The sequence below is a fragment of the Cyrtonyx montezumae genome, unplaced genomic scaffold (assembly GCF_038088225.1).
Source record: "Cyrtonyx montezumae isolate F1298 unplaced genomic scaffold, pur_monq_1.0 scaffold_36, whole genome shotgun sequence".
In the NCBI taxonomy this organism is placed as follows: Eukaryota; Metazoa; Chordata; class Aves; order Galliformes; family Odontophoridae; genus Cyrtonyx; species Cyrtonyx montezumae.
Window position 1 is genome coordinate 4190154 of NW_027072041.1, and position 72089 is coordinate 4262242.

At 34.2% G+C, this 72089-nt stretch overlaps 1 protein-coding gene across 1 annotated transcript; it reads right to left on the minus strand.

Moving 5' to 3' along the window:
* Positions 1-3764: 3764 nt before the first annotated feature.
* ALDH1A1 (aldehyde dehydrogenase 1 family member A1) lies at positions 3765-37615 on the minus strand. The gene is made up of 13 exons (XM_065745459.1): positions 37442-37615; positions 28175-28279; positions 24575-24715; positions 21112-21241; positions 19987-20048; positions 17959-18087; positions 16744-16857; positions 15358-15460; positions 14656-14840; positions 10522-10686; positions 8561-8718; positions 6557-6631; positions 3765-4364 (listed from the first exon to the last, which is right to left on the minus strand). Exons 1-13 carry the CDS (start codon positions 37529-37531, stop codon positions 4292-4294), a joined length of 1530 nt encoding a protein of 509 aa, XP_065601531.1. The 5' UTR covers positions 37532-37615; the 3' UTR covers positions 3765-4291.
* Positions 37616-72089: the final 34474 nt, after the last annotated feature.

A 72089-nucleotide genomic window follows, 5' to 3' on the forward strand; every position in this document is an offset into this window, starting at 1 on the left:
CAAAGAAACATCTTTTTCCTGTTGCTCTCCCTTATAGCTTACTTGATCCTACTTCCATTCTGCTCCCATCCAGTACAGCCTTCTTGTATTTTGGTTAACGTTTATTAACCAACAGTCTGGCTAACCTAAATCTTTCTTCAGTATCTACTAGCAATATGCAGAAGTAGCTGTGGTCTCTTACTCTTGCATGGCCAGTTTATTATTCTATATATGAATCATCTTTGTTGCTGCCCTTTGATCAATTTCAGAAGTCAGAGTTTCAGCGGTCAAACCACTTGATACACAATTCTGTTTACTGGGTCCTTATGCCTATCTAAAGTATTTTTTTTCATGCAGCAGTCGATTTATGCCCTTTCTACAAGACTACACAGCATTTTATTTGACTTAGTCAGTTTATGTTGTGCTTCCAGATCTTTAACTTTTGTTTCCAGAGCAGTATATTTGTCAAGCCACTGTTTTTCTCTCAGCATAGCAGAGGTTATAATTCAGCCCTTGAGAAGAGTCTAAAATATCAGGCAGGCCTCCCACCAAGTTAACAAGGAACTATTCCCAAGTTTTCAGAGATTCCTCTTTGCTTCTTTATTTTAAAGTGAACCTTTCCAAATAAGGATTTTTTAAAATATCAGTTTTCAGGAGAAGGATAAATGGAAGATAATTTTAACACCAAGAAAACTCGGAACTAGAATGTGGAGAACAGAAGAATCAGTCAGTGAAAACACAATCTGACAGTAAACATGATTGCAGTGGGAGTGGGATGAGTTGGGAGCACTTAATCTGTTCAAACTCTTCGCGTGAACTCTTAGAGAATTACAGTGAGATCTTACAGAACCTCAAGATGACCTTAGCTTTGCTCTAACTCTTTCTTGCACTTCTAATTCTGCTATTGCTCCTTTCCTTTCCTCCTATTTTTCTTGCACTTGACTTTTCTGCACTCACTTTTTGTGTTCCAGACAGAATATCCTACTCTTTTCCCCTCAAACTCTTTTGCTTGCCAAGATCTCACATTTTTCCAATTCCTCCCTAAAACCTTCTTCATCAGGGAATTTTCACTCCTTATCCAACCCAGATGCCTTTCTTGCCCTGAATATTTTTTCCATATCTTCTTTTGTCTCTTAAGAACTGAATATCTGGCAGTCAAGGATTAGCAGTAATTTTCTTTCTTGCGACAGAATGAGAATTCCTTACTGATTCATTGTTTTGACAGAAATATCTTAAGAGTCCTTCTGTCTTATGGTTGCCATTCAGTAGTTTTCCTTCTCTTTAAAACTTACTGCACTATTGTGTGCAAAGATGGGGATGCACCTGCCGTGGCAAGACTTTAAGGACTTCAGATTTTTAGGACTTGCTTTTCCATATGGTGTAAAATAATAAGAATGACATAACTTTCCAATAAATATGCAAAAATAAGTTCCCAGTCACTTTCAGGAAAGTGGAGGGAGTGCATTCAATAGTGTTACAATTTAGAAATTTTTATGTGTGAACGGAATCATCCCACTCAATACAACTGGGATTTTATAGTAGATTTTTTGCTTAGGCATCCATTGATACATTTAAAATATCACTATTTCAATCAAAACAACAACAACAACAAAAAAACGTATATTCAGGAATTGCTACTGATTATGGAAGTCAAATTTCAGGATATTTAAAAGGAAATGCAGGAAGATCACTTCTATTTTAAAATTTTATTCTCTGTGAAAGGCTAAGCAGAACTTTACTAAAAATTATGAGCAATGTTTGTATAGAGATCAACTATTTTTCTCATGTTTTTCTCATGTTTTGTCTTAGTAAATTTCAATGGTGTAACATGATAGTAATTTAAGCCCAGAAAGAAAGGGACTCAATAATTACTGTGTAATACTTGCAGAGTTTAAGTCATCATTTATCCCTTCCCAGACTGGGTGATTGACTGGGTGACAATTCACTATACACATATGCATATATATTGCACAGGTAGCAAAGAATGGAGTCTTCAGTAATGCAAGCACAGTTATGAACACTTTCAGCTGTGAAAGGGCTCATCAGTAGAACAAACTTATTATTTGTGTGTATATATGTATGTGTGTGTGCACATGCATTCACAGACTGTATTAGTACTAACAGTGTGTGCATTAAGGAGAGAAATACACTCCTGAGCTTCACTCTGCATTAGTAATGAAGTGGTTGTGGAACAAATGGGGGACTGTGTTTCCAAAAATCCAGGTACATCTTTGTCACGCACCAAGAACTGATTTTCTCCTATTGGATAAACAGGATTGTGAAACTTATCGAAGCCTTGGTGTGTCTTCCTCAATCATATCCCAAATACTGTAGGCAAACGCACATATACTGAATTCTTTAAACTTGTCAGATGCCAAAAGTATACCTATTTTCATTGGCATCTCTTTGGAAAAACTTCAGTGTATCACCAGATTAATCGAAGCATACACTTGGCTTTGTTGAAAATGTTGGTTATTCCACCGCAGTTGAAAGGCAGTCTTTGTTTTCATTTTCCCTCTCTCTCTCTCTCGCTCTCACACACATGCAGTACACACATTGACACACTTCTCTGACAGAGGACTTTTGCGAAATTGACCAATTGAAGTCATTATTAGATGTTTCATTTTGATCATATTGAATCATTTAAGTTGACAAAACAAGAATATCATCAGGTTTCTTTTGCCTGTAAATAAATAAATGATTGACTAACAATAACTAAAACAGATTCCGAATGTTTCTGAGGATAGTATTAAAATTCTTTGAGAATCTTAAAATATAAAATAAACATAAACACTAGTGTATGTATTTGCAGTCTTGTATTTATTTTATCTTTTTTTCTCTACTTGGGTTGCATTTCCAAGTCATTCTTTGCTCGTGCTTGTGTAGCATCTAGCATAGCCCAGTAGGACTGGATTTGCAGTTGTGTGGTGCTGAAGCACCATTCTTGGACATGAGAACCAACTTCATGTTTACTGTGTAAAAATGTGTGTTTTATGTGTGTTTTATACTTACAAGTGGGCAGAGCTTGTACATAAGGGTATAAGTAAAGTTTTGTTTCAAACTAACAAACTGACTATTGAGATGAATTGGAACTTTAGTGAAGCTTAGACAAAACATAATTCTATTATCAGTGGGCTATGCAAATCCTATAGTTGATATCTGCAGACAGAGCTTTTCTGTTCTCCGATCATGGCCAGCAGCTGCCAGAGGATGTTGATGGCTGAGCTAGCAAAGAATTGTGGGGTACCAGAAACACACAGGTGGAGTAGGACTTTATGTGGTTATAATCAGACTGGAACACCTATGTCTGCAGGGGGCCTTTATCAGAGTATACACATGTACAATAAAAACAGAAGAGTCTAGGTAGAAAAATTAAAGAAAACAGATGGACTAGAAGAGGGAAGAGGCAGGAAAACTTTGAAGTTATATACAGATATAGGAGTACAGGGAAAATGCAGCAGATAGGAATCATAAAGGAAATTCTCATCTTCCTTTCTCTCATTATTTCCTGTTTGTCATCTGTTAAGAATTTTTTGATGTATTTATCACTACAAAGCCAAATGCTGCCTCTTAGCAAATGGGCCAATGTTCTGTATGTTCACATCTTTCCATTTATGACACTCTCAAAGAGTTAGGGAGTTTAGTCTCTGAACCCAGTGTTGTACTTACAGTGACCTAAACATACCACTGAGACAGTAGTGCATCTTTTAGGATGTAAAATATGTTCCACGCAACAGTCAGTATAATAGAAAAGCCTAAAGAAAAAGTACTCTCAACTTTTGAAGTTGCATTTTGTCATTCTTTAATATTATCCAGATTACATTTGTGTCATACTCAATTTAATCAAAAATTCAGCAGTTGAAGAAAGTTATCTAGAAGTATACTATTTTTGAAAGACACAAAGACTATCTACCTGCTAGTTAATCGTAAGTGCTTTTGTTAAGGCCACAAAGAAAAGATAGCTTTCCATCTAACATTTAGAAGACCACATAAATTCATACAGTACCAGCAAGATGTAAAGAAAAAGGAACATTCTCATAACACTATGGAGAGCTTCCACTGAAAATAAAAATAATTCTTAATATGAATTTCAAAGGAGTTAGTCATTCTCAAAACATTAAGTTTTCCCTTTCTCAGTAAATTACATTAATTTTTTTTCTACTTTATTGTTTATACTGTTAATATAAGCAAGTTTTGCTTTTACAATCAGAAAGTTAAAAGGTTAATGAATAATTCGGGACTTAAAACATTTCAGAATTCAAACAGCTTTTTCAGGTTCATTTGAAGACTTAATTCTGCACATCAAGCAGCATTATGAGTTCTTCTGAGGGATTTTGATTGTGACAGTCTTAACTTCAGTGTATTCTTGAAGGCCATATTCTCCCCTAGACAAAAGAGAATCAAGAGCAATACAGAGATTAATAGGTTAATACTTTTTATATGAATTATGTCCCCAATGATTTCTTTAGTGGTGCTGTTCAATTGAGCAGATGTGCAACAGGGATAATAGACATATTTGTAAGACATCTGTGCAGCTAGACTGCTTTCGGATGCCTTTCAAAAAGCTGTAACAATTGTTGCCTGGGAAAACTGGGAAAGAGAGTGGTTTCATTTCTGTGCAAAAGAATGGCATTCGATCAGTGTAGTGCATTCTAAACTGAGTTTCTGTGCAACAAATCAGGCATGTGTTAGGTCTTTGCAGGCATACTCAACAAGCCTTTTGTCAAAGCCTTCCTCAGCTGTCAAGAGTCTTTTCCAGTGTCAAACAAATAAAATCTTAACCTCAAATAAATTGGAGTGATAATTAATCCTCTGTGAAATCTCCCAGATAGTGAAAAATACTTAATCTTACTGTTATGTTCTTAACATTATTCCACCTTTATGTTTTACATGACAAGATGAAGCTACATGTGTGCCTAGCTGGTTGGCATTTGATGCAGGAAAGGAATTTAGACATAACTTGATTACTTTTTAGAACAAATAGTTGCTGCAATGCAATGCTATTCAGTTCCCAGAAGTCTTACTGGATACATATGTATGCAAAACAGATATCTGTACTCAGGACTCAGTGTTGTGGGAAAATGAATTCCAATTTTCTTACTGTTTCAGAGATGCATTCTCTTAATATATGAAATGTAGTAGTTTACTTAATAATGGTGTTAAAATTCCAAGAACTATCTAGAGATTTTTATTCTGAGATTCCAGGAAACTGATGGCTGAAACTGAAAATTTTCCACACATATTTCTGCCACTCCTACAACTGATTCCCACCTTCTTACAAAGCTTTAAAATTTTCTTTTTATTCTCTTTCTTTATTATTTTCCATGTCAGACCTTTATCTGGTGCTTACTCTTTCCTTGCTTTTCAGTAGAAATATTTTTTTTATTGGTGCACTAGTAGCTGTTTTGGACCATACATTAGGAAGAACTTCATTTGCAGAAAAGCTGAACTCCTTCAAAATGCACAGTAGTTCATTTCTGTGATATTATTTATTTCCAGTTTTCTTTTCTTTTTTTTTCTCCAGCAAATAATTCTTCAAAATAATTCTTCAAAAGTCTATCATTCAGAAGAGAAGATTTCCCAATTTTCACCATTCAAGTGCAAAACAGTCTATGTTAGTAATGCTCTAGATGTGGTGGGGTTGTTTTTTTGTTTTGTTTTTGTTTTTTTATCATTTTGTTTGTTTTCATTTTGACATTTTCTGATGCTCTCAGCATGGGTACAAATTAGTTCGCTTTGAAGTTGTTAGGACCTAATTTGCTGTCAGGAGCATATTGAATCCATTAATAAGGAAGCAAGAAAGCCCTAGGTTTTCTCTCTCATAAAATAGGAAAAAAATAGTTCTGATGGATTTCACTTGCAATTCTTAACAAAAGACTGCTGTGATTTATTCTCTAAAAAGCTCCAAATAAAAAAAATGCTATAATGTATTAAAAGTTTAGGATATCTTATCTTTAAATTTATAGTGCATGATATGAATCTAATGCTAATATGAACATCAGAATGAATGTAGATTAAACAAGACCTGATTCAAACCGAAACTGGATTAAATCTTGCAAGTCTGAAACAATTTGATTAAATTTTCATTTCTATAGACTGCTCCACTTATTTTCCCACTTTTCTGGGAAAAGACCAAAAGTCTGAAGTAGTATTGTGTAAACAGTTATTTTTGACATTATATTTGATCAAGTTGGTTAGTAATTTCAAGGATTTCAAAATGTCTTGCACTCCTAAAATAGGGGCACTTAAAGGGTATTCCACAAACTATGCATGATTTCTGTGTACATATATGCATGTAATGACACTTTCTATATCATGCAAAAACTGTATACCATAAAAACATTGATTAGTTTTGCATATCAGTAGACTGCAAACTACTACAAGCAGTTATGATGAAAACTGGCTTTTTAAAGGAATTCTTTTCTTGACATTTCACCTGACAACATGAGATTTCTGAGTATTGCACAGTTTGACAAAATCTCAAGATGGGGATTCTAGGTGTGAATATTAATAACTGTAGCTTGGAATTTAATTTTCTGTTTCCTGTGACTCTACAGTGTCAAAATCGTTTACTTACAGTTCTCTTCCATTTCCTGACATCTTAAATCCTCCAAAAGGACACTGAGCTGACAATGCACTGTAACAATTAACCCTAAAAGAATTAAAAACAAGTCTTTAGAAAAAAGTCTTTTTTCACTTCTGAAAAGTCACTGTTGTACCATCAACTATAATGCATTTGTGGTGATATTTGTAAAATACAAGAGTTATGTATTTGCAAGAAATATGCTACTAGGATGAAGGCTCTAACTTATCAAATGCCTTCAAGCTGAGAGAAAGTCATATCTTTCTTTTTATAATAACAATGAATATCCTTCCTAATTAATGAATCAATTCCCAAACCAAAGACTAAGTACAGATAATTCTTCTCCATGTATACTTCCAATAGGTAAATTCAGATCATTTTAATATCTGTTTAGGAAGTTTTGTTTGATTCTTCTCAGTGTTAAACCATTCTGTAATGTGGCTGAGAAAAAAAAGAAGCCAATGAATAAGGATGGAATAGGAATTTATACTAGGAAGAATTTGGGCAGAATATGCATTCTACTCCGTAGCTGAGGAGGTCTTTCTATATTGCAATATTGTCAAATCAGATATTCTCTGTTTTCACGTCTTACAGTTTTTCCACTGACAGTCTAATGGTTTATTATGAAAAGAACTGGATATTAGGAAAAGGTTATTTATCAAGAGGGTGGCTGGGCAGTGGAGAAGACTCCCCAGGGCAGTAGTCAAACCTGATTGAGTTCAAGTATCATTTGGGCAATGCACTCAGACATAGAATTTAAATTTGGGCTCTGTTGTGTAAAACCCAGAGTTGGACTCTATGATCCTTTTGGGTTCCTTCCCACTCCACATATTCTATAACTCAATAAAGAAGTTTCTTTTCATTGTTAATGATTCCTAGACAGATCAGTACTATTACTATGCAATGAGAGTTGAAAACTAAGATTTTACTTTTGTTAAAACCTTTCTTACTTTTGAAAGAATATTAGTTCAAATATTAACTTTTATAAAAGGTATGATTTCAGGTCACAGTACATCAGCAGGAATTTGTACTGGTGGCATATCCTTTCAGATAAAAAATAGGAAGTACACATGCTTTGAGTTCAAGTGTAATTAATTGTTCACTTTCTGATAGGGAAATGTAAACCTCTTTGTCAGTCATTAAATAGTCTGCCGTTTCTTCAGGTTTCCATTTTTATTCCCCCAAGCCTTTGCTTTTTCAGTTCCATGTAGGTTACCTTTTCCTTTTCCATTTCTACATGAAAGTTTTGCATGCTTTTTCTGCCTTATTGTTCCCCTTAGCATCTTTTCCTTCCACCTTGTAACAGTTCTTAGAATGAAAGAATCATATAACCCTTAGAGTTGGAAGGAATCTTTAAAGGTGACCTAGTCTAAATCCCCTGCAATGAACAGGGATGCCAGAGTTAGACCAGGTTGCCCAGGGCCTGATCTAGCCTTGCCTCAATAGTCTCCAGGTATAGGACATAAACCAAATCTCTATGCAAGCTGTTCCATTGCCTCGTCACCCTCTCTGTAAAGACTTTTTCCTTACATCCAAACTAAATCTCCCCTCTTTAAGCTTGAAGCCATTTCACCTTGTTCTATCATCACAGACCCTGCTTCTTCCATCCCCTTTTTTTCTGAATTACATTTTATCAGCCTTTTTGTTCACAGGAAGATATTTTGAACACATTAACAGTCAAGCGACTTCAAGTAATGGATTTATGTGCACATTATAGAAAATGATTCCTTCAGAATAAGTGTGTATTGAGCTATCCCCAAATCCTGGGTGGAAAAGAGGACAGAAATTTTACTGTATTTCCTCCTGTTTTCTTTCCGTTCTATCAAGTACATTTAATTTTTTCAGACTAAGTTTACAGGGCAATTTTGTGAAGACCAAGAAGAAGTCTTTACGTAATATCTCAATAGGTGTGGACAAGTAAGTGTTGAAACACAATAACATACCACCAGAAGAAGTTTTCACCTTTCTAAGTGAAGATTTAAGTGAGTCATGACTTACCATACTGTCCCAGCCTGAAGAGCAGCTGCAAATGTCAGTGCTTTATCAATGTCTTTGGTAAAAACTGCTGCTGCTAAGCCATAGGTAGTGTTATTTGCCCTCTTGATAACTTCATCAATAGTTTTAAACTTCATGATTTGTTGAACAGGTCCAAATATCTGTTTTAGGCATATACAAATACGCAAAGTGGACTAGCGTATCTCATTATCACAAACAATTTATACATAATGAAAACAATTTCTTTCAGTCCTGTTCCTAAATTAATTCAGTCAAGGGTATACAAGTTAGAGTCCTAAAAAGGGTTATAAATTAACATAGAGTTAAGATTTTTATAGCATGGAGCAAATCAAGTTAGCCTCGTGTAAAAGGAAAAAAAACCCACTGAATAAAAAAATAAATAAGAAAAAAAAAAAAAAAGTAAATAGTAAGAAGAGACACCTAGCATAAAGGTATCTGTCATGGAGTCACAGTATGTTACAGATCTATACTGGTGACCAGCCAACTGATATTTCTTTGGGAAACTAAATTTCTCTCTCCTACATGTTTTATTGGACTTCCATCTTTGCAGATAATGGCACAATTAAACATACACACCAAGTGTATATGTAAATTCTTCTCTCTTTCTGGGTTCTATATGAGAAAATACTTGCTTTCTCACTGCTGTCTCTCTCTGTTAGCAGCTGTATATGACTGTGACCTACTACTTCATGCTAATGCATTATAGGGTAGGGGGGCATTGCTGCATCTAATTAATTTTGTTCCCATTGTTTATTGTTTACTTGATTTTATTGGAAAATCTTTAGTCCTAGTTTCTAATTGGTGTCGGAAGGAATTATTTACAAAAAAAAACTGAGATTCAAAATCCAAGTATTCTTTAAATTGCCTTTGCTCTTTGCAGTTTTGTTACTTAATAGAATCAAAATATTGTCAGACAATCAGTTCTTACTGTATTGCTGAACTAAAGGAAATGAATAAACCTGCAAGGAAACATCTCTGCAATGTTTTCTACCTGTTCTATAGATCAGAAGAAACACTCAAAATTACTTTCTGGGCAGCTTTATTCTGTCCTTCTCCCATTTGCTATTAGCTCTCAGTGCTCTGGTGTTCATTTTAACTTAGCCTGTTGATTTTTTACTAAATGTACTTGGTATGTGTAGCCGATTGCATTAGCAGTCTTGCTGGCAAAAAAAGTAACTCTTAGATTTCTAACAATTTTGAAGGAGCCTTCTAGCATGAAGAAATATAATCAACAGTAATTGCACCAGACAAATGAAAAACAAAACAAAACAAAACAACATAGAGAGTGAAGAGGTCACAACTTCAGTTTGAAAGTTTGCTTACAGAACTGATTTGCGGTCATAACCCTCTTCTCTCCAGCTAGTCTCTGCTGACCTAGCATCATTCCCTTAGTTGGTTCAGTACAAGCCCTTCAGTGCTGTGTGGGTACTTTAGAAAGGAATTTAGATTAAGCAACACTACAGGGGCAAAAGATTTCTTCACTGTAATTGTCACCAAGCAAAACACCTGTGGAAGCACAACTCATTGCAAAATAGCTGTTTGGTGCATATTTGTGTCAAAACCGCAACTTGAGCTGCTCCTTACAGAGTGCAGAGTTCACAAACTGTTTTCAAAATTTGTTTCTCTGTTACAGTTACCATAGCTGAAATGTGAGCCGTGGGCAGTATGGAGTGATGTAATTAACAGACCCAGCCTTAACATTTCTTATCTCTTACCAGCTTAAGGTGGAGACTTTGTTGTCAGGTCAGCCTCATACTCCTCTCACTGACCTCTAATGAGCTGGTGAAAGGGGTATAAGAAACTAAGAAAAAGACTTTAAACAGCAGCCTGGAAACACATTTACTTGGAACATTTTTATATAGTCACTTGATCTTCCGAATGGATATATTGTACACACATTTAAACATAAAATCTCCAGTACTGACTGCCAAGAATTTATTTACCTCTTCTTTGGCGATGCGCATATCATCTGTAACATTAGAAAAAACTGTGGGCTGGATGAAGTAACCCTTGTTTCCCCATGGACCTCCTCCACATTCCAGTTTGGCTCCTTCTTTTTTCCCACTCTCAATTAGATCCAGGATTTTTTGAAACTGCTCCTTATCAATCTAAGTTAAAAGAAATACAGGAATGAAAACAGTGTCTAACCCACAACTTAACAATGTTCCAGCATTGTTCAATTGCATACACTGAAGAGAAACATCTGGAGAGCCTGGCACACATTCTTGTCAATAACTTCTCAAAACTATTCAGTAATCTGAAATTTTCACACAGAGAAATCAGCTATACAGGGAGTGATAGTGTGTGCATCTTCAGTATAAATGAAAAAAAAATCTATAAAATAAACATATTTGATACTTTTTCCAGAACTATCCTCAGCTGCAAATGATTAATCCAAATGACAACTGATGAGCTTGTTTCTGCATTTATAACAGAGCAATTGACCTAGCTTGCAAGATTCTCCTGTACATCACTGGGACTGATAGTCTGGCCCTGCTGTTTTCCTAAGCCATCAAAGAAAGTTAAGAAGCAATAGTACAATATTAGTGAAATTCAGTGCTATTTTCAAGTCCTTTTGAGTTCTTAGTAGAATGTAGACTTTCAGCTTTATGAAACAGATTACAGATTTTTTTTCTACTGGATGAAGCCAATCTCTGCCCTTCTTCCCCATGTTCACAAAGCAAGACTGCATATGATAAACACATAACAGTTTGGCTCTATGGTACAGCAGATTGCAGTGTCTTTGGCTAGAAAAGGAGTTTATGATGGCAGTTAATATTTCTCTGACCTCCTCCAGTTTTTAGCCACAAAAGAGATAAAAGAAGATATTGTAAATAGAATGAGAAAGAGCACATGTGCTTTTCTCTTCCCTCTTCCAATCAACTAATCAGCATTTTATGCATTAGAGAAAATATCTACAAAGTAACATTATTTCAAGAAAAACTCAATGGTAAGGCTTGTTTGGTGGAGACATACAACACATATATTTATTTATTTATAGCATCATAGAATCCTTTGATTCAGTAGGGATCTGTAAGGGTTGTCTAATCCAAATCTCCTGTAATGAACAGGGAAATCCACAGCTAGGTTAGATTACTCAGTGCCTGGTCCAGCCTAGTCTTGAGTGTCTCCAGAGACAGGTCTTCCCCCACATCTCTGCATGCTCCAGTACATCACCACATGCACTGGTACAGGTTAGGGGGTGACCTGCAGGAGAGGGGCTCTGAGGTGAGGGACCTTGGGTTCCTCGTGGATGACAGGTTGGCCATGAGCCGGCAGTGTGCTCTGGTGGCCAAGAAGGCCAATTGGATCCCGGGGTGCATTAAGAAGAGTTTGGCCAGCACGTCAAGGGAGATGATCCTCTGCCCCAGTTAGGCCTCACCTGGAGTAGTGTTCAGTTCTGGGCTCCCCAGTACAAAAAAAGACAGGGGTAACCTTGAAAAAGTCCAGTAGAGGGCCACAAAGATAATGAAGAGCATGGAAAACCTCTCTTATGAAGAAAGGCTGAGAAACTTGCATCTGTTCAGCCTTGAGAAAAGAAGTCTTAGGGGGGATATGATCCATGTCTATAAATATCTAAGGAGTAGGAGGCAAAGGGATGAGGCTGGACTCTTCTCAGAACTTTGTGGTGATAGGACAGTGAGAAATGAACACAAACTGAAGCATAGGAAGTTCTGCACAAATGTGCATGGGAACTTCTTCACAGTGCAGGTGATGGAGCACTGTGCCCAGAGAGGTGGTAGAGTCTCCTTCTCTGGAGACGTTCCAGAACCGCCTGGACGCCTATCTGTGCAACCTGGGCTAGGGAGTGCTTTGGCAGGAGGGTTGGACTCGATAACTTCTAGAGGTCCCTTCCAACCCCTACAATTCTGTGATTCTGTGATTCTGGATAACTAGAGAAAAAAGTTCTTTATAATGATTTCAAGACACTTCATTCTTTCAGAGTTCAGCCTTTCAAGCATTAGCTGATGAAGACACTAAGATTACTTCTAGGGGGACCCTTGCACAGACGTTGCTTTTCTGTGATCATATTCATCAGCCAGTAAAGTAGACGTACATCTTATTCTCTTATTCATGCAATAAGAAAGGTGGCATTTCATTTAAACAATAAATAGCATTTCACTCATACAATAATATAGCATTTGAAAAGATCTGGGGATTCCTGGATGTATATTAGACTAAACCTGTATTCAACCAAAGCTGTGATAAAAGCTTATAATTTTAAGGATATTTATTTCTAAGGATATTTATAAGGAGGTGATTTTTAGTTACATGTGCTTCCCTTGTCATTATGCTTTCAAACAATTGCCTTAGTGCATGTGGGAGACAAAGTTTCTGCTACCCTGGTGGCCAAATATCTCTTGTGCATAAACAGCACAATGTGAAAATGTTTAGATGACACAGTTCAAATTGTTTTCAGCAATTCCTTTGTTATTGTTATCATCATATTTTTTCTTAATAATGTGTGAATTATCATATATGTGTTATTTTACATTTCAGCAGGGCTTTTGCATTTTCCCTCTTGCCTACTGTGCAATGCGCTACCCAAACTTGTGGCCTGAGGTAGGTGCTGCCCCTGAGAGTTAAGAACTGGGGGAAAAATTTGTCTTTCAAGGAGGCTATGTGACTCAGGAACATAGTGAATCAGTTTGCGTTTTGAAAGGAAGATGTAAAGAACAGCATGGAATGTAATACAAACATATTTAAAGCAATTACCACAAAATAAATTAATCTAAACTGCACTGCTGTATTTTTCCTTTATAATGAGACTATGTGAACAACATAATAAAAACAAAAACATACAATTTTAGCAGGAGAAACTTTGATAACCTATGAAAATCTAAAGGTTTCTACTAAAGCTTGCTAAGAGAAAAGAAGAGATCAAGAAAGGCAAATGTATTCAGTAATTCCTTTTTTTTCCCCAGTATTTAAATGTCTGCCTTTAAGTAAAATTTTACTTTTCTTTTGCATTTAAATTGGTATTATGAATTTCATACTCAGTAAAAGTAACAATCGTATGAAATTGGATCCCTGTTAGCTCTGTGTTAGCTGTACAACAGATAGATACACATCTGAATTCCTTAAGATTCAATGTTAGAAACTTCCTGCCTTCTGACATGTAGATTTAGTTAGCTTAATATATTAGTTCATTAGCTAGACACAGTGCAGAATATAAAAATATTGTTTTTTACTGCTTTTGCATTCTCCAAACCTTTTATGGCTTAGAATGCAATTTTCTAATTTAGTAGTTCATTTTTTCTGATAACATGACTGCATAAATCAATGAAGAATTACAGAACATTATCAAATGTGAAGGACTTCCTTTGTCTCAATCTTTTGCTTAATCTCTGTTACAGTTCCCTTCTTCTGTGGTGATCAAACTTGTTTGTAGTTGTGCTGTCAGGAATTTAAATATCCTATAGTACAAACTAATATGGGTGTAAGACTTAGGATGAAAATGAATATTCTGTATTCAACAATATTCTAATGTGATCAACAGAATCCACAAATCCAAAGCACTATGATAATAATGCTTTTTAATGTTGTATTTCAGCCTCCGTTTAATGGGAAAGCTGTTGGCATAATCTTTTAATACAAGCAGGAGAAAATACAAAATCCTGCTTTTTAATTGTGTGGTATTCTAAAATTGAGATCAGTATAATGAAAACTTAGCACCTTGAAAAATAGTGAGAAGTGTTTTCAGCTTTATTTTTCTCAAGTTAGTCATATACTGAGGCACCAATTGAATATAATATTAGCACTATAACATGGGTGATCAACTTGTACTTTTGCAGCTGTTGCATTGGAGCTTTATCAGTGCATTTAAATTCTGTATAACTGTCCCCTTTCCATATAAAGTGGATCTGGAAAAGAGAACGAAATCATACTCCTGATTACAATACTAATTCTCTGATGGTAATACAAACAATCCTCACTCCGAATTTTTCCCCTGATTCTGCAGTCTAGTCACTGGACAATGGTTCTCAGCCTTAACACTAACATAAGAACGGATTTAGGAGTACATTAAAGTGTGATGTTCTGCCAAAATTAAATGAGAGACATATAATATTACTCACTTGAGGGCCTTGCTGAACACCAGGTGACAGAGGATCCCCAAGAGTGTACTTCTTTGCTCGTTCAATGCTCCGGCGAACAAACTCATCATAAATAGGCTCTTCCACAAAAATTCTGGATCCTGCTATACAGCACTGTCCTTGATGGTAGAACAGACCAATATGTGCAAATTCCACAGCTTCATCCACTGCAAAGAAATGCAGAGTTCGTAAGTCATAAATTTGAGTGGTCACCTCATTTTTATATGCAAACTTTTGTCATGCCATCTCATTTCTCTTTTTAGTACCTTTTATTTTCATGACCATTTAAAACATAAGTATCTATTAATTTCATTGATGTCCAAAGCTACTCTTATATACAGTAGCACAGCATTCTCAATCAAAACACATTCAACTGTTACATGTCAAATATTGATTCAGCATTACCATGAGAAGTCCACTAGGAAGTAAATAAACCATCTATCTGGATTTTATTCTGAATTCTTTTTGCATTAGAATCATAGTTATAATAAGTAAGTGTTGGCAGATGGACAGACACTTCAATCCAGCCAAACAGCCAGAAATTGCTAATGACATTTTACTTTAAAATTACAGCACTACAAGAAACATAGCAAGAAAAGCACACAAAACTCTTCCTTATTCAGATATGAGTCATTTTTTACAAAATAAAAAGTAGTCAATTTATATAATGAAAATGCTACTAACAGTCTGCATCTGCAAATATGATATTAGGACTTTTTCCTCCAAGTTCCAATGTAACCCTTTTCAGATTTGTCTTCCCTGCTGCTTCTTTGATCAGTTTGCCAACCTGAAAGAAAAAAAATGTCACTTAAAAAAGATTAATATGACCCACCCACACTCAAAACTCATAATCACAGTACATAGTTGTAGTTTCTCCTTTATCAGAGACAAGGAGATCTGAAAGAAGAAGAGGTACTGCGCATGAATATGCAGAGAGTCTATGCTGTTTCTTTCAGTTGATGGCATCAGTAGAGGAATTTTTTTAAATGTGAAAAATTGCAGGGAAAATTGTGAGGGAAGATGCTTGTGGAAGTTGCAGCTTTTGCTAGTGTGTTGCAACCAATGGATGACATCCTTACAGTGACAGTCTTCCTGATTTCGGGAACAGAATTTCTTCCTGATAAATTACACTTTCACAGATAAATGACAGGAACCAACATCTAGAAATATGTTCCCCTGTCCACTTGCCTTTGGAGCTATACTGGGCACTAGGAATTATAGTTGTTACTGTCCCCTGGGAATATCTGTGGAATGGTTCTTATATCTCTTTGCTTTGGGGTCCTTTTCCCACAACTTTTGCTGTCAAGGTTTCTGGGTTTTCTCAGTTTGTACTGACTGTTGATATGAGGCAATGATATTTATCTTTGGAATGTACATTCAAGAAGTTAAAATACCAATTGGCAGTATTTCTATGAAGTATGCACCCAGATAGATAACATAAAGTACACCAGTAAGGACAAATTTTTTTAGTGCCAGAAGGACAAATCTTCAGTTATATCTACAACTGCTCTTGAGAGTAAAAGTTCGGGAAAATTAACAGTGATCTTATCAATTGTTGAACGGATAAACATTCTAATAAACTTCTAAGAACTTCCCAGTCATCATCTGTATTATTCAAGTACAGAAATGTCATTACTTCACCTAAGTGTGTGCAGGTCCAATGACAAGATTTCTGAAGTAAATTGCTACCATCGTGCTGTTATTAAAGACAATACAGCTCAACTTCTTTAAGTTTTTTTTTGCATTTTTATATTATTTTTATTAAGAAGTAAACAAAAAAATTATAAAAATGTTTTGTCTTTAAAGGAAAAGCCTTAAAATAGCATTAATATAATAGAAGCTATTGTATGTCATGATGTGCCTTTGTTTGAAGGGTTTTCCTGCAATACAAAGATTGTTTAAATACTCTTAAAAGAAATGGTAACCAACAAATCATTTAACAGACTTTGTTTAACAAACCAGCAGCCAAAAGAAAGGAAAAAGTTAAAATAGTTACACAGAAAAAGTTAGACATTAAATCATTACTGGTAATCACTGGGGCACAGTTATATTTTCTTGCATTCGTTATACCTCAGTGGAGCCTGTGAAGGACACTTTATCTATGTCCATGTGGTGAGAAATTGCTGCTCCAGCGGTGGGTCCAAAGCCTGGCACAATATTCACAACTCCAGGTGGAAATCCTGCCTGAATTGTAAAAGAGAACCCCATAACATCAGGGACATGGTAATGACTAGGAGAATGTATCTTATAGACTGACTTTAATTCTCAGTTCTATGTAACTTTCTTTCCCACATAAATAAACTTTTTGATATTTATTGCTAAAAATAATAGAAAGAATACATTAGATTTTTTTTTTAAGTTATCCCACTGTAACTAATCTAAAAGCATTTTCATTGAAATACAAAATCCTAGCAGTTAGTTCAGTCTTAATACTCATTTACTTTGTATGAAATAGCAAACCACAGCTTTGCTGAATCATGGTTTTGAAGCAGAAAAATAAAATGTGCTAAGTCATTGTCAGTAACATACTGCAAGGTTACTGCGCTGGTGACTGCTGAAGTCCACGCTAACTCTTCAAACATGTTAGATTACATTTGTTGATCTTATTGGGAAACAAGATAGCTAAACTATTTAACCGTTCTTTGGGTGTTTACTGGGCTAGGTACAATAGCCAATGCCACTTTGAAGCCACTGGATGAACTATAACATTCCTTGTGTTCAAGAGCACAAAGTGTATTCTGGCATTTTCAGTGTGAAGAGAGTTCACAAGCTTGGCATCACTCAAGCAATGAGGATTTACAGCTCTCTGTTAATTATAAACCCAGGCGGGTGAAAGGTTTGTTCAGTTAAAAAATAATAATAATTAGCTGTACAAACAGGTTCTTTTCTGTGATAACTATGCTAATAAAGTCCTTGCCACTCACTTCTAAATACCCTACTCCTGACTTAATGTTTACTTTTGACTTTGAAATGCACTGTGCAAATATCTTTGCCAAAGAATGGAATGGGGTTTATTAAATTAGTATTGTAATTTTTTTTCTTTTTTTTTTTTTTTTAACTTTTTAAACTCTGTTTGTGGGAGTGTATGAGGCTGTGTATATGCATGCTTTTGCCCTGAATTTACTTAACTGGTTACAGTAGGTAAGTTCCATAGTACAAGGCTAGACATGTAATGAAAAGTACTTTCAAAGGGCAGCCTAGCTTACATTACCTATGTGGCATTTCAGCTGCAGTGTTCTATTACACATCTGAGAAGGGCAAAAAGCTATGTTGTTACCAACTTACCTCTTTAATTAAGGATCCCATGTAAAGGGCACTCAGAGGTGTTTGTTCTGCTGGTTTGACAACCACCGTGTTTCCACAACAAAGTGCAGGAGCGATCTTCCAGATAAACATAACCAATGGGAAGTTCCACTAAAAGGCAAATGAGAATGTGTATCCGATTACTAACACATAACCAAAATGTCTTAGCTTTTTTCTATGATTGTAGCACAGATTGTCAGCTGAATGATCAAACTTTTTATTGTACTCTTTTCAGTGTGAAGATATTTTGAAAAAGCAACTAGCAAACCATGTACAAATTGATACTGATTGGTGATTTTGGTATATGTGAGTCCAAGCACAGGAAACAGCAAGAGTACACCTCTAACAAAGCTTCAGGATTAGTAGTAAAGGTGTCATTTTTGTTATCTTGTTTCTTAAATGATCTGTCATCAATTCAGTTTTCAAAGAGAGACAAAGTAATAACGAGTAGTATTGCCTCTGCACTCTTCCCTGGTGGTTTAACTGTCATCTCTCTATTGTGCTTAGCTCAGCTGGAATGGAGAGCACTGGCTCCTTTGGATCCCATATTCAGCAGTGTAAGGGATAACAAGGATGGGGGAAAGAACTCCACCCCTTTGAAAATAATTCTAGTGGCTTTTTACCATTGTGCCTGTGAAAATGCAGAAAAGACAAGGGAGAAAGTAGAGGAAAAGGCAGTTAGCAGTTACCTATTGTCTCGGAAATGCTTGGAGAAGTATACATACATCTGTTCATTATCTCTCTCTGGTTATCTACTTATTCTCACACCACCCCCAGAAATAACAGGAGCATAAATAATTCAAAGTAAGGGATTTCATAGCTTTCTGAATCTTTCTTATTGAAGCAGAACTGTACGAGTGGAAGGGAAATGCTAAGCAGACAGAAGTATTTTACAGTGTTCACATAATCCTCCAAGGTTGGTTTATGTGCAGAACTTGAACTTGGCTGTAAGTTTCATTTCAGAGAAAACAGAGATATACTGAGAAGTTTTTGAACATTCTATACAGTAAGCTAGCATATGTACCCATATGCCCATAGTTCTGGGCTGCAGTTTTACATAAAATGTGTCTAGTTCTTTAGCATATCTTAAATCTGCTTTACATGAAATATCTTGTGCCTGACTTACAAAAGAAATGAACAATAGTTCCTCAAGCTCTGAAAGAATCTGAATCCAAATGATGTTTTCCAGAGATGTTCTCTAAACCAATTTCGTAGTCTAAAGATACAGCAAATCTTCAAGGTCAACTGAAAGATATCTGGAACAAAAGTGGGACCCACATGGCTGAACCTGCCTGGCAGACAACCTGACTATTTTAGAATCTTGTAAGCTGTCAAGCAGGTCAGATCAGACTTCCCAAACCTTTCATGTGTGCAAAGACATGAGTGGATTAGGAGTGTCTAGTGCATGTAACCACTGTCCCAGCTACCTATCAAAAGTATGTAAACCTCAACAAAGGTTTGATTTGCTCATTGTTTTGGATGCTCAGACTCAGGTAGGCCTTCTGAAATTTCACTTAGAATAAGTAAATCCAGAACAGGAAATTTTAACATTAAGAGCTTGGGAACTTGTGGCTCAGTGCTCATCAAACATACTTTTTGCATTGTTGCATGCACTGTCATCAATGTAACTAAGTCATAACTAAAAGTTGTTGTAGCCTAGATGCTCTACTAAAGAGAATAGATATTCCAGGTCCCAAATAACTTATTGCATATTGGCTATAATTATTATCTTTTCTACCTAGTTTATTTCCAGTTCTTTCTGTTCCAACAGAACACAGTCCTGTTTTTCAAACAAATTCTATCTTTTGAGTCTGAGCTCCATAATACAGGGAGTAGAGAACCAAGGCTTAACTAGACTCCATTTTAAAGAGTTTGAAGAATACTCGATAATTTCTACTTTTAGGAGCAGAATGTTTCTCACTGGTAATGTATTCACAATCTACAGAAGCTCAAAAACATGTTCATTTATGACAGTAACAACCATGTTTTACATAAATGACTCCAACTTACAGGAATAATTTGTCCACACACACCAACAGGCTCATGCCTCGTAAATGTGAAGAAGTTTCCATCTAGAGGAAGAAGGAATAAATTAGAAATTCAGTCAGAGCATTTACGAAAAAGTTAAATTAAAAGAAGATAAAGTTGGACACCAAACAGTTACATACAATTTTACTTATAAATTTATTCTCAAAACTTAACTGTGCAACAACAACAATAAAGTGCATCTGGATTCAATCTCTGTTTTCTTCATAGCTCCAATGTTTGACTCTATCATTATGACTGACTTTGCAGTAATAACTCTGCATCTCAAAGTGGCATGCACTGCATACCAATGAATATTTTTCATTTATTTTTTCTCTTATCACACTTTTTTTTTTTTAAGAAAATACTTTTCTAAAAGCTACTTGCAATCCTTGGTACATATCAGACATTTTTTTAGTATTAGATTTTATCTTAAATGAAATCCATTAAGTAAAATAAATTCTCTTTGATTCAAATAAGCATATGCTCCATTAAGCCTGGTATAGGGATCTACATTGTGCCATTATTTGGTAGTATTCATCACTACAGTTTTCCTTAATTCCTTCTTTATTGCCATTCTTTGTACTTCTGAGCAAAGTCAGCTAGAAATAATGTTATTGTAGAGCTGCACAGTAGGAGAGGAGGCAGAAGGAAAATTCAGAAAAACAAAGGAAAATTTCCTCATTCTTAACTCTTATTACTCTTCCTAATAAACTATCTGATAACTGAAGCATATATTATTGTTGCTGCTAGTCTTAACTATAATAAGCAAATACTTGACTTTAATTACTATACCATCGCATAAACAATCCATTGCTATGCCAAAGTAACCAATGAGACTTCTTAGATGTACATATAGGCTAAAATTTTCCTAGACATTAAAATATACTGTGTAGTTGTACATAAAAAAATAAGGTAACAATAGCAATAACTACACTGAATGTTTAAAACTAGAATTATGATAGATTTTTAAATAAGGTTTTTAAAAACAGACTAGAATATATTCCATTAATCGTTTTTATTGGTATTACACAGCTTCTAGATAAATATAGTTTTTTTACAGGTAACATTTTTTCAGTTCTGTTCTTTTGTTATCTTGAAACTACTCACCCATCGGAACAGTTCGACCATGGATTTTATCAGCCCAGCCTGCACAGTAGCGTATTGTTTTAATGCAGGCACCTAAATCCATTAGATAGGCAGTAGAAAAGAGTTTACCACCATCAATAGCTTCCATTGTCTGTAGACAACAGCAATTACAAAGTTAATATCAAATATTGATAAACTTTCTTATATCTGTACTTTGTCATCTAGCATGCGCTTGTTCAGTTCAGAGGTTTTCAGCATGTACTATAATGTAGAAGATTAATTTCTACCTGGAAGAAAAGCCCAAATTTTAATCTACAAACAAGGAAATTTAATGGTTTATTCTCAGTGTTCTGTTCAGTTGGCATGACCATTTTATATTTGAAATGGTGACATGTTCTGAAAAAGAATAACATTTTTCCCATCTGAAATCAGTTAAGATATTACAGCTTATATTAAGTATTCTACAAGTGTAGATGGAAAAATATACTGCTTGGATTCTGTGGGTTAACTAATTCAAACAAAGTGAGTGACCAGCGTATCTTAGCCTATGTATACTGACAATCAAGATGGATAGTACTTTCCTAGCAAGTTCTGCCACATTAGCTTTGGATTTTCTGATTTTTAATTATGAAGGAACATATCATGCTTAATGGATGCATGACTGACAACTTATCTAGGTTACCTCCTGTTTATTTCCATGGACGCTACAACAGATCTGAAAAGCATAGTAATACTGTTTGATAGAGCAAATTCTCAGCTACAAGACACTGTCAACATAGTCACCACCATCAGCTGTGAATTTTCACTAGAAATGAACAGCCTGCCTGCCACCAGTAGAGTTGACCCACTGTCACCACTGATGAAATGCACCATGTACAGCCTTGCTGTACTCACATCCCCTGTTTGGTCTCCATAAATGTTTGGCAAATGTCAGCAAAAGTCATCAGAAGCAACTTCTGCTGTGTGGAGGAATTCATACCCACATATTTGCTTAACACATTCTTCTATGTCAAATGTCAATCTACCAGACTTCCCTCAGCTTTCTTCTGTTACATGGCAACAAAATTTCCAGAATGTTGGTGGAAGGCTCACCTCTACTGCCCTACCACCAACATTCACCACTGATGTTGTGAGTTATAACAAAAATAGGAGGCATTACTTTCAGAATAGCCCTTGATATGAAAAAGTATACTCAAAACATGTAATACAAGCCCCAGAAAAAAAAACTGAACCTCCTTACATGCAGAGGAAAGGCCTGAGCCATGAGGAACTCAAGGGAGAATAATTCAATATGAAAAATAAATATTTATAGAGAATAATATATTTTTTTTGTTTCTAGTTAATAATTGCGTGAAAAAAAGGGTCTGATTCAAAGGCTGGCCAACTGCACATTCCATGGCTCTCCATGCTAAGAGGATATATATTCTAAATCTTTATAATAATAGTCATTCAACATTATTATTTTTCAGTTGATTAATTTTATGATTTGATGATCCTACAGGGATACTAACATGAAATATGGCTGATATCAAATCTAAGGTATATGTTTTGGATTAATGCCATTTTAAAACCCCTAAATTTTGTGACATTTTGTTAGAGACGATATGAAGTACTTAAATAATGTCATCATGCTGATGCTGATAAAAATTTCACTCAAGTTTCCTAGCACAAAGAGAGTGGGCCTTTAGCTTTGTGAATAATCTTGTTAGGTTCCTAAGGATAAAATATTCAAATATTAGTTTCAAGAACTAATAATATCTTAGAAATATTATTTTCTTTTCTAAATTTATTATTTCATTGGTCCAGAGTTCCTTAGCTCCTTTACTACTGACTGTGTTATTAACAAGCTGAGTGGAGAAAACCTCTTCATTTTGATAAAGTCTGGAAACCATTTCACTCAAGCACATCTTATCTAAAAGTGAAAAGTGGTCAATCATGTGAGAAATATGTGGAAAATAAAAACAAATTCAGCAAAATAGAAGCTTGGGAGGGAGAAAAAGTGTGCTTTCATACTACAAAGATGGCTACTGGGAACAAAAACTTCATGCCCTGGATTCCCTGTGGAAGAAATATTATTTCTTTATCCTCTTTGCATGTGTAACGCCTTAGGCTATAATACAAAGAAGTTAATGCCACTTTATCTGGTATTTAACTGACAAGGAGCCATACATTTCCTTCTAAAAATATAGCTCTCTTAAAATTTATTCTCTCCCAGTTTCAATAAATTTAGCACTATCAAGGACACAAATTCTGGTTACCCAAGTTTTCTCAAAATTATCACTCCATATCAAGATCACAGGAGTAGTTTATAGAGAGAGTGTTGCTGAAGAAAAGTGTACATCTGAGAGTTGTAATCTATAGTACTCAAGAAAATAGACATAGCTCTTTTGATTTTTTCATTTATTTTTAAAAAATCTGTTTGGGACATATACAAGTGGCTTCCTACACAAGAGTAATAATGATTACAGAATGGTCAATAGATATTTCTTTGCAGGTATTTTATATTTTGGAGGTTTGAATTTTATTATCTTGTGGTTTGTTGCTAATGGTTAAATACTTAAAATTGTTATTAGATCAGTCTGAGTGATGATCCTGAGTGCTGGATGTTCCTGGTGCTTTTTTACACTCTGACACTGTAGGCACTAAAGCAGTGTTCATCTTCAGGACAATACAAACTGTTAACCTGCTTAGTCTTTCATCTCAGACAGTGCTTAAAGTTAGAGAGAGCATCAAACATGAGGTTTAAAACAAGCGTAGGATACCACACTTTCCAAATAATTAGTAGATCTCTATTTTAAAAGTTTTTTCTTGCATTAGTAAACAGCTAGTAGACAGTCACAATGCTTAAGTGCCTGCAGTTAAGCAGAAACATGGCTAAAAAGTGGAAGTTACTAAAGACAGGAAATCATCACCTGCCAACTATGTTCTTCCTTTCCTTCTGGGGGTTGGATTAGATGTTCTCTAGAGTTCCCTACAAACCCCTACAATTCTGTGATTCTGTGATTCCTGCTATCAGATAATTCATTGTTTTTGGTTCTGGTTAAGATTTTTCACTGATTGCTAGTTGCATGTTGGAGTTAGTGAGAACAAAATATATACCCATGAAATTTAAATTTCTTCAAGTGCTAACATGCTCTACTTGTAAACTTTGGGCCTGGCTTTGAGGTTAGGCCTCGATTTATGCTTTAGTTAAGTGCTGATCACACAGTCTACGTTAATTCCTTAAAAATCAACTACTGAAACTGCATGGATTGTAGGCAGCTTAAGTATTATCTGAAAGCTAATTTAATACTAAAGTACTCTGTAGATTTGAGATACCAGTAGTCCTGAATACAAGCCAGTTCATCTGGTCAATTTACAACACAGTAAAAATTGTTATGACAGCCTGACTTTGTGAGGGTTTAGTGTATTACTTTCATTTGTATCTTCCTTTAAAAATTCAAATATTGACTTTTTTCCCATTTTGTTCACATATTATACTCACAGCTAAAATCAGTCGATCTCTTTCAACTAAATCAGCTAGTTTGTTCAAGAGCCTTCCTCTTTCAGAAGCATCCATGGTACGCCAGGGTGACCCAAGCTCAAAAGCAGTTCTAGCTGCTTTAACAGCCTTGTCTATATCTGCCTGTAAAAAAACATAAAAATTTTTAAAATCTGTTATCCAGGCTCATTAGTTTCTAAACATGTAAGGTTCTTCTCATCCCAATCATATCAGTTATTACAGTAATGTAAGATATGTTATTTTGTTTTAAACACTTTTTCTATCATTTCAGAAGTTTTAAGTTCTATGAGAAACTGATGCATTTTCAAAGCTCATAAAATTAAAAAAAAAGCATACTAATGAACTCTATTTCTAAACATTCTGTTTGTCTTTTAGTATCTACGATTAGGGATTCATACACAAATGAAAATACTAAAGAATTTTTTTTTATGTTGAAAGAGATGCCAAAATCTGTAAGTTAATTTTATAGATACTTGGTGCTATCTAAAAATATCTGCATTTGTGGTGAAGTCAAGGTTAGAAATAAGCTGTTCTTTAAAATGTTTTGTAAGATGAACACAGATTTACTATAGAGGAAAATAAATAAATGCATTTGTTTATGAAAGCTTTAAGGGATGTTTTTATTTTATTTAATAATAGCAGATCACTAATTCACCAGATTCACTAATTCACTTCATGGAAAGAAATATGGGAAAATGATGGAAGGATCTCTACAACCAACCCAGTCATTGCTATAGTCTAGTAATGATCCATCATCTGAATTATGTAGCTGAAATCCACAAGATATTTAAGAACAATTTCTTCCAGAACCTGTCAGAACAGATACCTCATCACTTATTTGGGACACACAAATATGTATAGTGTGATTATTTACTTCTTTTTGTCTTATCTTTTCTTATTATAAAAATTCTTCAGTTTTTCTTTATGACTTGGGATGTATACCTTAACCTATATCAGGAAAGAACATGGGGAAACTATTTGTGTGAATTCCGTAAATTAATATAAATATAGTGCCATGTGGTGTTTCTACAGGCACAACACTTAAAACAAAGAAAAGAATGTATAAATATAATTAAAGTTTGTGAATGTAAGTGGAAGTAAGAAAAAACAAATGAACAATAATCTTCAACTCCATGAAAGATAAATCTATGCCAAAGGAATGAAGACTGATAGATCATTTCAAAGCCAAGTAGTTCATCTTTTCCTTTTCCTTTCCTTTTCCTTTCCTTTCCTTTCCCCTTTCCCTTCCCCTTCTTCCCCTTCCCTTTTATCCCTTTCCCTTTCCCTTCCCCTCCCCTTCCCTTCTCCTTCCCTTTTTTCCCTTTCCCTTTCCCTTCCTTTTAAAATTTTTATAGATAAACACTCACCTTATTGACTCACCCTATTGACCACCTGTTGAGCTGTGTTACTAGTACTAGAGACCTTTAAGATTAGGAAATGTAGGTTGAAAGAGTCAACAAACTTACAGGAGAAGAGTTCCCATCCACATATATATTTTGTAAACTCTTTTTTTTTTTTTAAATACCACTTTCACAATCCATTTTATTAATATTCTTGTGTACAGAAAAATTAAATTCTTACAGTCTCTTGGTTCATTACCTAAAAGCTAGGCTCTAGAATGTTAGGTTCACAATGATTGTGTAATTCACTAGATTTGTGCATTTTATTTGGTTATTTAATTAACAGCAGTTGTCATTACACATTAGATTGCAAAATTATTGGAGAGAAAGTAAATGTGTTTGACAGACAATATTATCTCTCTGTTTAATGAGTTGTGAGATCACTTGTAAAGAAAGAAAGCTACAAAAATTATGGATGTTAAGTGAATAGTTGCAGATGATAAGTATTTTAAATTAAGGGTGATCAAATATCAAGCCATTCCTTAGCAATGCAATTTGATTTTCAAATAACAAATTAGAGAAGAGTAAGAGAAGAATTTTACACCAGAAGCATGTGTAATGCTTGTGGGCTACAATCTGGAGGCTAATGGTGTGCTTATGAAATTCTTTGGTTGAATACCAAATGAACTCTGAAAAATGTCTGTGGCATAGAGCACCTCACACATGAAACATGAATTGAAGAAAAACAAGAACAAGGCATCTCAAGAGCACCTGACCAGAAATATGCAGTTATCAAAAGCCAGCATTGTGAAGATTTTTCCAGCTACCTTTGTTAAACTAGATGTGTAATATAAATCTTTAGTATAGCTGTCTTCTAAGGTCACTAATGTTCTGTAATGTCTGTACTGCAGAGGCAGCACCTGAATACAGGAAGTGGTATGAACTCATTTCCTATACACTTCTTGAGAATATTTTAACTCCATACAGTTAAAGAAATGCTGCTTATTTTGCTTATCATATTGACAATAAATTGTTAGTGAACTTCCAACTCCAAATAAGCAGCTTATAATTCTTCTTAATATCTCTCATGGATAAAATGGTGTTCAATAAACATTTTAATGCTAAACCTAAAATATTCCAGATACACAAGTTATTTTAAGCATGAATATTTCTTCAGATATAATTTTGTGTAATATAAGAGAAATTTTTTTTTGTCTTTTGAACAGAAAGATTTGACATTGGATTGTATAGAAAAGGAAATAAATATGTGCATGAAACAAAGCATTAGTTGTAGGTTAATTTTATCTTCATATACATAGAACATTTTTTAGTTGTCAGCTAGAAATAGAACATTCACTTCTCATGTTGACTTTCCCAGAATTTATTCAAAAATTTCCCTGGCCATCAGTTTTAAAAGTGTTTAAGTAGAATTGTCTTCTGCAAACAAATAACTCTTAGTTGATAACATTCACCAAGCTCTATGGTAAAGCTAAGCACACACTTTCTAGCTGAAAATACCCAGTATAATGAGATCTAAAGCTACATGTCTGAGGATATAGGCTTTGACTATATCTTCGATTAAATGGCATGCATCTGTAATATTTCTACAATTAAATCTCATATATGTAAAAAGAAAAAAAAGTTTGTTTATAAGCACCATTTATGTTTTCACTCCTCTGCTTAAATATATGAATTCAGCATGCAGCACAGAAATTAGTTTTGGTGGAATTAGTGTCAATTTTTTAGATGACCTTCATCTGCAGAGCCTATTTTAGGATTATTTTCTGTATTTTTCAAGATAACTCTACCAAGAAGTCAAGTTAATAGCTAAAAATTCTGATAGAAATGAACAATTTTTCAGAGTCTGCATGGAAAAACATTTCAGTATCTTTCCACTTTACGATATCTGTTATGAAAAGCCTTCTATAAGTAGTAATGAACAGATTACATCACTGTATAAAGCAGAGCTGGGAAAAAAAAAGAACAAAATAACAGTAAAGTAATTAGATACTGCTGACCAAAGATAGCAAAGAATTAGTAGTTTTAACAAGAAATTTAACAAAAAACATTGCTATAGATATATCTTTATATCAATAAATTCTTAAGGGTGAAGCAGATGAAGATATATAGGATTAATTTTTGAGGTTCTCTTTTAAGCCAATGGAGGTGGATGCTCACCTTCATACTTTTAGTACAGAATTGCATTTAAAGCTAAGGATAAAAGCATGAAAGTAAATCTTACCTTGTCACCTTCTTCAACCTCACAGATTTTCTCTTCATTAGCAGGGTTAAAGACTTCAAATTTTTTACCGCTGACTGAATTATGCCATTCATTGTTTATAAATATCTGAAAATGAAGAAACGGTGCAGTACCATTAGTAACATTTATACTTAATGAGTCTTCTATATGTTAAAGGATAAATCTAGAACACTCTGATTTACAAGTACATGAACAAAAATTGGGATAGGTATTACCACATAACTCTGTTGAGAATAGTGATCATACATGAAGTTAACTACCTTTTGAAAATTATCTTTGGAGAGAAGTCACTTTTATTCTCCACATGATATTATTTGGATTGCTTCATATTATAAAAGATACTGTTCCATAGGAGTCCTTCCTCTCAAACCAAACTCTGTGATGTACAGCAGAGGTACATTCCTAAATGATCTACCCCAAATGGCTTCTCTTTCTTGACCTCACAGGATTGGTATATATATTATATAAAACAAAAGAAAAACACTATTTCATATGGCTTTTATTTGATTTCTTTTTACCTCATCCCCACAAAAGGCAATCCCACAAAAAAAAAAAAAAATCTAATGACACTTTTTTCTGAAAGTCAAGACTAAAATAGTTCCACAGTCTACTGAACGAAAAACGGAAATAGCCAACTAAGCAGAGTAAGAAGTAATCATGCATATTTCTCTATTTCCATGTTACAGGACAAAAATAATCAGAGATAAGCTTTCTCTTATTATTCACAAAAACACTATGGCTTTATGGACTGGATCCTCACTGAATGTGTTTCTAATCAAAATTCAAGTGTAGAAATTTAATTATCTCAATGTTTTACAGAAACACAGCATTTATTTCATTAAACAAATGTAGAAATCAAAAATCAAGAGTAATTAACTATAATAATTGTATTCACAATAAGTTTACTGCTAGAAGCCATAAAGGAAACCTACACTGCCCTTTCTTCTTTCTACCACTTCCTGAAGGGGGGTTGTGGTGAGGAAGGGGTGGGCCAGATAACTAATGACAGGACGAGAGGGAATGGCCACAAGTTGTGCTGAGGAAGATTTAGATGAGATCTGAGGAAACATTTTTTCTCTGAAAGAGTGGTCAGGCACTGGAATGGCCTGGCCTGCCTAAGGGAGTGGTTGAGGCACCATCCCTAGCGCTGTTCAAGAAGCGTTTAGATGAGGTGATAAGGGATTTGATTTAGTAGTTTAGTGGGTAGGGATGGTGATAGGAGGACGGTTGGACTAGATGATCTTGTAGGTCCTTTCCAACCTAATGTATCTATGAATCTATGAATCTTTTAGCTGTTAGTGCTTTTCACAGAGGTACTCTTAATAAAACACTTATTAATACATACTGGAAGAAGAGCTCTGGTCCTGTGACCATAATGTTGCATTCAGTACATTAATATAATCAAACACTTAGCAAATGGTGCTTCTGAATGCGCATGTGAAGTCATTACTTGACAGGCTTACAGATGACAATTGTGAATATAAGGGATTCTTCTCTCTTTCCCTCCTACCTGAATGCCATTCAAGTCTTTCTGGTTTTGGTTTTCTGCATGTGTTACAATTCCTGCTTTCAAATGGTGAAGCATATTTGATAACAGATTTAGTTGCTATCGCTATATAATCAGTATGACTATCTTCTATTTAAAATGATCCTAATTACTCAATGTCATTCATTATTTATTCAGTAATTTCTATCAGTTTAAAGGGTTCAACCTCCCAGTCCTTTGTTATCCTAACATTAGTGCCAATTCTCTGCCTTCTCTTAAATTAATAGACATAAAATGCAATAATTCCAGTTAATCTGAATGTTGTCACCAATCTGTCTATTTTTACTTGAACTGTAAGCAGCAAATTAATCCCACTAGTCCAGCTAGGTAGTCTTCCAAACTTCCTTCCAACTCTAAGGATCTCTGTTATGCCCCTCCACTGATGTTCCTCAGCAGACACCATATTTCTTGATTTTTCCACCAGGAAAAACAAGTCAACATGCTTTGCCTGTTTACATATTTTTATCCAAGTATTGACAGGGATTTGAACATGTCTAATAACCCAGAAAACATTCTTCCTATGTTATTGTGTCTTTGTATTTAATATATCTTGATATCATCTTCATAAAAGAATAAAACATACAGTTAGAAGCTAGGAATCTTGTAAGAGTGAAAACTACATAACAGTTGGCCTATATAAAATCTAATAACAGATTACCAACAGCAGTAAAATTGATATCTGAAGTTCATTTAATAAATGATGGTAACTGTGTCCCTACTTAATTAAGCCTTTATACAGGCTGAAAAGTGTGTATGGAATTTACTTTCTTTGGAACAAGCACCATCATGTTTTGATTTTAACATTGCTGACACATGTGGAACAAGTAAACAAGGGAAGATTGGTGTTTATTTTTACCCAAATGAATTTTTATGAACTTTTGTGATAGAACACTAGCAATTCAAAACTAGAGATCTTGATATGTAAAAAAATAATTAGCAAACATACCATTACAACTGAAGGAAAAACTAAAGTATTTCTGAACTTCTGCTATGTTTCGATGATACCAAAATCACAGGAGGGATTAGTATGGAAAGGATCTCTGGAGGCCATCTGGCCCTGCTCAAAGGGCATCAAGCAAATTTCCCAGGACAATGTCAAAGTGACTTTTGAAGATTTCCAGGGAGGAGACTCCACCTCTCTGGGCAGCCTTTGCCAGTGCTCTGTCTCCCACGCAATTAAGAAGTGTTGCCTTATGTTTAGATGGAGCCTCCTTGATCCAGCCCGCTGCATTTTGTTCTGAACTGATTCAGTAATTATGAATGATAATCAAATGATCTTCTAAAAATGTGTACTAATATATAGTTACAGAGAAGTTCTATAATACTACATATAATACTACACAGCTGTGAGAATGTATCAGACAGATGTGTGAAGATTCATGGAAGAAATTTGAGGTATTCATCTCCATTAGTAGGTGCAAAATAAAACCTGACTCTGATCTATAGGCTAGGTTTGTGCTGCACCAGACCCAGACATGTTTGAATTTACGTGAGTGAAATTGTTAAAGGGAGTTAGCTTTTACTTTCTGATTCAGTAAGTTAGTCTTAGAAAAGAAAGGATTTGTCACTGGGAAGGCCTGATACACCACACAGAGTGTGAAAAGAGAAAGATATGTTGCTGCCCAGTGTTAAAAGTAGCAATCACTAACTGTTTAATCTTATAACCCTCAGCCAGAGGAGGGTGTCTTCCCTTCTCACTGTGCTCCAGTGCCACTTATGACTAATGCACAAGAGAGATCTTGCTCATGCTTATCATTAAAATTGTTGCAGATTCTGATTATACTGGGTATTTTATACTCAACCTCTGCCAATTTTTAGAATCCTGACTGAAAAAAAGTACCTTGTCTCATATCCGTTCACTGGTTACAACCATGCTGGCAGAAGCCTGAGGATCTGAGTTTAAATCAACTATTTAATGAACTAGTAGAAAATATGTGATTTCCATTTTCTTTCCATCAGTGCAAAGCACCCACTACTGCTGCTCACAGCATCAGGAGTTTCTACATTTAAATAGAAACCAGGACACAGTTTGGTGCAGGCAAATCAAAGCAATGATGGTTGATGCAGGGAGGACAAAGGTGAAGTTAAATGGATAATAGTAAGGATAAATGCTTTCTGTCTCACAATATGGATATAAATCCTAGAAACACATATGTTATGAATATATGACTGATTTAGAGGAACAGATTTTTGCATACTATTGAAATTACTCACACTTATTCTCTGTGTGGTTCTTAATAATTTGTGAGTAGTATGGTAATATTTTCATGACTGATAAAATATTATCTTTAAATATATATAGTAACAATTTCCTATTACTATATTCTTCTTATTATATTCCTGAATATTTCTTTTTGATTGTTTGTGGATATTTTAATTGCAGTGTCATCATTCCCTCTAGGCATCAGGGCAGACCAGCATATTCCTGAATTAAAAAAAGCTGTCAGGGAAATTAAATACAAGTTCCAGGAAATTTCAAATATGTGATGAAGCTGATCACAGAACTATCCACACAAAATGCTGGCTATTGTAACAGAGCAAAGACAGCAGTTAAGTAGTTAATATGAACAAGCCATCTTTAGTTACATTGCCAAGAAAAGAGACAAAGTAAAAGGTAAATATTAACATAACACTGCTATGATGTTACAGCATGCCAAATTCATATCTGTCTGTGAAAGAAATAATAGTAAAACATACCATTTTTGGAAATTCTGTAAGTATTTGTTTAAAAATTGTATTTATTGCACCAACTAGTACCAACCATGATATTACTTTAGAATATTTTTCTTATTAATGTCCCTAATACCATTCCCTTTTCAAACATAACTTCATTACTTTAAATATATACACAACATTGTATCAGGATTATATAAATCAAATTATCCAGATGTCTTCTTCAAATTAGACAAGCCTTATGCAGGTATGACAGACAGAACAGAGAAGGAAAATGTCAAAACTCTCCATGTAAGCTATTTTACATAAATTGCAAGCAACTGCACTGAAACATGCATGCAGATGTCTCCATATTCTCAGAAAAAAACCCCAACAAAATAAAATTCGAACAGAAACCAACCACCACAAGCAGGGTGAGGTCCTATAAATTCAGAGAATATTCATATGCCATCCAAAAGTAATCATCAACTCTCTCATCTTACTAAAAAGAGAATCCCCCAAATTGGGAACATCTTGAAACAGATTACATTGTTTTGTCTGTCAGGGAGAACTCTGGCCCCTTAGATTCATAGAATCATAGAATCATAGGGGTTGGAAGGGACCTCAAGAGATCATTGAGTCCAAGTCCCCAGATCATTGAGTCCAAACCCCCAGTTCTTTATTTCTTGTTTGTCAGGAGAAAATGTGAAAGATCTAATTTTCTATAGCACATGCAATATTAAGAGTGTTGTCTGCAATGACTGAATACCACCCATGAGGTTAAGGGCTGGAAAATTATTTTGCAAAGACTGATGTTTTAGAGCTATTGTTCTGTCATTCTGTTATGTCTCTGGTATTTTTAAGAGGAAAAAGAGCTTTTATTTCAGCAACCTGAAGAACTAATGACTTCCACACTTTGTACTAGACCTGGAAATGCGCATTTCTTATAAGTGAGGTTGTTCTTTAATACACCTTTTCATTTAAACTAAAGCTATTGCTGTCAAAAATGTTTGATTGGCTTTATTTCCCAATGTCAGAGTGCAATAAAATCTTGATTCTCTGACAGGACTGATTTCAGTTGAGAAAATCAGGTGCTGCTCTACTAGTAAGAGTGAAAGTTATGCAGAAGACTACAGTTTTTCTGTCTTGCTTTCTACAGTTGATTTGACCACTCAAGGGATCTGAGCAGAGAACTGGTAGAGAGGACCTGTGCTTTGCCTTTTTTATCATCCCAGTGTGTTGTTTTTCATTTATTTTATTCCACCCTTGAGTATTTTGAAGTGACTGTGAGTTCGTCTTATATTGTAACTGTTATAAAAAGAGTGCCAATTAGTGCCTGTACTGCATAAAGAATGAACTGCATTCAGGACACCTTCGTCTTAAATGGATTGACAATACAGTGACCCTGATGAAATAGCTATTAAGGCCCTATACTAGATGCTAAAACCTTATGAAATATAAATTTTCATGCATCTTCCATGGAATAAGAATCTTCTTTTGATGGGCTCTTTATTGTAATATATCTGTACAGGCTTTCAGGTCTCTGTGCTACTGCACAGTGATTTAAAAGTAGACGTTAGGGAAGAAAATGCTTCAGTTTTGTTGATAAAGGGATCCTACACACAGTTCAGGATCTGCCTATATGCTTCTTCTTTTCCTTAGGTAAGAATTTTCATGTAATTCACTATAATATAATTCATTATAATTATAATTAATTATAAGCTGTAATCTGTACTACAGAGATGAAAACAACAGAAGTTTCCGTATATTCTAAAACATGGACAATCCCAAGGTGAACAGAGTCAGACTTACTAACATGTAATGAAATGTCTAAGCTGTCTTCTTTTTAGCTACTAGAAACTCTTCCGGAGTTACACACGTATATGAAATAGTGTAACTTCCTCCCACAATTCATGTGCCAGATACTCTGCTCTTCTATGGTAAAACTTTCCTTGACCATGCTATTCAAATGAGCCCAGTCACTTGTTATACAGTGCTAAAAATGATCACTCAGTTTTGATAGCTATTCACCTGACCACTCATTTACTCTCTGTTTCAGACAGTAAACCATCAGGTGTCACTACCAGCATTTCAGGGGAAGAAGAAGAGCTGTGGCTAGGCTCCTGCTGCTTGCCACAGAATGGAATTCAGCATCACCCAGGTGATGAAAAACTGTCATCCCTTGCTCACACATACTCTTGTAGAATATGAGTGCCATTTAGATGAATTTGATGTCAGCATAAGTCTTACGGTCACATCCAAGCCTAGCAGAGATTTGTGATCTGAGAGCATCTACTTATTTATTTATTTTTGTTAGAATTTTGTGTTAAGAAATGTATGTATAGAGATATTTTATTTTAGTGCTGTAATGAACTAATGATTAGAGAACATACTCATTCTTTTCATTGTTTCTTTAAACTTTTGGATACACCTGTTAGTGCCTTTGTATTTACAAAAGTCATTTAAGCTTAAACAGTGTAGGCTTCTATAGTTGCTTTATTGCCAGTGTCCTCTCTCCAGGTATGGAAATTCAATTTTTATACCTTAACTTTATTTGTGAAAGTAGTAGTTATACCATAAAGAATATGTAGCTATGATTTTTCTTCACTTAGGATGGTTTACACTTCCAGACCATTCTGCAGACAGTTTAGCAAATAATCAGTTACAGTTTTCTCCCTCTCTTGTAATTCAGCAACCTGGCAATCAACTAATTTTCTCTGATTCAAGTAGTGTCATAAGGCATAGTATATTTGACAATATTTGAAAAATATTTCATGGCAGAAATCATTTTTTCAGACAATAAGTGTCTAAATCCTCAGTATTGACTAAGCAAAATATTTACCAGTACATTTGTAGGCATCTACCAGCACTCATTCAGCATTGCTTAATGCTACAAGTGAGCAGCACAATCTGAAATACTAGCATATATATCAATAGGATAGGATAGGATAGGATAGGATAGGATAGGATAGGACAGGACAGGACAGGACAGGACAGGACAATTTTTAAGGGCATTATCTAGATGCTTCTTGAGCATAAGGCATCAGCCACCTCTGGAGGCAACCCATTCAAGTGTTTCACCACCCTCATGAAAATGCTTTCTAGTTAAATAATCTGTCTAAAAATCCTTAACTGATCCTTTTTGTAGAAAGCAAAATAGTGTGTATTAAGTTTAGAACAAAGTCCTTGCAGTAATGTTTGTAGACTGTTCCTCAGAAGTGTGTATGACAGCAGTTGTTACTTTGTTATTATAGATCAAGAGAAGTAAGAATTTTTGGAAGAGAGAAATCTTCTAATGTCTATGGTGTGTCAAACAGAAAGTTAAATACCAGAGTAGTAAATCATACTTTACTTATTCTGATTCCTTCAATGTACATAGTTAACAGCAGTCACACTCTGTGTGCTAATTTGCACAAAAGAGGACAGGAACAGGAAGTGTAGGAAGATAAAGAGTACAAAGGCTCTATTAAATTGTGGGAGTACAGCTGGATATGAGCTAAATTTATATTTTGCCAGTTCCCTGCTCCTCAGTTCACTATTATGGTTTTCGGACAGTCTTTTGTGATATTTGAAAAGAGGAGGAATGCATCAGAAAAGGAAATCATGTGTTTGACTTTATAACTTACATGGACACATTTTTGCAAATGAGTGAATTGAATTTCTGCAGTGATACATTATATGTTGTTTCTAAACAAATAGAATCAGTATTCTGGTCAAAAAAAGCCCACATGAATTCACTATGTGCCCTGTCCTTAGTTAGATGCTATAGAAACTTAAAACAGATTGACTATCATGTAATTTCTTATTGTGTTACTGAAAAAATATTTTGCTCATTGATAGAGAAAGAAAAATTTTTACAGAAATGTCATGCATATTCATTTAAATAGAATTTCTGAGCTGGCATTTTCTCATATTAATTGTTTTTTTTAATTTATTTTCAATTGGAAAAGAAAAAAGAAAAAAACAAATATCACAGTGGTTTGTGAAACAAATCAGTCTTTATGTAGTGATGTATTATTTCTAAATTAAGCATTATTTCTAAATTTTTTTTTTTTTCTGAGACAGGAAGAGCTATCACATGGCAGAGGCAGCTACATAGTTTTCCTAGCCTGTTAAATATTTACAAAGTAAGGTCCTGCATGATTTATTCAAGAAAGATAGAATAGTATTCAAAAGGACTAATCTAGATAATTACAGAACATCCTTCTGTTAGAAAATAAGAAGCATTTCTAGGAAACTAAAAATTATTTATATTGCAGTGGTAATGAGAAAAAGAAGAACCATAACAGAGAACTCTCCTAAGAGAAGTCCTTTCAGATCAATTGCTCTACCTGAACATTGTAGGGGAAAAAGTTTCAATATACTTCTATTAATGGTGTGTGAAAAATTCTTGCATTCTTGTACTATGACAAAAAATAGCCAAAGGGTCCTTCTAGCTGTGAAGATAAAGCTGGATTCAGATCTTCTTTATTTGTGTGTTTCTAGCTACATACACAAATTATTTGCTACTACCAAACTATTTCTAAAAATATTGATTAATTAGCAGTGGTAGATTTGTCTCTTTTATTGATTGTTACTTGCTTAATCTGAAAAATGGATTCATTATACTTGATAAAAATAGGCAAGCAGAGTGAACTTTAGTTTCATTTTTACATGTATTTGGCATAGTTGTGTAAATCTGCTTATAACAGAATGTGACACTAACATTTTAATTTGTTTCCTTTGTTCTGAAAAATACTGTAGCATCATAAATCTTTCCTTCTTTCTTATATTTATAATTTTTTTGGGGGAACTTAAAACTGCAAAACCTTTGTTTTAGAAGGAAAGCAACACTCTCCTCACATGAAATATGAAATGAGTCTCTGACTCTTGAACACTTCCAGAAATACTTATAGTAAAAAGGTAACTGAACATTAATTACAAATACCTGTAATATCAGAAACAAGTCAGGATAAACATTTTAAGTACTGACTTAAATTTGCTTCCAAGGTACAAGTAGAAATGAGCAGAGATGAACACATACAAAGTTAACAAACACAAACACTACTAACCTTAGTGTACTTAATTTTCAGATCTTTAAGTGGTTCTGGCAATGCTGGCAAAACTGGAGCTGCATTGCTGTGTGAGCCTTGCTTCTTCATTGTATCAGTTGAGGAGCTTGAGTACGTTCCTGAAACACAGGTGAAATGAGGTATCAGGGAAGAACTGCGATTTTGTCCTGCCCGAGCCCTTAGCTTTATTTGTGCCTTTTTTTTTATCTGTACCAGATATGGTATATTTGCATACAAGAATATGATTGGATGAAAAAATTCCCTGCAAAGGCAAAACGATACTACTTATTTTTAAGACCAAAAGTAACAATCTTTTCACTCAGTTTGATATAAAATTTCTGCTGAAACAATCTGTGCAGCCAGGCACTACGAGTTTCATACTGAGGAATATCTTTAAGGCCTTCTCTTCTTACCTGTAAAATTATTTTGTCTCAAAAGGCAGGTCCTCAGATTTTAATTGAGGTTCTTCACTTACTCAAAGGCAGCTAAGAAGATAAATATGCACTAATTAGTTCTGGAAACAAACGGAGCACTTCTCACTGTGCTAGTAAGAACAACTGTCAGATCTGGACAGTGTTGATTAGGATACAAGCAACTACAGGTTGTGCTTTAGTATTTCAGAGTAAATTATAACTCCTTTAATTAATACCAGCTTAACACAGAGAAAAAGATGTCTATCTTGTTACCCTGTCCTTAACATGCATTTAAAAAATGTGAAATTAGGAAAAAACATTTTATTAATAAAAATAAACAAAAAACCCACACCTCTCGGGTTATGTATATTACTCAGTATAGTAATAATACTGTTTTTTTTCCAGGTATGAGCACAAATTGTAAGGACAAAATTTTTATTGTAATGCCCCTCAGAAAATCAAATCTGAGTTTTTGTCTTTCTACAAGAAGTATTTAATAATCAGTAAACTCTTACCAAGGATGGAAACTATCAGTGTACATATGATCCATTCTGATAATTCAACGAGAGTCATATCTCTGACACAAAGGCACAATAAATTTTATTCATGAAGATATTTTTCTGAGTAACATCACTGGGAAAATCAGGATTGCATTAACACTTATTTTTCTACAGTAATTCTTCTGATATATATGTAATGTATTTGAGACATAGAAATAAAGAGAAATGATCTTATTGCTTTCACTGAGCTTACTCAAATGCTTGAAAAACTCTGTATGCTCAGTTAATTCATGTATCAGGTATCATCTAAAATATCTGGCAACGGTGACTTTGTTGCTTTCAACTGATGGATGACACAGGACATATCATAAGTATTATTTTATTTTGCATTTGTTATATTTAGCATACTTTCTGAATTAAAGACCATGCTGTAATTCTCAATGATTATTTTTGTACTTGGCTATATGATTGGATCAAGGGTTTCTTGCCTTTAAAAGAGTCCAAGTGGATAAGTGACGATTCTTAGAATAGTCTTCTCCTGATAGAGACCAGCATGGACCTAAAGAAGTCTCAGCCATCCACTCGCTCATATGATCAGGATAGTCCTGTTTTCATTGCTATAATGCTATGATAGCTAAGATTAACAGCTAAGTTACTTTGTTTTGGATGCATCATTCAACTTCTTAGCCTCAGCTGGCTGACTCAAAACATTCCAGTGTAGAACAATACACTTGAAAGCACTTTCTGACACCAACAGTTTGAATTACAATGTCCGCTTGCCTTAGACAGTGTAATTAAGTCTCACGAAAAAAAGAAAATGTCTAAGTAAATTTTGACAACATTTTCATAGCTTGGTTATATCTGCTTAGAATATAAATGATTTTCACTGCAACGTTCAACTTTCTCTTTGTTCTTTACTCTTCTTTCTTTTTCTTTTTTGCTTTTTCTTTTTCCTTTTCTCTTTAATTTCTTTTTTATTTTTTTTTCCTTTTTATTTTTTTGTTTTCTTTTTCTTTTTTTCACTTTTTTCTTTTCCTTCTTTTCTTTCCTATCTCATTTTCCTTCCTTCCTTCCTTCCTTCCTTCCTTCCTTCCTTCCTTCCTTCCTTCCTTCCTTCCTTCCTTCCTTCCTTCCTTCCTTCCTTCCTTCCTTCCTTCCTTCCTTCCTTCCTTCCTTCCTTCCTTCCTTCCTTCCTTCCTTCCTTCCTTCCTTCCTTCCTTCCTTCCTTCCTTCCTTCCTTCCGACCTTATTCCTTCCTTCCTTCTTTTTCCTTCTTTTTCCTTCTTTTTCTTTCCTTCTTTCTTTCTTGTTTCTTTACTTTTAAAATTTATAATCTGCTCTAGTAATCTTCCTGTCCCTTTTTCTCCATTAGCAACTTAACTCATTCCATGATTATTCAGATTTAAATACATTAGAGAGAATTTAACTGCAGTTGTAACACAGCCTGCTTTCATGCCAAAAACACTTTTTCTCCCAAATGAGAATGCCCTGAATATGTTTTTATATTTAGGTAGCACTGCATTCCTGAAGTATTCATTTTTAATTGATTCACAAATCAATTATCATAAATTCTTTGAAACAATGGCTTTTTCCTATTCTCATATCATCCTAAGCCTGAAATCTGCTTAAACAGACTTTAGAGATACTATCCTGACAGAAAAGTTTTGACTTTTGACTCCAAAAATGTTGGTAAAAAATGCTGTATATTTTCAACACCACTCCTTTAACACAAACTTTACCATCATATTCTTCCTTTCTGTTTTCCTCTTCTACTCTTGGATTTATGAATCACCTTCACTACCACAGCCTCTGACGGTCCTTTCTTTTCTCCTTTAACTTTGTGTGCTGTTGAAAACACGTAATCTCTTAACAAGATTACCTGCTATCTTAAGTTCCTTGCTTGACTTATCATGTGGTCTTATTTACTGAATGATATTTTCTCCAAACATTAACATTAATGTCATTAATTCCTTTAACTACTCTGTGTTCCCACATCTGTGAATGGCTGACTCTTCTCCCTCTTTTCAGGAAATTTCAAATATTGCTGAGGTTAGATGATCACTCCAATGGTTTTCTTCCCATAAATCTCCTATTCCCTTCCAACCTAAGATTTCTACTAAGATAGTATAGAAATTATTTCCTTTTCTTCATTTTCCATGTTCTTGTTTAATACAGTTTCTTACGTGCTCTCACTTTTTTTTTCCTGATACTGTATCATTATTCTGACACATTTCACCTAAAAAAAAAAAAAAGAAATAAAGATGTGCATTTCAAGCACTGTATCTTTAGTGGATTGCTTTATTATTTTAAATCAGTGGGTTAAACAGCACTCAGATGGATATCATCCTTGGGAATTTACTTAGCTATTTACTGTTTTCCTTCTAATGAGGTAGAAGTCAGATATTTCTGTTTTTTTTTTTTTTCCTTTTAGTCATTTTCTTGTCACTTATTGTCATCTTTACATCTTTGTCACTATGTGATTTGAAGGAATAAATGGTGTATTATGTTACTATGTGATAGTGAGCCCTACATTTTAATGTAAAACTTTTTGCTTGATTAGAAACTTCTGAGTACCCCTAGTCAATAAAAGATCAAAGGGGATCAAAGATAAGTTAGTGGTCCATCATATAAGTTGTAATTAAGCTATGAGACACTTTGCTGCATGATATCACTGGTAATAAAGCACATGACTTAGGGCTGCATGGACTTTAGCTCAGTCTTAAGCAATTACGTTATGTATGCCGCTTAGCTAAAAGAAGCCATAAATCATTTGTACACGTGTTTCAAATTTCATGAAGTTTTAAAAAATGAGTAACCAACCAAATAAATTGTTTCTCCTCAGATTCAGTCATACAGTGAGATACCATCAACACTGTTGTTCCTTGGATTATGTTCATTGCAACTTAGGTGGACAAACTACTTGGTCTTTAGTCTTAAGATTCATTATACCAGCATATTCTTTACATGAGAAGCCTAATAATAGATGGAGCTTTTAGTTGAGTTAGTTGGTAAGCCAATCAGTGAAACCAGTGCATGACAATAAGCAGCTAAGTAACCTGTGACTGGATATAGCAAATATAATACTAATACTATCTGAAATGCTCTGGAATATCCTAGCTTCCGTGAGATGACTTTATGGAAGACTGCTATAGATTCTATGTCACCTTACCAATTTGTATCACTGTCATCTATACCTTTGTACAACTCAAATGACACTAGATATCTATTTCTGAGGAAATGGCTTCACAAGAAGTGATGACTTAAGGGTTATGATTCTATTTAGTATTTGTATGTTAGCTTATGTCAGGCTACTACAGCCTGTGTATGTTTGCTTGAGAAATTCCCCTGCCAGTTTTTTGTTTTTTTTTTTTTCTCTTTGTTTATTTTCATTATAATTATAGCTTAGAATATTATTCTGAGAATAGAAGTATCAGTTGGCTAGAATTTACCTTGAGTTTTAAGGCCAGAAACTATTATGCTGACTTTTTAATCTCCCTTTTTAGATGGTCTTCATTAAGAAATTATTATGGGAAAAAATACTGTTTTTTTTTTTAATTTCTTGAATCATTGCCAAACTGTCTTCCCAATTCCCACAGTCTCAGTGTCTCCATTCTCAGGCAATAGGGGACAGGTGACTTAGATTTTGTGTAAAACATAGATTACAATCACAGCAGTAAGAAATTTTGGCCTGTAAGTTTCTATAGAAGGGCACATTGTCCTTGAAAATACTTAGACTTGATCATTAAAGAAAGTTAACAATTGTCTTGTACTAGAAAAAATCAAATCTGAAAATATTGCATATATTTAACTTGCCTACCTCTAATACAGGACCATAAAAGGATTTTATTGAAAGTAAATAGTCAGTGGAAGTTTTTTACTTCCAAATTTTGTAATTTATAGTTCTGGGAATGTTCCAAATTGAATATCTTTGGAATGTGATGATCTATCAAAATTACTCCTTTGACTGCAGCTGAATTATGCCTTCCAAAGGGAATGATAATGGTCTAAGTAAATTGAAAAAATTTAGTTACTAAAATTCAAAAGAAGCTGAATAATCTTTTGTAGATATAGACTTGCTGTCAACAATCTGGAAAAGAAAATGAACAAAATCATATGCTGTGCCTTAAAATTTGGTTATGGTGTTGCATCATTTGTACTGACTGCAGTCAGAGTCGTTAAACACTTTTACATTTCATAAAACTTTGTCATAAAAAATCTCTGTTGAAACAATATAGCTGTGACAGCAAATCCTGAGTAGTTTAACTACTTCTAAACTCAAATAATATCCAGACTTAAGGAACTCACATGGAGATACTACTGCTACTGACAGAAACTGACATTATTTTAGGAGTGGAAAGTGAGTTTCAAGAACAACAAAATAGGTTAAAGAGGGATGAAATCATGAGCTTATTAAGATGACTGAACATTCAACCAGAAATCCTTTATTCACATTGCTGATTTTTCTCATGACGTCCCAGTAATGCTTTCACAGCATAGGTTCATAGGTTCATAAGGTTGGAAAGGACCTACAAGATAATCTAGTCCAACCATCCTCCTATCACCATCCCTACCCAACTACTAAATCAAATCCCTTAGCACCTCATCTAAACGCTTCTTGAACAGCGCTAGGGATGGTGCCTCAACCACCCCCCTAGGCAGGCCATTCCAGTGCCTGACCACTCTTTCAGAGAAAAAATGTTTCCTCAAATCTAATCTAAATCTTCCCCGGCGCAACTTGTGGCCATTCCCTCTCGTCTTGTCATTAAGCAGAAACAGAGGTCATGACTCAGCATGGTATGGAAAGACTGCCACATCAGAATGAGCTGATCTGAATTTTTTACCATCTTCCCACTCTGAACTGAGAGTCCAGAGATGGGTAATATGAAGATCTGGAAATACTAATTGTGGAAAATGATGTATTCAAATCAAAATGGCAAGATTTTCAAGACTACTGAAAAAATTCTTTTGATTTTAGACTACCACAGATTTCTAAAAATAAAAACATTCTTTTTATTTGAAGAGAAATGTTTCTGAGTACAGTGAACAACTCTTTACTCATTATAACATTCTGTGATTTATAAACTCATGGAGTGAGGCAGCTGACAGAAGCATTAGTGTTTAGTTGAGTTTGAAATTTGAACCCAGAGAAAAATATTTCACTTTTGCTACACGGACAATTACAGTGTTTGAAGAGAAGTCCCAGAAGATATTTCTCCATAATGACTCCACAGACAAGTCTGAACACATATCTTAATATTAGATACTGTTTGGCTAATTCATGCAAACACCTTTGCTCCACTAATAGCCAGGTTTAACTTGCTTTGATTCAGTACAATAATAGACGCAGAGTAAGAAGTAGAAAAACTAGTGCTACCCATTTTGTCACCATATTATCAAAAGATTTTGAATCAATTCTTGGTATATGTGAATGGGTTGCTCAAGAGGTTACTGTCATGGGGTCTATTTTCTGATAAATCCATAATGATGCTTTAGACCCAAGACATTTTCTGCAGGGATGGAAAAGATTGTGTGCTCAGCTCCTGCACAAAAGCAACAGCAGTAGAGTATGTATCATTGTTGCTTGATTGTTGCTTTCATTTAATTAATTAATTCATTCAAATAAAGCTCCACTTAATACTGGATACTGGAATGGATACTTCTGATTTCACACACAGATGAGAAACTCTCTGCTGCATTATATGTAGAGAAAGAACTTTGTAACAAATTTAATGAAAATTTCACCTCTTTGTCAAGATTTTTCGCAACAGGCAACAGAGTATGAGTAGAGAGCATGAATCTAGAAAGTAAATTTGAGACTTTGAGTAAAAAATGCACAACCACTAATCAAAGCATCATCTGTGGTACAATATCCTGTAAATCCTGAGCAGGTGGGGATCAAGGTTGCCTTGTGGAGTTGTGACTTTGTAAATAATCAGATTTGCTGTTGAGAAACAGCAAAAATCTACATTTAGAAAAAACAGTTTTATTTCCACTTCCTGAGGCTTTGCTTGGTGAAGATGTTATGATCTTGATTAGCCCAACAACATGGGACATTCTTCAACAAATTTTCATCACTCCTGTACAGCTATTTGCTTGTGAGCTAATTATAGAACAACTCTTTATAAATCAGTGGTGAGAGAAAGGGTATTTTACAGACCAAATCCTCTCACACTGAAGGAGGTATCTAATATAGGTCAACTGAGTAGCATCCCAGAGGAGAATAGCTATTTTTGGTCATTATAAAGGAGGTACCTTTGAAACAGAAAATTTACTCTCCTATAGCTAGTTAAGATGGGTATCTTTTTTATGTCCTTTTTTTTTTAATTTTTTAATCTCTATTTTAGTCTATCATTTATGAAAAATTGTATTACATTTTTTTGGACAGCAAATAAAGCTTAACTATATCCTTCCTTGAATAGCAGGCCCTCAGGAGAATATAAACACATCTTCTGTGTTGAAGAGTCTTTGCTTTTTGAAAGATTGACTGGGACCCCAGGAATATTTATTTAAAATTTAGTTGGGTTTATCCAGAGCAAAATGTTTTATTAGAAGCACGTACATCAGTCTAAACACATTTTCAGAATCCTCATCTCTCTTCTCTTGACATCTCTTCGTGGTCTGTAGTTACTATGCAGCATAATTCTTACTGTGCATTGCTTTTACAGGTAGATCGTCTAACTTTTATGAATGGCAATTTGGTTATAAAACAATAAGTTCAATATAATCGTAAAAAATAATAACAAAGAAATAAAGAAAAACATAAAAGGAAATAAGTATGTTGTGGCACAATGAGAGTGAACAGTGTTATTAACATATTTTTTAAAGTTTAAGTACATAATGTATTCAAGTTAGAGGAAGCAATTTGTTGTTGTGAATATTAAAGATCTAGGTTTGCATGTTTTCCCTAAAATACAGAACAAAATTTTATTTACTTGAATGGATTTTTTTCTTGCTATTTTAATTCTTCATTATGATTCAATAATGTCATCAAAATGTGCAAAATTAAGGTCAGAGGATCTGTCTATTCATAAATCAACAACACCAAAAATCTGTGTTTTCACTCAGGCTAAATACATTTTCATGTCAAGATATTATTATTTAATTTAAACATTATTAATGAGCTATTGCTTTTTTGAAATAATCTCTGAATCTTAATGGAGATATGTATCTAGGAAAACACTTTCAGGAGAACTGAGAAAAGAATATTGCATCGAAGCTGTAACAAATAAGAATTGATATAAAAGTAGTACCACAACATATTGTCAAGAGAATAATACGAGTAGAGCAACAAATGTCAGAGGTTCATGACAGTCTTCAAAGCAAAATATGATTTTAAAATATTCAGAATATTTTTCTGTGATGCTGTTATATTTGTTCCATACTAAACTAAAAAATCTAAGAATAAATAGAGGTCATTTTGCCAGTGTCACAATGACAAAATTACTCCCTTTGAAAATTGAACTAAACTCTTTTTTTTTTTCCTTTTCAATATACATGTCAGGTGAGAGCACAAAATAAATAAATAAATTAAAGTTTCCTGTTATTCTTATGAATAACAAGGCAGATTTTATGCAAAAGGTCACAGATAAAAGCACTAATCAGTGAACAACATGAATTTAATGCAAAGCAGTAGCGTTCATGGAAGTGCAGAACTAGTCAGTTAGATAATAGTCAAACCCAACTCTAGTTATTAACTTGCATTGTTAGCAACGATTGCTTCCAAGTAGTTTTCATTATTTTCTTCATGTCCCTTTGTTTTGAGGCCAAGATTTAGACAGCTTCAATTGATTTTGCATAATTGCTATGTATGCTTCATAATCCTATGTACAGTGAATGTCTTCTTCAGTTATGAAAGTCTCACATGTGGAAATAACTCCCTACTTCAGAAGAGCTTCTGAAAAACAGTTTTTCAGAAAAACTATTGTACAGTTAAAAAGAAGAAAATAGAATGGATATGTATAATATAACTTTTAAATGTTGTTAAAGATAATTTTTCAAACGTATACCCCCTTATTTCCTTGTATTAATCTCATTTTTCCTAATGTTTTATACTAATTACCAGTGTGACTATGATTGCAGTGTTTCTGAAAGATCTATTCTTTCAAATCTGTAAACGTAGAATGTATGGGTCTTTGGTGTTTTTATAGTGGAAATGAGAACATCCTTCTCAATCACAAGCTAGTGTGTATTTTCCATACACTTCATAGTAAACTGATAGGTTGTGACTTAATTCTTTTTATCATTAATTTGATCTTATTACTATTAAATCCTATTAGCAGATGAAATCAAAAGGAAGTCTACTGGTGCAAGTAAACTGATTTTAATCTAAGACAGAATCAATAATGATCCATTTGTGTAACACTTCCCCCACCCCAAAATTATTACTATTACTGTAATTGTTATCAGAATTACTTACTTGGTGTAGGGAACCTGCTTTGGCAGGGGAATTGGACTTGACGATCTCTTGAGGTCCCTTCCAAACCCAATGATTCTATGATTCTATGATTCTATTATTTCATTATTGAAATTTGTCTAGAAGCTACCAGTGTTAGTAAGAAATCTTGAGATTAGAACTCAGGTTTATAATGTTTGAATTAGAAAGAGGTATGCCAGAAGAGTTCCCTACTTGCATTATGAATATGTTATAAGAAATAAAAGTTAACTTGATATAGTGATTAATCATATAGTGTTTATGAATTACCTGTGACGTAGACATATTTTTGTGGTATCAAACACCAATGGAGAATTTCCAGCTCCTCTTTTTCGCAACTGTTTAGTTTAACTTAAACAAACAAACAACTAAGGTGAAGCAAGATCACTGTTTATAGAGTTCAGGGAAGTTTCAGTGGATGCTCTCAGAGGGTGGTGTTTCTACTGAAAATTGGACTTTAACCAGATTGCAGATCTGTGCATACATGGACTCAGAATCCAAATCCTATTATAAAATAAAACTTCTGCAGCACTTCATAGTTGTATATGTTTTCCTGTTACATCAAGGTAATTGATGAGACTAGTATTACCCCTTGTCCTGTCTTAATTTCAAGTTTTGTTACAGTGAGTTAACTGCAGTAGATTATCATTTGAAATTCCCATTTTTTTCCACACTTTTTCATGGTTATTATCCAATTTTAATGTGGTTTTCCTTTTACAAAGACGGCACAAGTGTACATATGTGAATTATAACTATCACTAGTGAGAATTAACAGTTAAAATCATTAAGACTGTGATTTTTGGAAATATGATGTGATCAGTCTTGCTCACTCTGAATGCTATGGAGTGCTTTCTCATTGCTCTTCCATTTAGTGATGTTAAATCTTACATACAGTTTAATTAATATTAAATATTTAATAAAAAGGTTTGTAAGGTATTTGAAAGTGTCCATAGAAAGTCAACAAAGCTGTTAAAATAACTGTAATGCATGTGCTATGAGGATACACTGATAAAGCTTGGGTTGCCTAGCCTGTAGAAAAGGAGAGAGGCAATCTCACTGATTCTGATTTTCCTGAAGAGCAGTGCTGCTCTCTTCTCCCTGTCACTGATGACAAGATACATGGGAGTAGCACAAAGCTGTATGAGTTCAGACTGGATATTAAGAAATTTTTTTTTACCACAAGGGTAGTCATGTCATTTGTGACGTTACCAACTTTTCATCTAAAATTAGAAATATGTTTTTATTTGTTTTATATATACAAGCAGTGTATTGCAGATACTTACAAAAATATCCACACTTTCTGACTGATTCAATAAATGCTCCATGTTCCTTTTGAGAAAATAACAGGAGAAAGAAAACAGCAAACCAACCTTTATCTACAGAATGATAAGATTTGACTCAGGAAAAGTACAGTCCAACAGAATGTACTTGTACATAGTTGTTCTGCTGTAACTACAAGAAAAAAAATACAGCTGTCGGATATATTCAGATTTGTAACTGGTTTATAAGCAAACTAGGAAAAAAAAAGTCACTTCTCTATCTTAGCTTTTTTTTTCTTTTCTGATTTTCTTTCAACACTCACATTTAACAGTGAACAGTATCTCTTAATTTCAGAGTGTTTTCATCCTGTTTGATTTCAGGTAATTTAGACTACTGTCCCAAAACTGTTTTGGATCATCTGTGGATCCAGGACACTAGAAATCTGTATAATTAAGCATGTAAATAAATTCTTTTTTAAGACCATTCATGAGTAACATCTGTCTGATACTGTCAAAGCGTCCCAAGAAAAGAGGCAAAAACAAAAAGATCTCTGGGAAACATAATACCATAAACAAACAAACAAAAAAAGGAATAAAACAAAGTCTACTGTGATTTGACTGCACCTTTTATAGGTTAATAGAATAGTCCGAGCAAAATCTTGGCTCTTTAAAAAAAAAAAAAAAAAGAATATGAAAGCTGAGAACATCGAGGTTTCTTGCTCCCAAGTAAAATCAACGTTTATAACATTTTAGTGCATTTTTCAACATGCTGTTGAGGCTTCTCAAACACATGTACTTTGAATTACTGCTTTGTAAGAGAGTATGAACATTAAGCATTATGCACAATAATTATGTTGTATTCAGCAAAAGGTTCTAAGAACTTTGTATTACCTAGACGATAACCCAAAGATTTATTCTGGGGTTGAGATAGTGATAGTAATAAACTGCAATTTACTTTAACCATCAGCAGATTCTGGAAAGGCAAAAATGTTTTAGAGGCATTAGACAGTGACCAAAAACAGTTACTATTTAGATCTTAAGAGTTTTTCCTTGAAAAACAAATTGCTTACAGCTAAATATTTAAACTGGACGTAAATATTAAAAAAATTCCCATCCTTTCATGCTAATTTTCCAGATTCCATGGATACAGAAGTTTTGCAGTTTCTTGGAGACACAATCTAATCTTTCATAACTGATATAAATTCACAGCATAAGGTTTGCATGAAAACTGTACTTTCTCATCTCTGCCAAAAAAAGATTAGTAATTTCTGCTCAAAACAAAATAAAATTCAAAGTTAATTGGAAATTTCACCTTGATTTTTGTATTAGTTTGGTATACTGAAGTATAAGAAAATTTACCAAACGAAGTTAAAATGGAGACACACAGTCATGGAAGTAAGAAAGTAAAAATGAGAGAACATCAAACTACACACAAGCTAAAACTTAGAACACTAGAACATATAGTTTGATAAGGTAAAGGCTGAGCTACTGGGAACTGAGACATTGATTAGAATAAAAATAAATTGCATGTATAAAAGTTATAAAATAAACTAAGAAAACATAAGCAAAATTGGATAGAAAAGACTAATGGGATATTTTGGTTTCATTTACTCTGATACTTTCTTCTTATAATTTAAGGATGACCAGGTCCTCCTCATGAAGAGAGAGCGCTCAGAGATGATTCACCTTTTCTTTTAGCAAAGAAGAGTGAGTACTTAGGTGAATGGTGTAAAACTTGTCACTTGAGGGGGCTGAGTCACAAACTGTAGCAATCAATGTTCATCCATTTTCTTCTTAACTGTTAATAGCCGTGGTGGTACAGTCTTCTTTCCAACAGTGAAACATCTCACTATCTATTTAATGAACCTTTAATGAATATCCTTTTGCCTCTGGCTTGCTGTCCCAGGCTCCTTTGACCATGATTCAAATGCAATAAAGATGACAGAATATGCATTTTACTGGTGTATGTTCCATTTTATTATTTTCTCTGAAATCATTCTACATATGGGTGTAAGTAAACAATCAGGGTGGAGTGGGCTTTCTATCCATCTATACTCTTTGTGGTTCATTTTTCCCAAGGCTCACTTTCATTTTTAATTCTTTCATTACTATCAGCTATTTTGGACTTCACCAACAAAATACTATTGATAGTTGAATGAAAAAGTAGACAAAAGGGTACCAGTAATCTTTGTGTGGTATCACTACAGCTTCTGTCTAATAGCTTCCTAACATTTCAGTTTCTCAGAAATCTCTTTGCTCATTCATTTCTTTGCAAAGTATTCTTTGCCAAGAACACTTAACAAACATGGAGCAGAATACTAACATATTTCTTGGAAAAGAAAAGGAAAAAAAGAAAAAAACAGTAAAAACCTACAAAAAAAACAAAAACAAAAACAAAATATATTTTGCTACTCAGGATCATTCTTCGGAGAAAAACTCCAGAAAATCTGTACTCTGAGAGGAAATTACATAAGATTCAAGTGCAGTAATTTGCAGTGAAGAAGAACAATTGCAACATGAGAGCAGGGTAATCTATAAAAAAAGTAATGCAAGTTCATACTAAGTAAAGCAGGACTATTAGAATATCATCTAGTCTGCAAGTAAATTAATCTATATGAAAGCCACATAAGACTGCAAGACAAAGTACATGAGTTATTTTGATTATATTAGGCTCAAGATTTGTTTTCTTATTTCTTCTCTTCGTGATGGCACATAACATAATAGGAACATTTTATTACATTGTGCAATAGTGTGATCTCTCTGTTTTAATATAAATACATCTGTACAAGTAATGCATTTACATTAGGTGAACAACAAATATAATAACTTTTTAATGTTTGTTTATGAGGACAGAGCAATAGCTGCCTCTCTGAACACTGAACTTAAAAGCAATGATGTTTTGATAAAACATTTCAATACCATTCCATTTGCATGATATCCATTCCATAATTTTTCCTTGAACTGAAGTATAGACTTATTCAAACAATACACATTGAAAACACATTCTTAGGGCTATGTATTTTTTGCATGACATTTCACTGCTTGGTTTATAAAAAGACCATGAAGAATGTATCTTAGAATAAGTCAAAGCAATTTGTTTTGGAAACAGCTGTAAAATTCCAAACATATGAGAATGTCATAATGTCACAAAAAGCTCTAAATAAAAGGTCTCAGGGTTCTTTTCTACTTCTCCCCAGATCTGACCATAAAATAAGAAAGTTTCCTTCCTTGCTACAATCAAAGGTCTCTAAACTTTCTTTATTAGTTGCAGAATAATGAATAATGCTTATGTGATTTAGGAAAAACAAAACAATATATTTACTCAAATTCAGGCTTAAGTAATATACTAACAATCAAAAAAAAAAAAAAAAAAAGATACTAACCTGAGTATTATGTAAAGACATTTTGTCAAATACGTTTGTGCCTGCAGACAATTCAGAAAATTCAGTGTGAATATTCACAGCAGAAAGTGCTTTATCTGACAGAGAGCACTTGCTGAAGCAGAGACATTATGTAACTACATGCTGTGGAGTAAGAAGGGAGTGTTTGCATAAAGGGATGTTCAGGTTACAAAAAAGGAATGGATACTTCAGATGGAGCATTCCATTTCAGGAATAATCTTCCTTAATTTTGTCCTAATAATTTCAGATGTCTCTCTGCATGATTGAAATTTAAAAGTAATCAAATTTCTGTTGATATAAGAAGAAAATATTTCATTAGAAGACTATTCTGTTGCTTTATGAAAAAAAAAAAACAAAAAAAACTGTCAGCTGAAACAGAGACACCATTCAAAACCTAATGAAAATTTACAACCAGAAATATATATATATTTTTTCTGTCAAAAGACAAGAGGAAAAAGAGGTAAAACAGACAAAACAAATTTCATTTAACAATTCAGAAAAAAAAAAAAAAGAGGCATCATGTATAATCAGATTTAAAACTACAGAAAAGCCTTCTTCTTCTTTTTTTTTTAATAGCCATATTGCTTCTTGAAGTGTTTACTTTACTGAAGCAAAACAGCATTCAGCAGACAAAACCATGCCTTGGGTCAGTGAGAGTAAGTTATTTAAAATGAAAGCCACTATAGGTGAGTGCAACTTCCTTATCTTAGGGTGTGGGTGGTTCCCTTGTCTGTTGGTACTGCGCAGTTCTTGGTGTTTTCTGTTTTGTTAGCATTGTTGTCACACAGATTCTGAAAATAATTTGTTCATATTTAAATCCTGAGAAAAACAATACTAAGCAGGCTGGAATAACCACTACTGAAGGAGAATAGCCCTCAACTGTTGCATATTTCTGCATACAACAAATTGTCCTGAAGTTCTACATTCTTTGTCAGTGCCCTTGTTAATATTTTACCATCAAAGTTTTCTGCTGTACCTCTGTCCTCTGAAGAAAGTAACAACTAGATTAATATTCTGCATATTTCTCAGCATATTATAAGCCTCTGATCCTTGTTAAAATTCTGTGGTTATCATGAGAAAATTCATTGTTATCGTTACTTATAACGCTGCAGCTTGAACTCTATGAGCTTTCATGCTTTCAGCGCCTTTTTATTCTGTTTTCCTGGATTTCTTTATCTAGGTAGAAGTATTAGGTTTTTTAATACTTTTTAGTAAACTTCCTAGGTATATGCAATGTATTTTTAAATAGTTCTTAATTTGAATTTTGGTTCTGAGGTGAATTTGAGTGTAATATCAGGTGCAAAAATACAATTGTTTAAGATATCAAAAAGCAGTTCTCAACCTATCTGGGCCATTTGCTTTTTAAATCTATCTACATGTGTCAACAAAAAGCTAAAATCAACTGCAGTGCAAGCATAAACATTGATGCTATTGTGTCAGAATATGAAAATAATTTGCAGCACTTTAGTACTAAAAAGTTATTAATACGCTTGAAGCAGTATGTCCAAGGGATAATTTCTAAAAGTGTTGACTTTATGCATTTGTAATGTTTTCAGTTAGTTAAATATGTGCATGGATTGCTATGTGCCACTAACTGACACAGGACATGAGAAGATGTGCACTACTCTTGATTTCCTTTGCATGATCTCAAATTACTATGTTCTTGATTTTGTGGCTGTTTATCTGATGCTTACTGTCAGCTGCTTCATTCACTAACTTTGACAAAATCTCATCCCCTGCATAGGTGGAGCTCAATTTGATGCAAAATCTCCATCCAGAATAAAATTCATATGTGGTAGTGAATGGAAAACATTCAGCAAAGTGGATTCTTCTTTATATTACATAATTTTCTAGCATAATTCTGTTTAGCTCATTTAAATATTCCTTCCGTAGTTTGGTATTTATTGAAGTGGTTCATCTATGATCACGGTGCTTCTTTCTGTCCATGGCATTCTCATATAGGTTGGTAGAAGCCAAAGGTTTACACTACACTGAAATGTGTGCTGTTCTGGGCAAGGTGCATTTTTGAGGGATTACAAGTCTTTAATGGGGGAGAGCAACGAGGAATGATGGAAACTATGGTTCTAATATGCTGCTTGCAGGGAGAAAAATATGTTTACTCTTATAAATCACCATTATATTTATTATTTGTACAGTAGAATGGTAATTATTTTCTACTTTTCTAATGGTATATATTGCTAGCTGTCTACTAGATAAATGATAGATAAATTGATTTTTTCCATTTTATTTCTACTAATTTTATTTCTGGTTTATTTCTTGTCTAATGACTTCTTAATGACACACCTTTATGTATCAGCATACTTCTATAACTAGTATTGATATAACCTCAGATGTTACAAATTAAATTATTAATATCCTCTACGAGTCAATAATGTCCTGAATTTCAGCTAAATCACTGTCTTATGCAACTCTCACATTATAATTACATTGCAGTTGTGGCTATATAAAAATAAACAGTCTTAATTATTCACACAAAACTGGAGGTGCTACTGTAAATTCTTTTATCTCCATGGAGGTAAAAAGGTATTCTTAATTTGTGGTGTGAAATAAACTAATGGCCTACATTTCATTTTTGTATCCTTATATAAATCAAAGATCGAACTGAAAATCATTATAGGTATCTTATTTTTTCCTTACCAAATCTAATATAGTTAGCTATGATTAATGCATCATTTTGAAAAGTATATAGCAAACAATTTATTAATAGTAAAAAACATAAATTTAGTACAGCATCTCCTTATTTGTTCTTATGTGGATTATGCTCAGCTAGAAACTCCCTTACACATCATGAAAAAACCCCAAACTGATGAGGATACAGATACTATCTTCTCTAATGCTCAAACATTCTTGTATCTTCAGTTAATCAATCATATACTTCATCTTTCATTACATGCTATTTTTCTGCCCCTTTAGTCTGTTGTTTACTCCAAAATAAATAGATACCTTTGCAGACAACTTACCCAGGCAATTTACACTTTTTAACATATTCAACTTTTTTTTTTTTTTGCAGTATTTTCAAAGCATCCCTTTCTTTGCTCTTTTAAAAATAGAATTTCATTCTGTTTCCTGGATATTAGAATTAAAAGAACAACAACAACAACAACAACATAAACACAACTGGAATTCGTTTATTTCGAAGGATATTTGCATTAGCATGGTTTATAAATGGTTAGCTTTTTAACAGTAATTCATATTACTTATCTTAATGCGTATGTAGAAACATAGATAAAAAATTATAAATAATTCATTTACCATTAGCCTATATTTTTCTGTTGCTAGTTCATGAATGCCATATATATGTCTTTGAAAACAAATTTTATGTATTTATGTACTTGTACATATATACAAGCTCACACAGATACAAGTTTTATACAGACTTGTGGATTTCTATTAGATGCACAGTTCTAACTCTTATCTGAGCATACATTTCAACCAAACAGTACCATATGTAGTCAGTCAAAAAGGCCTTACCTTTACAGTCAAGGCTTGATTTCCTAGATCTGTAATATTTCACTTCCACTGCACACTCTGCCCTAAGGTCTGCAATCAACACTACAGTCGAAGTACCAGTCATGACCTCTATATATATACACAATTCAGTAGCAGCAACAAATGTACTTAGATTCTTACTTCAGTTCCACATTTATCAAGTGATATTACTCACAGAAAGAGATCCTTCAAGCAAACACTTAATCGGCATTGAACTGAGAGTGATCTTGATGATATACTTGGAAAAAAAGAGGTTATTGTACAACACAGCAGACGAAAATACCCACAGCCATTGCACGTACCACTCATTCTGTTAACCATGTAATATACATTGTCATTTTGACGTGTAGACTGTTTCTCTTCCTCTATCACCTCCATGTCAATCCAATTCACTCATTCTTTCCAGTGATGAAATGAAAAAAAGAAAAGAAAAAGGAAACATGACGGAAAGATTGTTATCCTAGATCTGCATTTGTGGAACAATTTAAAGACAGTTAGATTAACCACTGGGGAGATGTTAGCCTTGATAAGAGAATCCCCACTGGTTTTCTGTCTCTTTTAGACAATAAAATCACATAGTTGTGTCTGTGTCTCTCCGTTTCGGATTGTTCTATTTTAACACATAACAGATTGAGGGCTGCCTACGACTCCTAATTAACTCAAGTTAAACTAATGAGAGAGAGAGGGTGGATGGAGTGCCGAAAAGAGAAAAGAGATCATGAGTTGGAAGAGATTGAATTACAACTTAAAGGGGATGGAGAAAGGAAAAGAAAAATGGGGGAGGAAGTGCAGATACTGTTAGGCTACAAAGTGTGTGAGAATAAAGTCTGTGATTGGATTTGCCTTTCATTTCCAAGAAAAGGCAAAGATTCCCAGCAGAAAACATCAGAGGAATACACTCAGTCCAATTGCACTGAACTCATACTTCTCCTTTCTGTTAGGAAATACTTCAGCACCCAATGGAGAACAGCTCAGATTGCAAAATATAACTATTGCAACACTATCAACAGCATTTTCCACAGTTTTTTGCAGTTATTTCTGTCAGCAAAATACCGTGTGAGCTACTCATGGCAGAAAGTGGTTTGTTCTATTTCTTCTTCTTCTCTTAAAAAAAGAAAGAAAGAAAAAAATAATAGAAAAAAAACCAACAAGAGAAATCTCAATTTTTTTTAGACTGTATTAAACAAATTTAAATATAGTTTTCCTCATGCTAGGAGTTAGAAACACACAGACAAAGTAGGAAGAAGGGAATGATCTCTGTAAATGCAGTGTACTACTTTCTGAACCTTGAATAATCTCTAGATTTTATGCTTGTGCACAAAGATCTTCACATCTTTTTTTTTTGTTTGTTTGTTTTAATTTATTTTGTGTGTAGACATGCTTATATTGAATGTATTATTACAGTTTTTTGAAAAACTTTTTTTTTTTTTTTTTAACAGAGCTTCTTTGGAAGATTCCCTATGCAGGAACATGAACTTGAATCTCTAATGATCTTAAGTACATCCAGTTCTGAGCTGATTCTGACCTTCAAAACTACCTTCAAGTTATTTGTTGAGTTATAAAACTGCTTAATAAAACAGCAGAAATCAAATTTAACAGACCAAGGATGAAGTAAAAGCCAGGTTTCAGGTGTGTTCACAGTGTAACTAATGAAGTATTTAGTTTTTAGTGCCAGGAGAGGACTTAGCCAATAATCCCACGTTTCTGAGGCTTGGGCTCTCCTCTCTCCATACCTAGAGGTGAGAAGCACAGGAGGACACGTGTAGCTGAGGCTGTAGGACAGACGACTAGCAAGACCTCATCTCTTCCATACATGTCACCACTACATACTCAGGCTGGGCAGGAGAGGGTAGCAGTGAGAGCTGGGGAAATGATGGGAGAAGTGGTGGGAGCACTTTCTTTGGCTGGGCAGAGAGGACAGCAGGCTGGGTGCCACAAGGAGCTGGGCCAGGGACCGAGAGCAGTGAAGAAAATGTGCTGTCAGATGGAGTTAGGGAAGGAGGAGGAGGGGGCCAGACTCTCACACTGGGGAAATATCAGAAGTAATGTATGGAGAGATGGGAGAGGCTGATCATAGAGCAGTGCTGTGTGAGGAGGAGTTTCTGCAGGCAGCCAGCGAGCAAGTAGGGATAAGTGAGGCAGAGGCAAAGATGCAACTTAGTCCCAGCCACCTGTGCTTCCCAGATGAGCACCCGTCCCATTTGCCTGCATACACAGGCTTGTGCATGCCTTTGTCTATACTGAGGCCTGGTTTCAGACTGATAAATGCAGTGGTTGGTGTAGGAAAAGCCAAAGGGATGTGATAGGTAAGCAATAAGGAAATAGCTGTCTCCCTTTGGCTGGCTGTGCCTGTTGGCATCTAACAAGGCCAACTCGTCGCCAGGCTCTGTGCAGATGAAATGAAGCAATGGGTTGCAGCAGGGCAAAGGAGGCGCCGCGTCCTGACAGGCTGAGGTGTGACTTGACAAATCCTAACCACTGCAGACGTCCTTGGGAGCAAGAGGGGAGGGCTGGTGGGAACGAGGGGTGCAAGGGCAAAACCAGTCCTGGGGAGGGAGGGCAGGAAAGGGAAGCTCTGCATCACCTCATTCCAGGTTGAAGGCAGAAAAGGAGGCTTTAATTAGGAACCCAGCTGCCAGGATGCATATTTTGCTAAAGAGAAGGCTTTCTTTGGTTCAGTTTCCAAAGGACATTTTCCAGGCCATATAGCTTTCAAAATTCTCACATCTTTATACTGTTATTAATAGAGAGTGTGGTTTTTTGTTTGTTTTTTTTCAGAGAGGGTGTATACTGCATGAGGAGATGCATACTTTCAGATGTATTTAGAGACATGGCCAGGTGCTAAACAATGTGACTCCTAGGCCCTAAGTATACAAGCACTTGTATCTTGGTATATCCTCTCTCACTTTCAGCATCCAAATTGTTAACAGACAGCACTAACAGGCGAGTATGGCTGCAATAGATCATCAGCTGAAGGTGTTATTTATTGAGTTTTTGCAGTTATGGGAGTGTTTTTTCTATTAATATCTGTACGATTTTACTGACAAAAATATACCTTGATAGGAAACTTGCACAAGAGATTGCTGAAGATAACTAAAGAGGTTTAATTAGTGTATACCTTTAAGATATTGACAGAAAAATTAAAAAGTGGGAGATATGATTTGTCAATTGCAAATCATAAGTAATGGATTTCTGACTGCCTTCATGCTATTCTCTTGAGAAGTGCAGGACAGCTACTATTAGGATTTAAAACCAAGCAAAGACAGATTGGGAGGAATATGTATGGCACTTTAAGATAGTCGTATTTTGCTTCTCTATGTATTGTAATTTTCCCCCCAAAAATCAAACAATAGAATAAAAAGATGTCTGAAAAAAAAATAACCTAATAAATATAATACATGTTGTCCCCGTTCTCACGCCTACTACAGCTACATTTACTATTTCTGGTAATGCAAAATCTATAGAAAATACTTTTGTCCTGAGTAGGGTTAATTTTACTTTCAACTCACGGTGATGTTTCAAAAATATATGGCTATATTGCAACTTTGGGTAGGTTTAAGCTGCTGCATTTTACTGTTGAAACTTGGACGAGGAATTAGTATGTTACAGGAGCCATATTATGATTAACATATATAGCTGTTCGGAGGGAAGGACAGCTGGGTGCAGGATGCCAGAAAGCCATTTTACCACTTTAATACTGAATTACTGGGAACATAACACATCTTTGTTCTTGCCAACATTCTTTCTGCACTGGAAAACACAAAAATTATAACACATTTTGACAATTAGAAGAACATTGAATTTTTTTAAATTCATACATACAAAAAAAACCAAAACAGTCTCTCTTATTACTAGTTTCAACTGAAGCACCCTAGTGTTCTGCAGCTATCTGTATAAATCTAGATGAAGATCAGATTTAAAAAGTTAGAAATTAGATTATTTTTCCAAATTCTGCAGTATACATTCACTTTCTTGTCTTCCTTGATTTTATATGAAGACCTTTGAATATTGCATGTGACATGAAAAATTGTACCCATGAGAAAACAGAAGGAAAACACGAAAGGGATAATAACTTGGCTGCAGTCCCATCAGAAAAGGTAAAACACTAAAGACTTTTCATATATCTGATATATACGTTCACTGGATTATGTATTTACATATTCACAAAACTAATGCAGACAGTCTTGTCTCACATAAAGGTAGGCCAAATATCACTCCTCTTTAATACAAAGAGACTGTGACACAGCTCTCAGAGTACAGCACAACAAGCTACCAGAAATGTAGACATTGAAGTTCCATGAGATTTTGGTACATTGAGTGCCACGGTATTAGGCACTGAATGTTTGATCTCTCCAGCTCTCAGGCGGTCTGTAAGTCTGGTAGCATCTGGGTCAAGGATAGAGAGGATGGGGGGCTGGGAACTTGTAAAGAAGAAAAGGGAAAAAGCTTCATGTTGCCCTATTGCTTGCTAGAATATCTTGCTGAACTGATTTGATATACCTGTGCCTTCCCAAGCCGGTAAAGCAACAAGAATGATTGCAGAAAGAAAAATCAACTTGGAGAACAAATGATTTCCCAAAATATATAGAAGCAAGAGTCAAAATATCAATTTAAACAAAATATAATTAAATAAATAAATAAAAATTAAAGGAGTTTCCTATTATCATTCACTGTAAATAACATGAAACTACATTCACTTATTGGTATATGTGGAAATCTATGAAATTACATTAGCTAAACCTTTCTGTCACAATTTTTATAATCACATCTACTTCTAGCAGTTTTTCACTGCAGCTTGAATTACAGTAACAGTTTCATTTGGAAGGGGTCTTAGGGACAGTTCTAACCCCTACCATATGCAGGGCTGCCATCCACCAGATCAGTCTGCCCAGGACCCCATCCAACCTGGCCTAGAATACCTCCAGGGATGGGACAGCCACAGCTTCTCTGGGCACCCTGTACCACTGCCTCACCACCATCTTAGTAAAGGATTTCTTCCAAACATTCAATCTAAATCTTCTTTCTTGAGTTAATAGTTTTAATTCTATTAAATAATATAGAATTCCTCATATCTCTTCATTAAATTAAGATGAATTTTGAAACAGTGTAATTATCTTCAAATTATTCAAAGACTGTTTTGAAAAAGGTACAAAAACGTTAGTATTATTTTCTGCATAATACTTGTTGCAGATTTCTTGTGATAATCACTAAAGAGTTTGTATTCAGAAGACATTACTTATTTTTACTTTATGTTTTTCTGGAAATATAAAAAAAATATTCACTTTCAATGTGTACACAAAAGCTGGTTAAGCAAAGTCTAATAGATACTTTTATTACTCAGCAAATAAATCTATGTTTTGGTTTCTTTTGTTTGTTTTTTCACATTTTACTCACTGCTTAAAAAGATTCTGTTTGGAAAACCTTGGATCAAGAAGCCTAATGAAGCTCCATGAATAGGCCATTTTAAGAATTGTTTACTACCTAATTTAGTGTTTTATAACTGTTGAGGCTATGTGAATAATAAATCTAATATTTTTAAAATGAAGATAGTATAGAATTAAATGTTTGTGGTTTGAATTATTTATTGGATTGCAGAGCATTCCATTTTATTTCAGCAAGTCATATTTTACTTTCTACCACTATGTGCTGTCAAGAGTTTTCTTTATTCATTTTTTTTAAACTTCAAGAAGTTGAGGGATTTTCCAAAAATTTCTATGTGAGAAGAACTGAACTTCTACACTCAGAAAAATAGCTTTGGAACCGTTGATCCATACAGCTATATAGCAGCTAGCATACTGGGAGCAGACTCAAGATAATGGGCATATGTGACTTGCATGAACTTGAAAACACTCTCCTGAGTGATGAATTTTCACGGCCGGAGTGACCAGTTAGCAGCGCACTTCTAGTTACCATTTAAGCCCTATCATATCCTGTCCTATAAATTATGACTGTACTTGCCTGCACACTGCTAGAGATGCTGTTATGCATCCGTATGTGCCTTGATTGCCTGCATGATGCTGCATTGCATTGCAGAACATTTGGCAACCTAGTGCCGTGCTTTAAATCTATTTGTTGTGCATAAGCCCTTTCTTTGTTTTCTTTCTAGCCTTGGAGCACAGAAAGCACTAAAATAGTTATAACCACTCAATGTAGACTGATGTCTGAAGCTAGCATCACACCAGCTTTACATAATGCAATGTATTTAGTCACCTTACTTTTAATTGCTCCAGCAATTGAACAAAGTCATATCTTTATAACAAGAGATTATTTCAATTTTAGGCATGTTTATTATTTTATTTTATTTTATTTTATTTTATTTTATTTTATTTTATTTTATTTTATTTTATTTTATTTTATTTTATTTTATTTTATTTTATTTTATTTTATTTTATTTTATTTTATTTTATTTTATTTTATTTTATTTTATTTATTTCCCTTGTTCTGAACATATTTTCATACTTTGCAAATATTTTAACACCTTTTGTGTTTTCTTTTGTTCTGTTGTGGATTCCAGAGAAACAAAGATGTGGAGTAATGTTATACTCACAAAAGCTGAAAAACTCCCTGCAGATTGTAATACATTCTGAAGAAGGGAAGCAATATTGCAACATTACTCATCCCCTTTTGACTCAATCATTTGCGGATCAGTGGAGGATAGAGGACTGTTGGGCACTTGTCCATCAATTTTGGTTTGCATTCTGCTGTGAAATGTGCTGTCAGTCACAGAATCAATCTAACTGAAACTTAAGGTCTTCAGACAAGTCCATCCTCTAAATGATCTAAGGCAAGGCTGGAGCAACTTTTGTGTCATTTATCATGGTTTTATTTCAGGCATAATTATGCTCATGGCAGTGATGCACTGCATTTTATTTTGGAGGGGATTATACAGTGATGCAATATAGAATAATAGTGCTGTTACAATTTTGCAGTGCTAAGCAACGTCTTGAACTATATTTCTATAGTATATTTTAGTCACATTTCATGAGATAAAACATACATATTATCATGCAACGTAAAGATTAATTTTCATTTAGAATTTATATTTGCTGACAATTATATAAGTAGCAAGCATTGCTTACTTGTTCATGCCACTGTAAATGATGCATTTCACATGCTTGCTAAACAGTGAGGTAATACAAATGTTTATCACATGCACCGTTCAGTAATGCATGCCCTTGAAGATGGTGCCAAATCAGTAAAAAAAATAACCAAATTCTTTGAATGTCAGATGTGGAAGAAATTCAAGGTGAAGCTCCTGGAATGCAGCTATGTTCAGACTACAGCAGTATTTGAGCAGGAAAGTAGTCTCCAGAGGACTTTTTTTTTTTTCTAGGATGCAGAGATTTGCTCAGAACAGATAAAACTATTAACTTTTCTTCAGAATAATTGCTGTCTTAAAGATGCCTTGGAGTGTGTTTTAGGGGTTTTAGGGTTTTCTTTATCTCTTTTTGTTTATTTATATATATTTTTCATTTATTTATTATCAATGAAATGTGAGTTAATTGTGAAGCTAGACTTTCACTGTGTCTGCTTGAACTGGAAATAATTGAGCTTTAAGAACCAGTCATATGGCTGAAGAAAAGCTTTTACTGGACAAAAGTATTTCCTCTAAGTAGATTTTTAGTTACTCTTTAGGTGGGTTTTTATTACCTTTCACTTTCCAGTTGCACTGGGTTTGAGATGTTTCTGAAAATAGCTACTTTACTAGAAAAACACTGTTTGCTTTTCATTATTCAAATCAGCTGTTTAGTATTTTAAAACAACTTCCATATTGAAAGAAATCCTGCTATGTCAGGGAGACATCTGAACTAAGTTAACAGAGACTAAATAAAAAAAAAATCTATTAAAACTATGTACTCAGCTAATATTCATTGCTACCTAATCTGAATTTAAGCATGTTATACTTTGTAATTAAATGCCATTAAAAGTACAGATTCTAAAATGTCAATTCATTGGTGACATATATGAACTGTAGCAGTGCAAGATTTTCAATATCTACATCATTGATCACCATATTACTTTTATTATGTATTTTTTCAAAATGCATTCATTAATTCCTTCAAAATTAGGTTTACTAATTCTTAAAATGAAATATTATGCAGCCTGTATTTAATTCCAATGCATTTATTCATCGACATCTGGAAAGGAACATAGTATTTATTATACATTTTATATTTAAAATTATTATAAATTTTATTGCTATTAAATTAAGCTATTAAAATATTTAGTAACCTTTTTTTTATTTATCTATTTACAATTCGATTGAAAAAAAAGTTGAATTCAAGATCTAACATTATGACTGAGCTTATACAAATCTTCTAATGTTGCTTGAATTAGTGCATTAATAGTCTTACAATGTCATTTCATTACTGCTCAGAGTGTTAGACTGTTTGAAATATTATGCATGTGCTAAGCAGTATTTATAAACAATCTCTTTGTATAAGAGTAAATAAAGTGTGAAGGCTGCATTGGAATTAATAACTCCTATCCTGTTATGTTGGTCTGAAACATCAGAGGCAGATGTTGGCAGTAGAGGCTGAACCATCCACCAATATTCCATTTCATGTTGTTGCCGTGTGACTGATAGCAGCAGAGAGGCAGTCTGTCAAAATAGCATCTGACATGGACATAAGAAACAAAGATGTGCCATTGCATTCCTCTATGTGGAAGAAGTGTCATCCACTGACATTCATTGACACTTGCTAGACATTTCTGGAGAGTAAACAGTGGATGTGAGCAAAGAGAGACAATGGGTCATTTCAGCAGTAGTAATAGCAACATGAGAGACAAGGCATGTTCTGGCTGGCCATGCAGATTTTTATGAGCATGGAATGTAGGCTCTTGTTTATCACTGGTGAGAAGGCATAGCTAATGGTGGTGAATATGCTGACAAATAGAATTTGTAGCTGAGAATTTACCATATCAAATAGTGTTATTGTGCTCATCATATCTGTTTTAGTTTCCATGGGATTAAAAATAAGTTTAAAATAAGTTTCCTACGTTGTTTAAGGTTCAGTTCTCAATTTTAATCCATCCATAGTAAATTCAGACTAAAGGTGAGGTTATTTCAATTTATATAATGTGTAATAAGAATTAAGCCCTTAAGTTGAAACTAATTTCTGTAATTTTATTTCTTCATCCCTATGAGAAATTGTTTCTTAATGAGCACATCTTTAACAAAAATTTTAGAATAGTTTGCAAAACATTGTAGACTGAGGTCAAGGGCTTGCCACTTAATTAAAAAAAAAGAAAAAAAGCAAAAATACAACTACAAAACCCTCTTGAACTGTGAGCTGCTAAAACTGAATTTTTTTACAGATATTCAAGCATATGCTTGCACATGAAACAAAGATTTCCCACTCAGGTAAACAAGCAATCTCTATTAATATAAATAGGTAATAAAATTGGTTTGCTGTTCTTAACTAGATGACTTCCAGGTGTAGAGAAACCATTTGGTTGAAGGAGATACTTGCCAAATAAAAGCAAAGTGCTGTTTGCATAAAAGGCAATATCTTATTAAAATAAAAAAAAAAAAGTATTCTAGAGGAGCACTCAATCTTCACTAAATGATATTCAGTAAACTGCTTCTGTGACAAGACATGTAATACATTATAGCCTATGTACAGGTTTTCTGAATGTATGTAGTGTAAACAGAAAGCTGACTGGCTTATCTGACCAAAGGGTGGCAATAGATATTGACATAGAAAATAAGAATCTTCTTCCTATTTTACTATACAGCTCAAATACTTACTGCAATAACTTGGAGAATAGAACATTCTCAGCTTTAAGACCATGACCCTGTGGTTCCAGAGGAAGTAGGTTTGAATGGATCTCTTATTCTTTCCCAATGGCTACTGAAGTCATTCAATCCAGGTACTAAAACTTCTCTGCTATGTAGAAATCTCTCTTTTCCTGTATGAGCTAGTTTCCTAGGAAGACATATCTTAGAGTCTTAAAGGTAATTTCAATTAAGGAATGAATTTATTTAGCAAAGAGCAAATATTGCAAAGGTTGCATTTTCTGTATGGATTTGAGGATTAAGACTTCAGGTAGTTCAATTTCTTATGATCTATATACTTTATTGATTATGATGTGTAATAGTGTTGAACTGCAGTCACATCTTTAGGGAATATTGCAGACAATGGGAAAAAAGAATTGCAGATAATTAGTTTACTACGTGAGATTTACATTACACAGTAGCATTTTTTTTATTTTTTTAATGTTTAATTTTTTCTTTTTCAAATACTTCCTGCTTAAAAAAGAAAGAAAAAAAATGCATTGAAAATACTTTTACATGAAAATTTTCAACCAAAAGTAAAAGCCTTTTCTTTAATGTTTTCATTGTGGTTTATCCCTTAACTTCATTCACCATTCAACATGTAAGATTAACTTTAAATGAGAAAACTGTTACTCATCAACAGATCTGAAGAAAAATAAATTACAAACTGGGGATGACAAGTTACAATTTCAAATGGTCATATAGTCTTTCCTGTGTTCCTAACATGCTTTACTCGATGGCTTGCAGCAATGTTTCCAAATGCTTTTAATCCCTAGAGTTCACTACCATAAAGGGAGGAAGGGGGGACTGTCTATGGTTAACAATTGCTCCATCACTGCCCAAGTAGTTTTGACCGGCTTCATCTTGCTCTGCCTTTTAGAGAACTTATTTTGTTCCTAGTCTCCAAGAAAACTATTTCGTAGAAATTCAGAATGAGAAATAAACAAGGTAGCAGTTATTCAAAATACTTTTCAGCCAGTCTGCAGAGGTGTCCATTTTACTGTATTTGTTTTCAGATTTCTTCTGACTATTGTTCTTTAGTCATTCATAGTTGCTTACTGTGGTTGTTCTTACTATGTTTCAGAAATGTCTAGAATCCTATTGGAGATTGTGTAGAGACAGCACAATGTAAAACTACCTGTCTGTTATTTATTTGCTTAAAGGCTGCTTAGATTTATTAGCAACGTGTGGAAATCATGCTCTTAGCTAGATCTTTACATAAATGACACACTGGTGAAGTGATGCTGATGTAGTAGTGGTGTGATGAGTTTAGGTGCAGTTTAAGCTCTGGTGCTAATGTAAATAAAAATGAACTTTGTTCTGCTCAGAGTAAAACGGTATTGCTGCTTTATCTGAACAACATCTGGGAGTTCCTTAATCTTCTTGGCAGAGCAATTTCATGTTCACAGGCTGTTAATAATTTACTTGCCTAGCTGGACTGTCTTCTTCATCTGCTTTTTGTTATATCACTAAAGGTTATAATTTTTTGCACGGTTTTCAGTTTACAGAGTGGTACATTTCCAAACTTTAAGTAAATGTTGTTTCTGTGGTTTTACTCTATGTCTGTTAAATGTCTTGGTAAAGCTACTATTCAACATTTAAAATTAAAAATGAATTTAAAAGCTGAGAAAATGCACTGTTACTCTAATTTTCTAAGCATAGTTATGCATTTAGTATAGAAGTAATGTAATGTTGCAGTGAATCAAAAACTTTACTGGAGATTTGTTGCTGATCAAAGTAAATAAGAAACTAGATTATGAGATACATATAAGTCAATAGAAACTAGCACTGCTGCAACAACAGCTTTTTTAAGAAATTGTCAGAGATTTAAAGTAATCTGACTAATTGCTGAAGTTAAAAATCCACTACTGCTTAACTTGCAGCCATGCAACCTGGGGCTCTGGTCTATGAAGATCCCAAAAACAAAGCTCCTCAGGAGTAATTAGATTTTGAGTGAATGATTTCAGAAGAAAAATAATGACTGTGGCTGACTGTTTTTCTTTGAGGTCTCTGAGGATAGAGGCTTTCTACAGGATTTACCAGAAAAAAAAAAAAAAAAAAAGAGGTATAAGAAGTCTTTTATAGTTTCTTTTCAACAAAGTGTTTAGTTGTGAACAGAATGCATGGGTGAAAAGTATTTCATTTTGACAATTTGTACTTCACAGAGACAAAGAATAATTACGGTATGACTAGGCATATTTGAACTGGCTAGAGAATAAAACATGTTGGATTACATCCAGTAAGGGTGTGGTAGAGTGTACTTCAGTTAAGGCTGACTATTATAATGCACTGTGTCCCCTTTAGTAACATGACTACAGAACCAGTTTTAAATGGAACATTACCTTGCATTTCCAGAGTGTATACAGCATTTTAAGGAAAGCCACAAAAATTCAGTCAAAGTTGAAAAGGGACTGTTAGAATTCACAAGAAGAATGCCATACCTCAGGAAGCATTAGACTTGCATTTTTAGTCTTTGGGGATAAATTATGTTGAGGCAAATTTTCTCCCTAGTTCTCTCTCTATCCCTTTGTCAAATGAAAAAAAGGTCAGTCAAAATGTCATTATACCAAGTCAAAAGGAAGAAAAATTCTTCCTGGACTGTTGATAACTGGCTTGCTGGAGCACTTAGTATCTGGATAAAATGAGGATTTATAAACTTAAAAGCCCTGGTCACTGAAATTTCAGTCCAACACTTTGATTAGTATGGTCTGTATTTCTATTCAAATAACATGCTACGTAGAAAATACATAAGTTTTCTACTCCTTTCTCTATTTTTCCTACCACTTATCATTCATATTCCACAGCTTATTCTGACTGAACATAGGGTGGAGTTATTCATATTAACTTTTTGGATTATATTATCTTCCAGCCTCATTTTCTTCATCAACAAATTATGTCATGACACTTTAATCTTTTCCAGAGAAACCTTGACCCTTGAACAGTTCTTGAGTATGCTACTTGAAACTGATCTTTGAAGTTCTGAAGGGCTGCAGGCATGCTGAGAATGGGTCCCCCATGAACTTAAGCTGCAGTTTTCCACGTATGCAATTACAACCCAACCTTTTTGAAATAATATAAGATGGTCTTCCGCTTCTCCAACAGTATTTATGGCATAAGTAGATACCAAGAAGGAATGAAACCTTCCAATATTGTGCTGAAGTGTAGTTTCTTCAGATTTTTTTAAAAGGATTTTTCCTAGAAAGATGTATTCTAGACCACATCTCTATTTTGTGTCAGAAGAAGCTCAAGATTTTGAGGTAATCAGAGAGCAAACTAACAAGTGCAGTAGCTGAGGATCAACCAATCAATCAGAAATATCTTTGGTAGTATGATTGTATCCAAAGACATCATTTCAAATATTTTGAAACTGAGTTTACTTTAATATCTACTTCCTATCTTTTCTCCCTCAGCACACCTGTATTTTTCAATATAGATGTTTTCCTATGAAAGAAAAGTACTTACATCCAAATATTAACCCCTTGCCTCATATTTATCTAAATTTGAGGAGAGAACTGTTCATGAAATGGTGAATCTGACTGATTTCTCACTGTGCACTATCTTTTAATAAATGGAATGCCATTCATTCAACTGAGTCAAAAATTAGCACTACTTTAAATATGCTGAAAAATAATCACATTATGACTGCAGTGCAACTAATGAAAAGCTAAAACTTCTACTTAGTTCTCCATCTTTATTCATTGAATATATGAGCACAGGTAATGGTGGGAGTTGCCTACAAAGGCCTCCTCTGGTAATTGAAGCTCCTAGCTTCACAAAGTGTAACATCAGTGGTATCCAGGAACCATCGACTCTCAGCTGTTAGCATGCTTTCTCTGATACAAGTCTGACTTAGTGTTGCTTTTGTTTGTTTTGAGTGAGAGAAATGAAAGCACATCCCTGTAAGAAAGTACTAGTGATTCTGATGTTCAGATATGGAGAGGACTCCTAAGTTCATCTTCAGCTTCTTGCAGGCATGCTATTTTCTTTTAGGGTAGGAGATAGGTACTGGCACAGAACTATTAAGATAGCTTTTCTCTACAGGAAAAATGTATTCAGCAATTAATGGTTGACAGTGTCAGAGAGAATTAAGATTTGAACTAACTTTTGAAATAGATTAGTCAACTTCAAGTTTTGTTACATGAAGAGTAAGTAATGAAGATGGATCCAGCTTCACCACTTTGGTATGGAAGAAATGGTAATGATAATGAATGCCTCTGGAGCTGTATTTTTCATGGAGAGACAGGGAACAAAATGCTACGTCAGCAAAGGAATAGAAGTTCTAGTCTTGTGTTCACCAGATGAAATAATTTTTTGTTTTGTTTTTATGTACAGGCTTATTACATTCTCCTTGAAAATTTGAATGAAACTCATAGCTCTTCTAAGCATTTTTTTGCTGTATCAGTATAGGTAAAGGAAAAATGCAATGAATTTTATTTAGTTCTGTTTGTGAGTTTATTGTGGTTTTTTTTCATGTTTGTTTGTTTACTTTGGAAAATTTCATTGTCATGTAAAAAACTTTCAATGAATACCCAGAGAAAGAAGAATTGAAAAACACATTTTGAAAGTGAAATTAGGGGGAGAACAAAAGTAGGTTAAATAATTTTCTTTTCTACATGAGGTTGATTAATTTTTTTTTATGAAAACCATCAGAGAAAGATGAAAAAAGAAATCTATGTACTCAGACATTTATAACAAAGTTTTTAAATCAACACAATAAATTTGAAAACAATTGAAACAAAAAATTTGTTTACATAAGGAAATAGTGAGTCTTGGAATGTCAGGAAGTTTAGAAATAAGCAAATCACGACATGCAAGGAACAAAAGGGTATATAGCTTTATTGTATAGAGAAGTTGAGTGAAAAGTCACTGGGCAATGTAATCATGTGCTTTCACAGAAAGTAAATAAAAGAAACAATAAAGCACACTTTTGAGAACAGATAGCTGAAACAATGAAAACCAGCATATTTCAAATATGTGGGGAGGTGTGAGAGGAAAGTGAGTAATGTGGTCTAAGAACTGATAGAAAAACATAATAGCTAAGGCACTATTTAAGAGAGCTTTGTGACAAAGTTATCCCTATTTCAGTCAGATTAGTCTTGTTAGTGTATCTTTCAAAGGAAGAGCAATGAGAAATTCAGGACAAAGTACTGACCAAAAGAAGCACGAAGTTGAGAACGAAAGTAAAATTACTCAAATTCTAAGGAAAATGGCATATACTTTAAGCTTTTGTAGATATGCTAAAAGGTTTTGTTGAAGACCCTTGTGTCTTCACTTTTTCTATCTTCTGTAAAAAGTGAACAAGATAAAAGATAATTGCTGAATCTTGAAGTTTGGTTAACTGTTCAGATCTAAAGATGAAAGAAGTTTAATAGGAGAAAAGAACTGGGAATTGAGCTGAATAGTAAAGATTCTTGGAAGTCAGGAGAAGGAACTTGAAAAAAGCAACTGCGTTTTATTATGAAAAATCGTCTGTCCTGTTCTGTAATGGGACTATGTTTTATGTGCTCCTTGTCTTCAGTTCTATTAGTGTTTCAGACAACAGCAGATATTTCAGTACAGCACGTTTTCACCTAGTGTCTTCTGTAAAATCAATTGCAGTTGATTGCTGTTACATAAAGTTTACATTAACTATGACTGAGATGGAATGATAAGTACTCTTTATGTACAACATCATATAGAAAGATGAGTGACAATGGATAAAAAATGAATTCAGATTTTTTATTGATAAATTCAACAACTACAGAAATAAATGTTCTTTGCACTTCCCTTACAACGCTGAATTGTTTCATGACTGTCATTCTTTACCATAACTATTTTGACTTAGCGTGATTTCCACACTTTCTACGAGCCAAAAAAATCTCAAGACAGTGGTTTTGAGGTTTACTTGTGACCCATTTTTCTTTGTGTGTGTATACCAGCAGAGGGCAAGAGTAAGATTAATTGATGGAAACATTGATGGAAAAAAAAAAAAAAAAAAAAAAGGATATGTAATTACACAAAGAAGAGGTCACAGTTACACAGTTAAGATTAAAAGAAAAAGAAATTTTACTACTTTCAGCCTAAGGCCAAAAGAAAAGCATAAAAAATTGTGGAATATTAACAAGTACTAAAAGTGTGGAAAGACTGCCCCTCTGAAAAACAAAATAAAACAAAATACAACAAGCCTACAACAAACAAAAACAAAAATCACAAGAAAAAGGCGAATATTTATTAGAGAAGACCAATTGCACCTCCTTGTGGTGTACAAAAGAAAAGTGATTAGCCCTTATTGTTTTTTCACAGATTGAGACAAAGAAAGCAATTCTATTAGGATAGGGATTTCGCAGAAACACGAAGTCCAAATGCATCTATTTTTTACTCTTATTTTTCGTATGTACCTCAGATCGTGAGGAAGATTATTGCAAAAATGACATAAAATCGTGATTCATAGTTTCTTAGCTTTATGCATAGATGTGGTGCTGCAGGAGAATATTGCTAGTCAGCGCCACTGTATCAAAATCAACAATCAAACGTTGCCACTATGGCATAAAATTATGCCCCAAAAGTTGCTTGCAGCCCTAATCTTCTTGTGAAAGATCTGTTGCTGGTGGCCATTTCCACTATGCTGACAGCCACAGTGGAACATGTAACATTTAAGGTTCTATGTGAGCTGCATACCACATTCACAGTATGTTCAAGGATCCATTCCTAATTGTACCTTTACCTTCATTAGACAGTACTCCCTGCAGTCAAGGTTTTGTTACTTACACACCTTCCAAGCTGTAGACAAAACCAAGATGTAGAATATATCTGTAGATGAATTATGTTCTTCCTGTACAGCATAAATCCTGAGCAATATTTAGCATAATAAATGTATGTTTCTCTGGAGTAGTGTGGGAGTATATTTTAAATGAAGCTCCCTTTAGAAAGCTAAACATCAAAACTCCATAAATTTACCAAAAGAACCCCTGATAGAATTCCACCAGATAAAAAGAAGGCAATTAATAAAATGAAGCAAAAAAACAAATTGAGAAGCAAGAATAAAATCTGCAATATACTCCAGTTGCTCTAAAGAAAGACAGATTATTAAAAAAATAAAAAAAAGGCCACGAGCTATGAGCCTCAACTCACATATCTTTGCTATTGGCCACTCATTTAAGACTATCTCTGTCAGTTCATATTTATGCATCAATAGAAATTTTACTTTATTGTTTGTAACAATGCTTCAAAATATTGCATTATCTTGGAACTCACTGACATAGAGAGAGAAAATAGGTTATTAACAAAAGATCCAGCACAACTGATTCACAGAACAGCACACCTCTTAAAATGTGCATATATTTATTATTTTGTTCTCCAGTATTTCATCTAAAGGAG

Coding starts and splice junctions, on each gene's coding strand:
- ALDH1A1 (XM_065745459.1), bottom strand. CDS start 37,531: ATGAAGAAGCAAGGCTCACACAGCAATGCAGCTCCAGTTTTGCCAGCA. Junction 18,088..19,986: donor TGTGTGGACAAATTATTCCT/GTAAGTTGGAGT, acceptor TTTGCCTTTTAG/TGGAACTTCCCATTGGTTAT. Junction 15,461..16,743: donor CCTTCACAGGCTCCACTGAG/GTATAACGAATG, acceptor TTTTTCTTTCAG/GTTGGCAAACTGATCAAAGA.